Source organism: Ovis canadensis, chromosome 11 (assembly GCF_042477335.2).
Source record: "Ovis canadensis isolate MfBH-ARS-UI-01 breed Bighorn chromosome 11, ARS-UI_OviCan_v2, whole genome shotgun sequence".
In the NCBI taxonomy this organism is placed as follows: domain Eukaryota; kingdom Metazoa; phylum Chordata; class Mammalia; order Artiodactyla; family Bovidae; genus Ovis; species Ovis canadensis.
Genome location: NC_091255.1, coordinates 62,252,406 through 62,323,198, shown reverse-complemented (window position 1 = coordinate 62,323,198; position 70,793 = coordinate 62,252,406). Strand labels below are relative to the sequence as shown.

Sequence of the window (70,793 nt, the reverse complement as noted above, 5' to 3'; positions counted from 1 at the left end):
CATCACTCCTCCAGGGAAATTCAAGAGGTGCAGAAAGAAGGCTTATTTAGCCACTGGGCAATACCGTCATGAGAGCCAGAAGCAAAGCGGAGACAAGGCGGGCCTGGCGGTGGCGCCAGTAAAAGACGGATCCAGCAGGCGGCTGAAGAGTTATAGCAGGTCTGAGGTTGGGTCCAGGCAGCAGGTGAAAGGGACCCAGGGATGGAGGGGAGGCTGGGTGGGAGAGACAAGGCCACAGCCAGCAGACCCAGGGAGGACACCATTGTCATATCCAGGTGAGGGTGGACAGCCCTCCAGCCCAGGCAGAGATCCAGGAGGTAAGTGAGGGTTCTGGACTCTCTGGGACAGAGTCCTGAGTGCCTGGATATGAGGAGGAAGGAGGACATGTCCAGAGTGCCCACGTGGACACGAGGAGGAGGAGCTTGGGGAAGGATGGTGTTGGTTGAGATGGTTTGGGGCTCCTGAGGAGGGGCCTGATCTAGAAGGAGGATGGGGGAAATCCTGGTTTCCTTAGACTCTTTTCATACTTCCTCTTCCTAATTCCTTGGCCATTTTTGTTACTCTCCTTAAAGATTTCTGTTCTTTTTTTTTCCCCCTTCAAATTTTTGGCTGCACTGGGTCTTCGTTGCTGTGTTTGGGCTTCTTTTAGGTGCAGAGAGCAAGGGCAGCTTTTCATTTCAGTGCAAGGCGTCTCTCCGCAGTGGCTTCTCTCGTTGGGGAGCACCGGCTCTAGGGCACATGGCCGCAGTCGTCGCAACACATGGGCTCAGTAGTTGTGACTCAGTAGTAAACTGACTCTAGAGTCCAGGCTCAATAGTCGTGCTGCATGGGGCTTAGTTGCTGCGAAGCATGTGGGATCTTCTGGGATCAGTGATTGAACAAGTGTCTCCTGCCTTGGCAGGTGGATCTTCGCCACTGAGCCACCTGGGAAGGCCAGATTTCTGTTCTTGACGTGACCTTCTGATAATGCCTTTGTTGAAGGCAAAAAGCTGGGGCAACCACAAAGTCATTCAAATGCCATTTCTCGTTCAACCCGCCATCAAGCCCTCGCCACACAGGATGGGGCATGGAGTGGCCAGAAGGGCAGAGCTTAGCCGGCCCCCTCCCTGCTGCTCTCTGTCTCTGCACGGCCTGCGCCTCGGCCGCCCAGCGAGGGCAGGCGGAATCCAGGGCAAATGCAGAGAAGTCTCCGTGACAATTACAAATAGCCAGCAGTGATGTTATTTGTGGCAACTGGAGGTAAGAAAATAATGTGAGTAATTTAAACCCCAGGCTCCTGGTTGGAATCTACAAGCAGTAAAAAGGGAAAGGAAGGAGAGGGAAGAGGGGAGGAGGGCAGGGCAGGGGAAGGCAGAGGTATCTGGGCAAAGGAACAAGGAGAGGGGAGTTCCAAGCAGAGCGAGGATGAGGGGTGAAGCTCAGAGGGCTGGAAGAGCTCAAAGAAAGCCTGCCAGAGCAGAGTTAAGAGCAAGTAGCCCGAGGAGAGAGAGAGGCGAGGCAAAGAACGCTCTCAGAGGCGGGCAGCGGTGTGCTGGAGCCGGCTTCTACCTGCCCCAGAGACCCAATTATTCACTCCTCAGGAATCCTGTGAGCTGGTTGTTAAATCCAACAATTAAAAATTAAACTTCCAATTAAATAAATTTTATGAATAAACCGTGGAAATAAAAAATGCAAAGTTCTCCACTTCCTAATAATTTCACTACATTTTATCTTTAGCGGTACGCTTGGGATGGTGGAAATAGTATATAGTGCTGACTAGCGCGCGTCTCCTTCCAGCTCCGAATTCAAGGACAGCATGTGGTTAGTTTAAAATCGGCTGTTTGAAGGAGGATCCACACCACGGAAAATACCACGGAAAATGGCAAACTCTATGCAAACTCTTCGCATAGTTTTATTGGTTGCCTAGACCTAGGAAAGTGACAGAGAGAACGTTAATACAGATTCACATTAAAATGGATTTAATGCCATTACACTGTGAAGAGAAAAAAAAAAAAAGATGATCAATTTTGGGTTGCATTGCAACCATAGGTTGGTTACAAATACAATAGCACAGAAAAAAAATATTAGCGAAACCATTCTGAATAACGACGCATTGTATAGGATTTACAATAGGGAGTATTGCATATGTTATTATTGTTTGTAAATGTGCGCTTTTCTATCAGGAAAATTGATAATAAATGCACATACACTGGTTTTTCAGAGAGCTGATAGTCAAACTTTTACCAGAACACCAGTCTCTGAAAACCATTACTGGGTGGAAGGACTTCAGCCTGATTCAAAAGGGCTTCCCAGGTGACGCTAGCAGTAAAGAACCTGCCTGCCTGTGCAGGAGACCTAAGAGACATGGGTTCAATCCCTGGGTCAGGAAGATTTCACAGGCTTTGGGGCCTCCCTGGAGGAAGGCATGGCAACCCACTCCCGCATTCTTGCCTGGAGAAACCCATGGACAGAGGAGCCTGGCGGGCTACAATCCATGGGGCTTAAAGAGGCGGACACAGCTAAAATGACTTAGCACACAGGCACGCTCCTTCCCCTAGGACTGAAAGCCCAGAAGGATCTGTAATAGGATTTGGTTAGGGGACACTGATTCAAGGTGGAGAATAGAAAGGCCGTCAGAGAGAAGGCCATGAGAGGTGTCCCAGCATCGTGTATGCAGCGGTGATAAAGTGTAAGTGGGTGATGGGGCTACAAAGCTGAGAGCCAGGGATAAAGCCCTCTGATCACTCTCACGGCCCAAGGAGCACGGCCTGCAGCCCACCACCCTCTGTTCCTTTACGCACATCTCAGGCTGTGAGCCATCTTCCCGGGATCATGGCTGAGCAGACTCATACCATGAGTTGCTGACATCAAGGGCTGACCTTATTTTTCAGGTCTCCCCTGTGGCTCTCCAATCAGGGCACGGCACAGCATGGGCTTCCACTCCGTGCAGGTAGTTCAGTTGTCTGGTCATCGGCCTTCCATGGGCTCAAAGTCAAAGAATCCAGTTCATTCTTATCAAGCAGACAGAGCCATGTCTGAATTCCTGCAGAGGCCGCACTGTCGGAGGGCCAAGTGCCAGACAGGGCGGCCAAGGCTTGAGATGAGCACGCCTTCCTCCCGACCCCCAGCCCCACGGGGCAGGCCCCTCCAAAGCCATCTGGAGGAATCAAAGCTGGTGAGAGCAGCTGCCGAGCGTCCAGAAGAACTTTCTTTTCTCCTTGGCTTGTCACAGGCTGTGCGGCCTCGTGCCCTGTGCCCACATGCGCAGTGAGAAGCCGGCAGCCAATTCACTGTATTGTCTGAAGCCCCTGCGTGGTGCCCTCGTCTAGTCTCTCATCCTCTTTGGCGAAAAAAAAAAAAATCCTCATTGGCCCCTCTGAAGCACAGGAGATGGCTCACTGCCTGCCAAGGAATGATGCTCTACAAGGTTAAGCGTGTTTGCCCAAGAAATATGGATAATGCTCTTATCATGTATGACCTTTACTCTATGTGGAACACTGTCCGTGACAAAAATGCCATTTTTTAAAATGGCTTTCACACCAGGGTATCCAGCCATTAATCACGATGCCTGTGAGTGACTGTGGGCACTGCGGTACAGGAAATCCTGGAGGCCCGGCTTAGATTCTGGGCCGGCTGCTGGCTGCCTGGAAGCCTTCACTCCATTACGATGGGCCCGCATCCTGGGCTGGGCTCCCTCAGAGGGCTCGCGGAAGGAGCCTGCGTTCTCCGCATCCCTGGCAGCAGAGTCAATGGGGTCCTCATTTTAAGGCGTCTGTTTCCTCTCCAAGCTGATAAATAACTCTTCGCGATGCCTCTGCTGAGCCTGTATATTGAGGGTTGGCTGCATCTGAGATTCTGGGGGCTGCACACCCCCTCTTCCTCTATCTTTGGCCGCAGCTCTGGGTATTGTTTGGTGGGAGAACAGCTGATGTGCCTGCTTCCCCCACCCCCACCTGCCTAATTGGAGGAATGGAGAGCCGTAGCATTCAGGATGCTCATTTCCACAGAAGCATTTTCTGCCATCAGCCAGTGAACCCCCGTCCCTGTCCAATTAAGTAGCCACCAGCCACACGGGGCTCAGGGGCCCCTGGTCCAGATCAAGGGAGGCTGCAGATGTAAAATACACACTGGATTTCAAAAGCTTCACACACAAACCAATGCAAAACATCTTATTCATAGTTTTCATACTGATGACACATGGAAATAATAATGCTTCTGATATATTAGGTTAAATTCAATGGAATTCCACCCTTTTCTTTTTACTTATCTAACATGGTTACTAGAAAATTTTAAATTACAGGTGTGGCTGGCATTATACTTCTGTTGGGAGCACAGCTGTAGGCCAAACACACATGCCATGCAGAGGCCCGGCCTAGGTGTAGGACAGTAGGGAAGCCCAGGTCCCTGCCCTGCAGGTGGGTGCTCCCAACCTCATGGGGGTGGGGCACTTCTTACACAAGCATCTATGCAAACCAGCACCTTTTGGAGATTGTATTTTCTAAGTCTGATGCTCCAGCAAGGATGAGTTGTGACACAGTTCATCTTATGAATAGATACCTAGTGATGTACTCAGGGATAGACAGAGGCAACCAGCGTCCTCCACTCCCCTTTCAGTAGGGAACCAGAGAGACCTCAACAGGGAGCAGACAGTAAGTGTCCACCCTAAACAGCGAGCAGTGCCCCCACCCCTGTGTGGTGCTCAGATAGCTCTCCCCCTGCAAACTGACTCTTGGACCTGTCCTCAGTCACTTCTTAAAATGGCCAGGAAACAAGCACCAAGGACCTGTTACCACTGAACCAGAAATTTCCTGACATCTTCTGGGTAGTTTCCAGGCCACACACAGTTATAACCCAATTTCCACCACTGTCCAAAAAAGCACCAGGAAGCCTGGGTACCCGCCCCGTCACTGCGGGAGTGTTTCTCCATCCAGACCGTCCTGGGTCTAACTCACACACAAATGAAGAGTAAGAGCCTTCAAGCTCTGAGGGCGGCAGAGTGTCGGGGAGTCGGCTGTGCAAGCTGCTGTCCCTTCTCCCTAAGGGATTTACCTGGCAGACGTTTTGGAGCATCCTTGTACGGCAGACTCTACTGGGTGCTGAGGGCCCAGAAAGGGATAATTGGTACCCCAGGCGGGCACATTCACTAATCGTTCCAAATACAGCAGTGAGTGAGAGAAGAAGGCTCGTGAGATGCCTGGGACATTTAGCCCAACCTGCATGGAGGAGATGGGGAAAATGATGCCTCAGCTGCTTTAAAGTACAGATTATAGGTACCCGAGAAAAGAAAGGTGCAAAGAGGCATTAGAGAAGCAAGTCTCTGGGGAATGTGGCAGGGCTGACCACGGGAAGTGCATGGGCCCACTCACTCCAGGCAATTTGGTTTTAGTGAACAGTGAAGGCCAAGGCTTTGGGCTTCCCAGGTGGCGCTGGTGATAAAGAATCCTCCTGCAATGCAGGAGACACAGGAGATGCAAGTTCGATCCCTGGGTTGGGAAGATCCCTTGAAGGAGCCCGTTTCAGTATTCTTGCCTGGAGAACCCCATGGACAGAGGAGCCTGGCAGGCTACAGTCCATAGCGTCACAAAGAGTAGGACAAGACTGAAGTAACTTAGCACACACGCACACAAAGGCTGAGGCCAGGGCTTCCCTCATTGCTCAGGGGTAAAGAATCTGCCTGCCAATGCAGGAAACCCAGGAGATGCGGGTTCGATCCCTAGGTTGGGAAGATCCCTTGGAGAAGGAAATGGCAACCAACTCCAGTATTCTTGCCTGGAGAACCCCATGGACAGAGGAGCCTGGCAGGCTACAGTCCATGGAGTCGCAACGCGTCAGACACAACTTAGCAACTAAACAACCACAAAGGCCAAGGCAGGGACTGACCGGAAACAAAACTGAAAGAACAAAGGGGCAGCAGGGAAGGGCAGGAGGAGCCTTGAATGCCACACCCAGGAATCAATCATCTTTCTGCCATGGGCAATGGGCTGTGCCTAAAGCCTTCCCGGCTGGAGCAGAGGAGGTCAGGTTTAGATTTTTCATTAAGCTGCCCTGGCAACCAGACCATGACGTGGGATTAATGCCAAAGGCACAAAGTCTGGGGCCTGAACTCAGACACAGGGATTAGGAATGGAAAAAAGGTAGAGAGCCAAGAAATACTTAAAACATGTATTGGCCAGACTCAGTGTCAGATTCAATATGGGGGTCAAGGGAGATCCCCTTATGTGTCTCCCCAGGGTAGGCTCCGATTCCCAGATATGAGAGAACCATAGGCATCCTCAAATACATCCTGCGGGCAGAAACAGTATCTGCCAAGGCAGTGTCCCTGGGACAGAGCGGGCCTGGCAGCCACCCACTGGCCTCCTGCTGCCCTCTTGCTCGCTGTCAGGACAGCCCAGGGCGCCAGGGTGAGTCCTGAGCTACCCAAGGCAGCAGGTCAAACCCAGCTAAGTAACTAAATAAAGATGTGATTGTAATAATGATTAAATTGAAGCACCCCATTAATTTCATGTGAGAGGTGGGGAAACACGAGCTAGCGCTTCCTGAAACTCATTGTTTGCCTGGCCCCAAGACATCCCCACGCGACGTCTGGTTGGGTCTAATTTAAGTATGTAAATTTAATGGTTCAGTAAGTAAAATTGCCTTTATTGTTTGGAATGGTTTGTGCAATAATTTATGGGCTCGGCTGGTTCATTTGATGGATCTCTATGATGGAGTAGGTGACGGCCATGAAGCGGGTATTTATATAAAGAACTCAGGAAGGGTGTGGGGAGGAATTCAAGCCTGCAATCCAGAGCATCGTATTCCCCTCCAGCAGGAACAAACTGGAAGCCACTAAGGAATGAGGAAAGGTATTCCAACCCAGGAAAGGCCAGCTGCAAATAGCCAGGACTGCTGCAGCCTCGCATATCCTGGAGGGTCAGTGAGCAGGAACCCAGATGAGCTTCAGTCCTTCATTCCCTAGTTTTCAAGAGGCATTGAGTGTAGGACTTTCTGGCAGTCCAGTGGTTAAGGCTTCACCGTCCAACGAGGGGGATGCGGATTTGATCTCTGGTGGGGAAGTTAAGATCCCACATGGCTTGTGGCCAAAAAGCCAAAACATGACACAGAAGCAATTTTGTAACAAATTCAATAAAGATGTTTAAAATGGCCCAGACTTTTAAAATCTTATAAATTAAAAAAATAATAAAATGCATTGAGTGTAATGTGCCATGCAGAAATTGGGAGGATGAACTGGGAGCACTCTGCAAAAACATCTAGGTGTTTTGGCGTTTCATCCGCCACTCACCTCTGACCCAGACTGTGTGTGCCACCTGGATTCTGGCAGGGTGGGTTTCCATTCCCACTCCCTCCCCCAACACGCACTCCACACTTTGCCTGCTGGACAACGCAGGAGCTGACGGTGATGAGTGAAGATGGCAGACTCAGGGACAGGTCCTATACCAAGCCTGAGCAGAGGAGGTCAGCTGGAGGGCCAGGATGGAGGTGCACAGGGGACCCAGTTTCTCTGTCCCTCTATGGACAGTGCCAGCACAGCAATGAGAAGATCCAAGGTTGAGAGGTAAGGAGCTCAAGGCTCTTTCAAACTCCATGGACTTAGGAGGTGGGAGGACAGAGCAGATGGCCGTAGAAATTTCATCTTCATTACTTTTTGCTCGAGATAATTGGTCAATACCCATGAGCACCTGCGAGCTTGATAGCAAGAGAATGCTACAAGAAGACGGTGCTGTGGGGGACTGCAGCCCCACTTGTGCTGCTGAGCAATTCCTTGATTGTTCCTCCCTGGGTTGTTCCCCACCCCATCCTCTTCCCACCTCCCCCAGTTCCCTTTGAGACCCTGTCCCCCCCCCAAATTGAGTACACACGGAAAGTCAGACAGAGCTAGAATCCTCTTTTATTGGCTATGTAACTTTTGTCCTGAGCCAGTGGTAAACTGAGTCTTCACAGGAAGAAAATCTGATGGGAAAATGGAGTCTGGGGAGCCTGCTAAGAGTGTGAAATCTAGGAGCCCTGTTAAAAGAATATTCCCTCTTTAAAGCTTGAAAGTGTTAGTTGTTCAGTCATGTCCAACTGTTTGCGACCCCATGGACTATAACCCGCCAGTCTCCTCTGTCTGTGGGATTCTCCAGGCGAGAATACTGGAGCAGGTTGCTGTTTCATGTTCCACGGTATCTTCCCAACACAGGGATCAAACCCGGGTCTCCTGCATTGCAGGCAGATTCTTTACCATCTGTGCCACCAGGGAAGCCCCTTTAAAGAATGAGAGCATTTTAATTCAGGGCCCAGGGATACTGCTCTTGACATTAGACCATGAGTCTCGCCTCTTGGAGGAAAGATGGCATGTGAGTGAGGGGCTGAGACGCGTCCGTTCCAGCAGTCAGCTCCGGCTGGCAGCCTCCCCATTCTGGCAGAGGCTACTGAAGTCCCCTCAGAGGACCTGAATCCCTCTTGCTCTGTCCCGGTTTGAGCCCTCCCTCTGCTAAGTCTCCCCCTGCCCCGCCGCCCCCTGCAGTGTGTATCTCTATCAGAGCGGGTATAAATGAGCATCACCACCTCTCAGTTTTCCTTGGCTGATTATCCACTTTGTGGATTATCTAAAGTCAATTTTTGCTTCCACACCAGCATTGCTGTACCTGACCGCCCTCTCCACCCACCTGTGTGGGGAGAGTCAGAGGGGAAGCCCACTCATTTGCCATCTGGCCTCAGAAAGATGTTTCTCAAGGCGACAAACCAAACCACTGTCGATGCTGGAGGCTGTCCACATTTGAAGGGCATGGGTCCCTTCAAACGGAGGGTCTAGAAAGGGTGAATCTATAGCGACAGAAAGAGTGAAGGCTGCGGGGGCTGGAGAAAGACAGGAACGGGGCAGAACTGTTACCTGAAAACTGGGTTCACCTCTTGGTGGATGTCGAACCAAAAGACACAATCAAGCCAAAGATTGGGAGGAGAAAGGATTTCTCATTACTAGCAGCAAGTAAGGAGACTACAGGGGGTATTACCCAGTGCCTCCCTGAAAGGCAAAACTGGGGAATTTTTAAGCAAGTGTGACTGATTGTACATGAAGGGGCTTGAGCAGAGAATTCACAGGGCAATGTGGACAGAGTCCAAGGCTTCGTTGATTAAAGTCAGGAGGATCAGCATCATCATTTCATCCTCCACCTGGGGAGGGGTCTTAAAGACCACATCAGAGCTTAAAGACCGTATCAGATTGTGATGTATCGATAAATTCTTGAGGAGGAATTAGGACTCTGTTTTACCTCCAACCTATTATTTTGTTTTGTTTTATTGAAGTATAACTGTGCTGAAGACTGACTGCTCTCTAATTGTGGTGCCAAAGAAGACTCTTGAAAACCCCTTGGAATGCAAGGAGATCAAGGAGTTAGTCCTAAAGGAAATCAACTCTGACTATTCCCTGGAAGGACTCATGTTGAAGCTGAAGCTCCAGTACTTTGGCCATCTGATGCAAAGAGCCTCAGGGGAAAAAAAAAAAAAAAAAAACCCTCATTGGAAAAGACCCTGATGGTGGGAACGATTGAAGGCAAAAGGAGAAGGGGGCAGCGGAGGATGAGATGGTTGGACAGCATCACTGACTCAATGGACATGAATATGAGCAAACTCCGGGAAATAGTGGAGGACCGAGGAGCAGTCCTTGGGGTTGCAAATCGCTGGACACAGTTTAATGACTGGACGACAGCTGCTTTACATTGTATTAGTCTCTGCGGTACACCAACGTGAACCAGCTCTATGCAGACGCGTGTCTCCTCTCTTTCGGGCCTCCCTCCCACCCCACCCACCCCGCCCATATGGTTTCCTGACTGCTTTTCCTTCGTTCCTGCATTCTGTTAGTTTCCCTAAGATCACTGATAACTGAGACCAGTTTAAGGGCAAACATCATAGCCAAACGTAGATCACAAAACGGCTTAGACCAAAAAGGCTTCTCTTACGATGTCAAGAAAGCCATGTCTGGTTCTCTTGCTCCAGGGACACCCTACCCTTTCTGCTGTACATAACTGTGTGTTGTGGGGGTTCCTTTGCGGTGATAAAAATGTTTAGGAACTAGATAGCGGTGATGGTCGCACAGCACTTCAAGTGTACCAAATGCCACTGAAATGTATTTAAAATAGTTTAAGTGGGAGCTTTTAGGCAATGCATATTTTACCACTGTGGGGAAAAAAAAAAAAAAGCCACTCACCCAAGAGGGGAGGAGTGATATTGACTTTATAAACAGTTACTGCACATAATTCAAAATGGGCGCTTGAGAAGCATGAGGAATCATGGCTTTTTTTTTTATCTTAATGCCCATAATGGAGCCTGGGGACAAACCCAAACCAATAATAATAAAATAGTAAGGCCTAACAGCTGTAGGGATAAAGTCATCTCTTTGGCTCACATGTGGATAATCAAGAGTTAACTCTTAATAAAATAATAAAGCATGAGAGCAGCGGGAATAAAGATTACCTCCTTAGCTAACTGTCAGAGACCATCTTCATAAAATAATGACCCTCTTTTTTATTTCCCTCATTTTATTGTACAAGATGTAATTGTAGCCAGACTGTTCCCCAACTTCCAGGGGAAGGTAATTGTCAATCAAGATGAAAAATGTCATCATTTAAGTCTGTCCCAGCCTGACAGCAAGGTCCATATGGTCTATGAGGGAGGCACGTGGAGTGGTGATTTATGCCACCGCCAGCAGGGCAGCTTTCTCTGAGACAGTCAGGACCCGCGAGGACAGGACAGTCACCTCCAGAAGCTCGAGCCACCAGCTTGTGTTTCCCGCTCAGCTGCAGAGTGAACAGATGGCGTGCCCCACTGTGGGAGTCCTTGGTGAGGCCCCCCGAGATGGGAGAAAGGGGCAGGGTCTCCACCCAGAAACACAGGCGGAGAGCCGGCGCTGGAATAAAAGCGCTGGTTTCCGTGAGCCTCTGCTGGGAGGGTTTACCTAGAGAGCAAACGCCAGAACCTGGAAGTCTGGGTGTCATTGTGTTGGGATTTGCTGTTGTTGCCTTGTTGCTTTTTTTTTGTCTTAAGTTTGGAAGCGTTGTTTGTTTTCTTTGCAAGGATGCATACCAGAGAGGCATAGTTAATTTTCGGGTGTCCCTATTCTGCCCCTTGAATGTGCACCCAGCCAGGGACATTCCTGGGCCAGAGAGCCTGGTCCCTGCCTCAGCCTCCTATAGCTCAAACCAAGGCTCTATGGGCTGAACCCTGTGCCCCTCTACCCTTGACTCCAACCAGGAAGCTGGAAATCAAGTTGTCAGACCCCAACAACCCAAGAATCAGAGGAGCCTGGGGTTAGTAGATCCGTGAAGCAGGACCATGCTTCTGACATCCAGCCTCGCTGATGAAGCGTCCCCCAAGACTCCCCCCAGGTAACCCAAGCCTGGAAGCCCTGCAATGGGGCTGCTGCTTCTCTGGATAAATAGACCCAATCGTGGCTCCTCCTCCTTTTGAGCCTGCCTCCGCCTCCGAGGTTGTGTTCTTTTTTTTTTAAATAAACACCATCTGAATAGCAACACAATCACACAGTGAAGGCGTCTGCCTGTCAACCCCAGCTGCCTAGGGTCCACTCACCCAGGGAGGCCAGTGGAGTTTCTCCCAGGAAATCAGGAGCCTGGGGAGGCTCCAGCAATTTCTGAAGACCACAGCAGGAGATGGCAGAGCGCATGCCCACCGCCCACACTGCACGCACACACATGCTGTTACACGCACATGCAGACACACTCACGTGTTCTCCCTACTCTTAGAAGTCACCCACGCACCTCACTGGCATCCAGTTCCACTCACTGATTGCTTCTCCCTGTCGTCGTAATAGACTGTTCAGCAAACCTCCTTCTTTTGTTTCTGCTTCTCATTTTGAGAGGGGTCCATTTTGATGAGTATTAACCCTCCGTCTGAACCTCTCTCTTAACCATTTTAAAGAGGCATTGATCAATTGACACAAAGCAAGGGACGGGGATCAATACAGAGAGCAGGAGTGGGGAGCATGTTCCGGAGTCTTTGGATGGCCAAGATTTGACATCTCTTTCTTCCCCCCCAAACTCCTCCTTCTACTGCCCCAAGCTTCAAACAGTGGGGCTGGAGGGGCTTCTAGAACAGGCAGGGCTCTGCGCCTGAAGCCGTCCAAATTACCTCTGAAACAATGTGATAATCAGCTGAGCAAGGGACGGCTGCCTCGGGGCACCATCCTGCTAATCCTGCTTGGCAGTCTCCTCCCCTCTCCTCCAAGAGGCTCCAGGCCCCCTACTCTGGGTGGCAGCCTCCTCCCTCAAGAAGCCAGGCTCCCCACTGGCCAGCTCGCCTGGGCCAGCCAGGGCACTAGCCCAGGGTGGGCGTTGGGACGAACCCTGACAATCCCCGCCAGCTTGTCCTCCCCTTCCCCTCTCCTCCCTCCTCTCCTTCCCTCCACCCCACCCCATCTTTCCTCTCCCCAGATCTGCTGTAACTGACATTTTCCATCTGACAGGTTCTGTTTTCCCTGCCTCCGGTTGCCAGGGAAACAAGCAGAGAGGACCGCAGCCAGGGAGCCGTGAGCTGCCTTTTTTAAGGGGCCCTGGACATAAACAGCACTTTCCATAATGGGCACCCGGCACAGAGGTCTAAAAAAAATAAAAAGAGAAACAGCACAGAAGAGGCTAAAGTGAGAGAGAAAAAAAAGTCAAGTTCTAATCCCCTCCCTGATGTGCTAAAATACCAGACGCCTGATCCCCAGCCCTCTGTGGCCCCCATTTCCTAAGGTCCTCAAAACCAGGAATCTCTGTAGGCAGGACTCAGCACCACTACCTGAGACTCAGGCTCCACTGAGCTACAAGCGGGATGTTAAGAGTGAAACTACCTTGGGGTTGGAAAGAAGCTCTTCAAGAAGTGATGGGGACCATGCCGTCCCCTCCTCGCCTGCGGGTCTGTAAGCCCACCTATCACCTTTGGGTTCTGCCTCTGCAGTATTTCTGACCCACCCCCATCTTCACTCCTGCCCACGTGGGTGTCTACCGTTTCCCATGAGCCTATACACTTACCTCCTAATCAGCCCCCACCCCCTCCACCTCCCCTACATTCTTCCTACCCAGTGATGTTCCCCTGCACAGACCTGTTCCCCTGTGGAGCCCTCTTGATTCCAACTTGAGCGCATTTGCTGCCAAATCCTTAGCCTGGCACCCAACACCCTTCACCATCTGACCTTGACTAGCTTTCCAGCTCCTCCTCCCATCTGCATCTTGCACCCTGACTGGGTCACATGGATCCCCAGGCCCCATGGGCTCTTTCACACCCACAATTCCTCAACCTAGAAGCCTCTGCCTTCTTACTCCCACCCTGCTAGCCACAACCCAGTTAAAATGTCAACTCCAGGTAGAACCCCCACTGCCCTTCCTGCCCACATGGGTCCCCCTCCTCTATTTTACTCTCTACTCTTCTGTTGAGCACCCTATCTTGGGTTTGGTTATAGGTCCTTTGCCCTCCCAGGTCTGAGGATTCTGAGGGCTAAGAAACAGCCTACACCTGGCACAGTCCATTGCATACAGCAGGTGCTCAATAAATGTTACTTCTTTGTCCTCCTGGTAGACCTGTCAAGGAAAAAGGCAGATCTCCTTGTGGTAGAGAGGACTCGGCAGCAGCATCTCAAACACACCTGCAAGGCAGGCTCACCTGATCACAGGCAGGACCACATCGCTGCCTGATGGAAAGAACCATCCAGTTTAGAGGGAAAACCTCTTTTAAATAGATTCATTTGAAAATCTTCATGATATAAGGTTGGAAAAATTTTTACAGATTAAAAATAGATCCAACTTTCTTTAATAATAACAACTCAAAGGGAGAAATAAAGTATTGTTTCTTTAGATAACAGCCCAGATAACGTTTTCCATATTTTTTAAAAGTAATAGAGAACCACATGGTTATTGTTGCTCAGTCACTAAGTCACATCCAACTCTTTGAGACCCTATGGACTGCAGCACGCCAGGCTTCCCTGTCCTTCACCATCTCCCAGAGTTTGCTCAAATTCATATCCATTGAGTTGGTGATGCCATCCAACCATCTCATCCTCTGTCAGCCCCTTCTCCTCCTGCCCTCAATCTTTCCCAGCATCAGGGTCTTTTCCAATGAATCAGCTCTTCACATCAGGTGGCCAAAGTATTGGAGCTTCAGCTTCAGCGTAGAGAACCACATGGTTCCTGTATAAGCAAATTCACAGCACAGGTCTCCTGAAGTCCAGGAAATGAACTGGAATTGTTTGGAAAGCACCACAGAGGAGGGTAAATGAGCTGGACTACAGCTCGAGAGGGGACATCAGACCTGGGGCAGCCAAGGTCCTAGCCATAGTGTGGGGAAGGAGCGGGTACAAGCGAGGAGAAGGAGCAACTCAGGGCAACTAACCTGGCAGATCTGAGAGCTAAGGATTCAGTGTCAGGGAGGTGCGAGTTGACAAATACAGAGCAGTATTTGAGAAACTTGAATTGGATCAGATCAGGCTTCCCAGATGGCTCAGAGGTAAAGAATCCACCTGCCAATGCAGGAGACGCCAGTTCGATCCCTGGGTCGGGAAGATCCCCCGGAGGAGGAAAAAGCAACCCACTCCAGTATTCTTGCTTGGAAAAAGTCCCATGGACAGAGGAGCCTAGCAGTCTATAGTCCACGGGTGCAGAGTCAGACACGACTGAGCGACTAAACAGGAAGCACACACGAGCGTGATCAGATCAGAGACGACTGAGAACACGCAGCAGGGGGGGCCATAAGATGTTGTGTGTGGGACTCCCCTGGTAGTCCAGGGTTAAGAACTCACCTTCCAATGCAAGGGAGGAAGGTTTGATCCCTGGTCAGGGAACTAAGATCCCACATGCCACCGGTGACTATGCTTGAACTCCACAGTGAAGATCCTGGGTGCCTCAACTAAGGCCCGATGCTCCCAAATAAATAAATAATAAAATAATAAAAAAAAGATGTGTGTGATGCAGGTAAGAGGGGGAAGGGGGGAGGCCTAGGTGGAAACTAGGACTCACGGGTGATTGAGACTCTTTCAGAAACGCAGTTGATGTTGTCATGCGATTTTTATGCTTATAAACTTTAAAACTGAGGGCAATCTCAGTAGAACCATTGTGAGATCAGCCTGCAAGACACTGAGAGGCCTGAACGGGGTGAGGGACTTGGGTGCCGATATACATATGCCAGTCAGACAGAGAGGGGGGACTTTGCAAAAAAATGGACCACCAGGTCAAGGCAGCTGGGTAGATGCCAGGGGAGCGGAGCTGGAACCAGTGGGTTGGACGTGACCTTCAATGACCAGCTTCCTCATGCCTGGTGATTCAGGTCATGCCTGCCAGGTGGTAGGTAGTTGGCAGCTTCTCCTGCGATGCCCAGCACTGTTGAGTAACAGAGTGAATGAGTTTTGAACTGGTGCTTTGGGAGCGGGGGGGGGGGGGGGGGGCGGGGGGGTGGGGAGAGCCTCTCCAGGTGGTCTGCTCCCCGGGCAAAGGCTGGCTGCAGGGGGCTGGGTCCTGGAGCATCCTCCTGGCTCAGGTGCTGTTGATGTCTGCAATGGGGCATCTCACACAAGGCTGCTCCCCTTTTGAGCATCCTGGGGACTCAGGGGTGTTCTGTCGGTCTCCCAAGAGTACAAGGCAGCCAGAGAGAGGGTGAAACAGCTCTGAACCAAAGCAGGGGCTGTGAGGTGCCGCCACTCTATGGGATTCGACCCTCGGAAATCACTCCTGCATTTTCTACCAGGACCAAAGGGAGCTGATGTGATAAACGAAAAGGCTGTCTCAAGAAGCTCAGGCCCACCCAGCATCCAGGTGGCCACATCCCAGGGGGAGGGGAATTATCATACACCTCATTTGCATCACTGTTTTTAATTTACCAAAGTGCTTTCCCATCTTTATTCCATCTTCCCTACAATCCTGTAAGATAAGTACCTGAGACATAGGCTTAACCTTCCTTTCTGTGTGTAAAGCTCAACCACTTCATTACGTAGATTGTCAAGTGATTGTGAAGGAAAACGGAGGCCCAAAAACTTTAGAAAAACTGCCCAAGGGGCCAGTCAGAGCAGACACCGAAAGGGTGGTTTATATCTTCTAGGTCAGGGCGTTTCTTAGACAATACTGCCTCCTGGAAGAGGTGATTAATAGGTAACGGTTAATATGATAACGATGATGACAATGATGATGTGTATCAGATTCATGTTTTATAAGTTTGCAATAAATGATGAGAGTTTCCCAGATTACTCAGTGGGTAAAGAGTCTGCCTGCAATTCGGGAGACATAGAAAACCCAGGTTTGATCCCTGGGTTGGGAAGATCCCCTGGAAGAGAGCATGGCAACCCACTCCAATACTCTTGCCTGGAGAATCCCATGGACAAAGGAGCCTGTTGGGCTGCAGTCCATGCGAACACAGTGTCAGAACTGACTGAGCGACTAAGCATGCAATATATGTTAGAATCAACATAAATGATGAAACTGGAGAGGGAATCAGGGACCAGACTGAAGAGGATCTTGGATACCAAGGTCAAGAGTTTCAGCTTTTCCCAGGAGAACTGGGGAACCAGGCTGTTTCCAGCAAGGAGTGTGTTGGTGTTCCCCCCCTCAACCCCCAGCCCCCACCCCCCCAAAAAAAGATATGGCCGTGTCCTAATCCCAGGGAACCTATGAAGGTGACTTTATTTAGATAAAGGGTTTTTGCAGATGTGATTAACTTGCAATCTTGGTTTTTTCTGGTGGGACCTAAATGCAATCACAAGTATCCTATAAAAGGGGGGCTGAGAGAGATGAGAGAGACAGAAGACGAGGCCATGTGACGACGCTGGAGGGATGCAACCACAAGCCAAGAAATCAGAAACCAAAAAAAGCAAGCAAGAAAGATCATGCTCTCAAGCCCCTGAGAGAGAGAGCACAGCCCAGCCAATGCCGGGCTCCAGGCCTCCAGAACCAACAGAGAATAAATCTTTGCTGTTTTCGCCCCCAGGCCTGTGCTAAGCTGTCACAGCGGCTACAGGAGACTGATATGGGGTGCCTCATGCCACACCCAGGGGGACAGGCTCCATTTAATTCTCCGTTCCCCTCACAGGCTTGTCAGCTAGGCTAGGACCAGAGAGCAAGCCCCTGGGGACTGTGCCCAGGTTCCCGCAGTTGGTGAGCACAGAGGCTCGGCCAGGGCCCCAGTGTCCTCCCCTGTCGCCGGGCCTCCCTCACCAAGCTCCAGAAGGCCCGGAGCCCTAACTCAGGACTGTGCCTTATCTGCTTTTGTTCCTTAACACAGACCCCACTCCTGGGGACCTAAAGATATTTTCACCTGCTTTTTGAATCAGTTAAATAAAGACTTAAAAGAAATCTCTGCCTTAACTCAGAATCTACTTTACAAAAAAAAGGCAGGGTGAGTTGGGAGACTGACCCCAAACTGTAGGAACAGACCTCCTTTCCTCTGGCTGTGGTGACTGGTCACCCTTCAGAGGCCACGACTGAACCCCAGGGGAGTCTAGGGAGCCCTCAAGAATTGCTCCCATCCTCAGGTTACCCTCTGAGGAGGTCAGACCCAAATCTCTCTGGTCTTCAGTTTACTCATCTGCAAAATGGGATGGTTTTAGTGACTACTTCCCAGGGCTATTAGGAAGGATTAAGTCGATGGGAAAATACATGCCATGTGTTCGGTGAGATGCCTGGGCGGGTCGAGATCTTCCTGGGTGATGGGCATGGGATGAGGTTGAGGGTGGAGATGGGGATGGGGAAAAAAACCTGTGATGAGAGTGGGCCGCACTCCTAGGAGGCCATGCAGCTTGTTTGGCAGCTTGAGTATTCAACATGAAGGCACCAGCTCGCCAACCTTTCCAAGTGGGGCAGGCTTGCTCTGAGCCAGGCTGGTGTCCACAATGCCCAGGGCTCCAGGACCCTGCCCACCTCCCTCCAAGAAAGGCAGCGCCATGTCACTGGCCAGGGAAATCCTAGGGGCACGTTCATCCCAGGGGCACCGCCAGCCCTGCCCACCTTTCCTGGCTCCTGTAACACGGTCTGGCCAGCCCCCTCCCTGTGTGTTTGATCCAAATTAATTGTCTTTGTTAGGTTAATCGTGCAAGTGTCCCTCTGATTCCTTCTCATGCAGCAGATTCCTGCGTGTTGCTAAAAATACAAACGCATGACTCACAGCTTCTGAGGACCATAAAGGAGAGAGAACACTGCATGGCCTTTCTGCGCCTTGGAGTCAGGCCAGGGTACCAGCTGGGGCGGAGGGGGCTGAGCGCAAGCACTGCGCTTGCGCCAGCTGCAGAGGGCAGAAAGAGGAGGGGTCCAGGCATGCCGGAGCTCCGAGCTGTCTGCAGCTGGGTGGTTTTGTCTTCAGGGCCTGACACCACAGTTGTTAAGAAAACTTTTTGCCTCGTTTCTTTGAGCTCTTCATCCGCTCTGCTGTTTGGACCATTAGCTTGAGAAAGCTTAAGCTCTCAAGAGCCGGGTTCTTGTTCATGGCCTTTTGTATTCACCTCCCACCTGCTCACACCTGCCCTTCAGAGGCAGTGAGTGGTCCCCATGTGTATGAGCAGGAGTGTCCACTGTCTCCGGGCCTCCACGGGCTTGCACCAGCAGAGAGCGGGCTGCCAGAGAGACCCACAGGGTACCAGCCTCACCTGAGATGAGCAATATAGATCCATTCTCTCCCTTTCCCTTCTGATGCCCAGCGGTCCTCCATCCACCCACCCTGACCCCCCACCCCCGCCCCCCAGCACTGCCTTGGGAACGTCTTCCATGTTCTGTGAGGCTGCCCTTCATTTGCTTTGGGGACAGACCTTGGGGCCCAAGAGGCAGCATCTCATGACCTTGAAGAGATGGGACTTTGGAATCAAAGACACTCTCTCTCTAGCAACCTCTGCTTCCTCCTCATCCAATCAGGGTGTTAGCAGATGCCCCCACCCTCATTCCCAAGGGTGATGTGATGAGAATTATGGGAGAGCAAATATGCAAAACTCTGGCCCAGAGAAAGGCTCCACACACACCCCCACTGGTCGGTGGGTATTGGTACTGCTACCATCTTCATTGCTCCCACACGCGGGGCCCCCACTTACCCCATCCGCACCCCACATCTGGATCTTCAGCACTCTCCTTCCTGCATGCCTCAGCCTCTGAGTCACAGACAGTTGGCAGAAACACAAACGCTGTCAGTCCCTGACCCTGGGAAGCAGCTGCTGAAGAAAAGAAAGCCTTCAGGAGAATTTCCTTGGCAGCCAAGGCCCTCCGATGAATCAGGGGTCTTTGATTATTTTATTCCAGGCGATCTGCTGGGTCATCTCCCATTCTCCTCCCAGGGTGGGGACAGAGCCTGCAGGAAAGGGCACGCAGGAGAGGTGAAGGGGAAAGGAGACAGGTCCGGGCTCAGAAGTAAGGGGCTGACAATTCCTATCAGGGTCCCAGGGAAATCAGAGTTGCCGTGGCTGGAGTTGAAGGACCAGACATCCCTTCCCATGTCTGAAGCCCTTTGCAGCAGCCACCACCTCCTCTCTGAGGCAAGGGTGATACTAGGGCCTGCCTCTACCCCAGGCCCCTGGAACCCTCCAGCTCCAAATGAGCAGAAGTGAAGGCGACTGGCATCAGGTGAGAACTGGCTGCCAGGGCTCCATCCATGCCAGCTCCACTGTATTCTGCACCATTCAGTATCTACACAGAACGGGACAGCCAGATGCCTGGTCCCCAGGGCTCTACAGCCCGACGCTTTCAAACACGCTGGAAAAAGTTGAAATGTAGCTGTTAGCAGCAAACCACATTAAACAGCAAAACCACCCAGCTAGAGATCTGGTTGAGGGCACTTTGTACCCTCCCCCACCCCAACACCACCACATGTACCCTCTTTGTAAGCACTGGTTGCAGCCACACTGATCCACAGGTAGCTAACTTTCCCGCAGCCAAGCCCATAATGAAACCTTGGAGGGCAGAAAGTCCCTCTCATGTTGAACACCGATTGAACCAGAAAGTATAGATTCTATCAGAAGATCAGTCCCCAGATTGACCACTACTGGTTTACCTTGGGAGTAATGTGGGATTTTTTTTTTCAAGTATTAAGATGGTGGAGCATTCGAGTTTTATCTTCATTATATTGCTGGCCAAGGAGAGTTTCATCTTCTTGCCCGTCTGGGGTAGATTATTGTCCGGCATGGCCCCGGCTTGCTCTTGCCTGCCTATAGCTATGCCCCCAGCCCCTGCGTTGCTGGCTCTGAGCCTGGTCGCATGACCAGCTTTACCAGTGTGAGGACAGCAAGCACGACACCACGGAGGCTTGGAAAGCGCTTGTGCACTGTGGACCCCTGAGCCCAGAGGGAGGAGGCTGGGACTCACCTCCTGGGGGGTGAGAGGCCGCGCAGAGCAGAGATGGGCGGCCTCGGCTGGGATCCGTGGACACGTGGCCTGCCAGCTGCCGAAAGGGGGGTAAAGTGGTCCTGGAACCCCCAGCCCCACTCCAGCCATCACCTGACCATTCCATCAGCTAAATCTGCCCAGGAAAGAACTACCAGCCAACCCATAGAAAGCCATGAAATCACAGGCACTTAATTTGAGGACGGTTTATGACAGATACAACTCTCCAAACTCTGAGCATCTGGATCAATATGCATTTCCATCCCTGAAACAGTACACTGTGGAGAAAATGGCAACAGGGGTTGCATGGAAAATGCACATATACCCAAACGCAACTCACATACATGCAGCAGGCGTGCACACAGGCAGACACAGGTCTCATGCATTTATCTTCTACATGAACTGTAGGCATGTAAATTTCAGGCATTGCTCCTGTGACTTTCCTGGGGAGTTTTCGCTATAGGTACTGCACCTGGCAGCCAGGCCAGTGGGCGTGGCTGCCCTGCCCTCTCTGGGCACTCTCAGCGCTGCCTGGGATGGGACTTAGCCCCACCACAGCTGGCACTCCAGCATCACAGGTAAAGATTCCTCACCACGTTCTTGATGAACAGGGCAGTGGGACCTACAGGAGAGTCCTTGGAGAAGGCGACTGAGGTCTCACAGGGCAAGAAACCAGACCACCCTTTGACAACTCTTCCAGGAGTAGAAGTTAGGGGGTCCTAGGCTATCTGCGGGAATCACCTCTTTTCACAAGTTAAGACTCACCCCTAACTGTTTTGCCCTAAGAGCCCATGTGCACTTAGGTGTGACTGGAGTTTCTCCCTATAGAGGGATCAGCCTTTTGTACAATCTGAATTGTTCTCTGAGCCTGAGAAATAAACGACTTCCCTTGTTCAATCGGTAAAGAATCTGCCTGCAGTGCAGGAGACCGGATTCAAGTCCTGCGCCAGGAAGATCCCCTGGAGAAGGAAATGCCAACCCACTCCAGTATTCTTGCCTGGAGAATCCCATGGACAGAGGAGCCTGGCAGGCCACAGTCCTTGAGGCTGCAGAGAGTCTGACATGACTGAGCAACTAAGCAACAACCGCAGCAGAGTTTATGGGGCCCAAGGTCAGGTATTCTCAGAGCAGCCCAGCACTTAGAGTTGCCTTGCACAGACAGGCTGGGGAGACAGGAGCCAGCCCGGGGTTGGGTCTCCCGGCAGGATTTCCACCACATCTGCAACCCCTCAGCCTCCAGCCTGGTGGCCAGTCACATGGCAACCTCCCTGCCACCCTGGGAGTACCCAGACCAGAAGTCACCCTACTCCTCTCTCAGCCTAAGCCCAACCCAATTCCCCAGGAAATGCTCAAAAAACACTGAGCTTAATAAAGTTCTGCCCATGGGTACTATCATGGACCACTTTAGGAAGACAAATTGCTATAAGTTTTACAAGGGCAATTTGACAACATACATAAAATTTTTAAGTGGCCATATCCATTGACATAGCACTTTTCCAAGTTAATCTCAAGTATAGAAAGTTTAAGAATGCTTATTTCAGGATTGCTTGTAATAGCTAAAGAAATTGTGAGTGGCTGATCTATACAACACAAACTCAAATATTCGGGGAACCAAAAGCAAAGGCACAAAAAAAGAGGGGGGATTTTATTTTTGAGGAGGGGGAGAGGAGAGAGGCCAATTAGAATATCTCCTTTTTAGGGTTAGAATAGCATATTCAAATTGATCACTTACTGTGTATATATCTTGGTCATGTCACATGACTTGCAGGATTCTAGTGAGAGAGTCAGTTCCTAGGTAGGTTGATAAGAAGTCCAGGGTTCCTGAGGAGGAGAAAGGGGTCCAGAGCCCTCAAAAAGGAGAAAGGAGTCTGGGGCTCTCAAGGAGAAAAGGACAAAGGTTCTTTTCTACATTGCTCTGTCTTAGTCATTATAACAATATATCTTGCTTGAGGACATGTTTCTCCTTAGCAAGACCCTTCTGACTAATCCTGTCATCTTAAAATGCACATTTTGGAAGTGGGTCTGAAAGTAAAATCTTTCTATTATTCGTTCTAATCTTGTTAATTTAAGAGGTAAATTGAGGGAGCGGGTCTGAAAAAAGTATATAAGGCCTTGATAAGACCAGCAAGGGAGGCATTCTCCATCCCCCTTCTGATGTCTATGTCAGAAGCTTCTTCAGCCCCTTTTCTTACTTTAATAAAACTCTGCTACTCAGAAGCTATTGAGTGATCAAGCCTGGTCCCTGGTCCCGAAGCCAGATCTTCTTCAGAGATCATGAATCTGACATCGTTCACCGTGAGCAGTCACTAGCTGCCCGACCAGGGATTGAGCCTGGGCCACGACTGTGAAAGTCTAGCCACTGGGTCACCAAGGAATTCCTTACTTTCTTAATTAAGTTAGACCTTTTAAAACACGTTCTGTGAAATAAAGTTTAAAAATATGACTTTTTTCCCACCCATGTATTCTGTACAATAATTTCATCCTGTTCACCTTCAGCCTGAGTCCTCATCACCACCACGCCCTTTTTGGGGGTCATCGAACAATTTTCAGGAGGCATTGTTCCTCTGGAAATGTCATCCCAGGCCACAGGGGCCCATTCACTTGATGTGAGGACAGTGTTTCATTTTGTTTTGTTTGATTCACTCATCCTGTGGGGCATATTCACAATTTTCACAAGGTAGCCTCTTACTGTATTGCATTCTAAACTGACATTTAATGTCTTGTTTACAACAGCATTGATTGAAGTCTAATAGATCAAGTACAGACAATTCCTGTGTTTAAAAACTCCTGCTTTATACTAAATTACACAGGATAAATGTCTATCAAGGAGAAATTCTCTTCGTCAGCGATGCAACTCCATGCAATGGAAGACTACACAAACTTTCAAAAGGATATGATAGATCTCGAACATCTGCAATATATTTCTGAATGAAGAGAGCGCTCTATGGGGCAAGATGTACAAAAAGATCCTATTTTTAAATGCATTTATGTGTTAGTAATTGCATTAAATGTTGTAAATTGAAATAGATCATATTATTAAAAGTTATCATCAAGGCAATAGGATGGTAAAAGCACTCATTTTTCTGAAGTGCTGGCACTGCCTGGCGAGTAGGAAAAGTATTATATTTCCTTTATATTAATCTGTAATAAGTCAAGGAAGAATGTTACAACCTCTAGTAGGATAACTATGAAAAGAATAGTAAGTGAGTTTAACTAACAAGCTTATGATGGAGGAAATGAAATAATAGCATTTACTTGATTCGTCCAAAAGAAGGCAAGAAAGGAAATAACAGGGAATGCAGAATAGGTGGGACAAGTAAAAAACCCATGGTACCATGGTACATTTAAATCCTAACAAATCAGTAATAAGAATAAATGCAAATGAATTAAATACTCCAACTAAAAGACAAAGATTGTCCTTTTTATTATTTTTTAAAAAAATCAAACTATACACTTCCTATAATATCACAGAGTGTTGAAAGCAAAAGGTTGAAAAAGAGGACAGGTTTATTTCTGGCTCATGAGATTACCCTGGGGGGACTGGGTGCCTTCCAGGGTGTGGTCCAGCCTTGCCCCTCCTCTGTGCTAGTGAGTCTCACACAGGCAATTCAACGCTCCCTTCAGGATATGGCAGGCGTCATCCTGCTCACGTTCCTCATAGAGCAGGTCACACGGCCTCGACCACCTCAAGGGGCTGGGAGATGCAGCAACCACACACTCAGAGGAGAGGAATCTCCCCCCCACACACAGGAACACACAGAAGACGCAAGGGGTGCAACCTTCTGACTCAGACCGCCATCCCCTGAGAGGGTCGACCAGAAGGCTGGTTGTTTCACTGTGCGTGTGTGTGTGTGTGTGTGTATGTGAAAGTCTCACACACACATACACACACACACACACACACATCTATAAAGTTGACTCCTACTATCAGCAGAACTCTACCTGGTCTGCTGGCCAGCTGTTGGTTGCCACCAGGCCCAGGGACGCGTCATTCAACCTTATTGGCTGGAACTAGGTCACAGGTGAAAATAAGTCTTGCACCAGAGAGAAGCAGATGACCCAGGAAGCTGAGGGGCGTAGCTCTTCCTGGCCTCAGTGACCTGCTGCCCCAGCCATGTCCTTTCAAACACAGCCTCCTTCTCCTGGATGAACACTTCTCCACACTGTCCCAGCAGATGGCTAAGCCAGTGGTGGGAGGGCAGTACCCACAGGCCAAGATCATGCCTTCAGCCAAGTACACTCTTGTCTGTCGCTTTCTTCCATGGCCAAACACATCCCTGTGGCCAGTCTCCAGCAAACGTCCTTGCTGGCCACAAGGGTCAGGGTGAGCTTGTAAACAGGCTGGTGGAAACTGGACCCCACGTTCACTCCTCCTATCTGTTGGTCTTGGGGCCTCATTTGATCCAATTTTGCTCAGGTTATCACCAGGGCTTTCAAATGTGGATGCTTCAGCCTAGGATGTTTTGGTCTAATGCGCCTATGGAAGATTCCAGGTGCTTTGGAACCTCAGAAAAGTCTACCAGGGGGTAGGATGTATACATCAGAAGCTCAGAAGGAAAGATGGAAAGCGATGCAGATGGCTTGTGTCTGTTCTGCAAGGTCTGAAACCTCAGCTGGAAAGACTCAGAGTATGGGGGCACCTGAATGACTGGAGCCAAAATCCCCTGGAAGTGCCTCCCTGGCCCCTGGACTGAATGCCTCAGCAGAGCTGGTCCATCTGAGCACCTACCTCTTGGGCCTCCATGGGCCTTCAGTCTCCCACAGATGGTGACGGAGCTCCAAGAAGGATGTCCCAAGAGAGTGTCTGAAAGTGACTATTCCAAGGGACCAGATGGAGGCTGCTTGGCCTTTTCTGACCTTGTCTCAGAAGTCATGTGATCCACAGGGTCTACTGGTAACAAGCAAGTCACGAAGGCCAGAGTCATTGCGGGGAGGGAATGAGACCCTAACCCTCGGTGGAGGAGGGGCAGGATCTCACAGCCGGAGACACATGGGGGAGGCAGGGGAGGTGTGGATGTGGCTGGGGTGACGTGGCTCCAGGCGTCATCAGCCCCTGGCGGGATTTGGAATCGTGGAATTGACATGTAGAATGAGAAGAGTGTCATGCAGGGCAGAGGGAGAGAAACCACGTGGGAGACAGGGAGGCGCATGGCAGGGAAGGGAGGCCCAGGGCGGACAGTGTCGCCAGCACACACCCAGCAGCGAGGCCTCCAGCTCACCTGCTACAGCCGGTGCAGCAATCTCCATGCCGGCTTCTCAGTTCCCTGCCAGTTGGGAGGGGACTTGGACAAACTCCAGGAGATGGCGAGGGACAGGGAGGCCTGGCATACTGCCATCCATGGGGTTGCAAAGAGCTGGACAGGACTTAGCGGTTGAAAAACGTCAACAACATGGGAAGGAGTTCTGAAAGTTTAAGGTGTGACCCTTTCCATTGTTCCCACTGAATGTCCTTGAAGTTATAGTCAGAGCTAGGAGGACAGGGAAGGAAGGGCTCGCTGTGGATGAGGTACTGAACGAAGAGTCTGCGGAAGAGTCAGTCTCCATCTGAGCTCCAACACCAAGCACCTCGCCAGAGGCTCCTCTGCTGATCCCACTGCCTCTGTTGTAGTAAGGACCCAGCTGGAGGTCCTCAGAGCCTCTACAGCCCCGGGAGAATCCTCACCCCTCGCCTCCATCTGCCCTCACCTGCGCACACACACACACACACACACACACACACACACACTCTTCCAGACAGACATGACGGTGGCTCTTACTCCATAGACTTGGGAGTTTTCCCAGATCAAATGACAAGAGATGAAAAGCATGGGCTTGATTCTTCCTCATCCAATTACCACTTTTATTGGAGGCCAGTATCCTTCAGGCTGTGGAGAGGGAGGCAGACACTGACGAAATCTCACATAGAAGCAGCAGTCAGAAACATCCCCCTCCTGGGAGCCACTCTCTTCCAGGGACGAGTCACCAGAACTCCCCGCTTGGAGGAGGGAGGTTAAGGCGAGGCCACCTCACATCGGAGGCGGGCGGAGAGTGCCCTGAGCTCCCAGGAAGGGATCACCCCTGCCTGGCATCTCCCCAGTGTACTGGTACACATCTCTGTGTACCAGTCAATTATTTGAGGCCAGCCTCAGTTTCCACATCTGTAAAATGGGAATTGTAACGTCATAAACCTTCCAAGGCTTTTCTCAGAACACCCCAGGGCAGTGCTCATGAGAGCATTTGTAAATCACGAATGCGTGCATTGTAAAAATGTTGTATTTTTTTAAATGATGTTTTGTGTTCATGGGAAGGGTGAAACAACAGATTCTGGGAACTGTGGGTGTGAGCTCAGAACATCTCTGAGCAGGACATGGAAACGATTCCTGTGGCCCCGGGACCAGGGCAGCAGTGTGAGGGATGGGTGGATGGTGGGGCCGCACCACAGCCTCTGCCTGGCCCGACCCCATAGGGCTCTGAAGCAGCCAGCAAGCCAGAGCTGGTCCCTCGCCTCCTGCCTTCCCTTCCAAACGGTTTCCAGGAAAGGCACTGTTGCCATGGGAACACATGTCCAATTATTCTACTTGCAGAAAATCACTCATCAGCCAACTTGGCTGGAACATACTCCTTTCTGCAGAGGAAAACCGCATCTTGTTTTTTCACCTCCGCCATGACCAGCTCTTTGAGCAAAGAAGTGGAGAAGCAGACCAGAGGACTCAGGCCACAAGAGAGATGGTCTTCTGGGCAGAGAATACAGAGGCTACGAGAGAGAAGCAGGCCCTTTAGTAAAGCGCAGGCAGGCTCCCATGTCTGCAGGGTGGTACACAAGCTGGAGGCTGAGGGATGGCAGGTGGGCAAGGACTGGGGCCACCAACCACCACCAACCAGCATTACTGAGCACTCACTCTGAGCCAGGCTCTGCTAGATGCTGAGCAGAAATGGATGCTTCCAATATCTCTTTATGCCTTCAGCGGGTGGGGATTCAGAGTCCAGAGGAGGGCAGAGACTGGTGAGCAGATCAGTCACAGTAAGTGATCAGGACACAACAGAATGTTTAGAGTAGTCAGAAGTAGACCAGAAGGCAAAAGAATGGAAGGTAAATGAGAGACTGGGTTTTGATGTATGAATAGGAGTTTGCCAAATAGACTAGGAATGTGGGTGTGAGCTCTGGACAGAGGAGACATGATTAAGGAGTGGACTCCTGGAGCAACAAAGTGCATTCTGAGAGCCCGTGGTTGAGGCTGCCCCAGTGGGGCTCCCGGATAGGGAGGGGAGGGAGAAGAGGTGGGTAGGCTTAGAGACTGGAAGCCACCTGTGCCCCCACAAGGAGCATGACCTTCAGCCTGCAGTGCAGCTGGAAGAACTCAGTCAGATTCGCATTGGGCAGAGGCAGGCAGGACAGAGAGGAGGATGGGAGCCTGGAAGACCAGCCAGCAGGCGGGGCCACCGTCCAGGGAGGAGGCCCACTGGGTGTCTGCACAAAAGGGACAAAGGAGGATGCGCAGGTCGGGGGCATGGAGCAAGGGCGGAGCCCAGGAGCAGAGCTCCGCCCAGTTCTCAGCTCTGGGAGAAAAAGTGTGGAGGCGGCCTTCACCAGATGAGAATAGTGGAGGGGTGGGTCTGGGGAAGGAACAAGATCAGATGGGGTCACGCTGAACAGGAGGCAGTGAGGCATCGACAGCCTGAGCTCGTCCCAGGGCTCTGCTTAGTGGCCATCCGTGCAGCCTTAGGCCAATCACTGACCCTCCTCTTTGTAAAATGACCCCCACTTCCTTGGGTCCTCATGAGGACTCACAGAGGTCAGCCCCAATGGTGGGTGGTAAGTACCTGAGGATGCGGCAGCCCTGAGCCCGTGACCCCAGGGCTTCCGGGTCAAGGTACTCCTGCCGACACTGCCAAGCACAGCCCGCTCGGGGTTCAGTAAAGAAGCTGGCCCCCTGCACACGTCCCCGTGCTCGCCCTGTCACCTGACACTTTGCACCTGGAAACAGCTGTCCTCCTAGATGGTGTCCTCCGGGGCCGTTGCTGCAAGAAGCCCATCGACCTGCCATTCCCAGCCTTCCAGCCCCACCTTGTCACTTGGAGCACACTGACTGGGCCTTCATCCTGGGTTCAGGGTCCTACCTGCCCAGAGGGTCGTGACTTGTCTCCCAGCTGGCGCACTCGGTTGACACTGTGTGTTCGTGTGTGGCCCCTCCTACTGAGGACCTCTTGGCTCTCGGGATGGAGCAGTCAGGTCTCTGGATCTTGTGTCTTGGAAATGTCCAAGGAGATGACTCACCTTCACCATCTTCACCCACAGCACCTCTCAGCAAGACACACTGCTACTCCCCCTAAACAAAGCAATAACAAGGGGATCTGGCATGGCGGGCTTTCCAAAGGTGCTTCCCGTTTTCTTAGCACAGAGCCCGCTCATCAGAGACCCTCCGTAAATGTGTCAGTGAATGAGTTAATGAATAAATATACAACTGCTTCTCTAAGGCAGCCTCAATTCTCCCTAGTGGCCAGAGTTCATCTGCAAGGAACTGAGTGTGTGTCTGAGTAGGAAGTTCCCGGCTGAGACCAGATAGGGCCACCTGGCCATGGCAGAGCAAAAGGGAATAGCTGGCATGCAGGACCAAGCAGGATGAGTCCAGGGAGCAGGCACAACCAAGGCTGGCAGCTGCTGGCAGGGGAAAGGGACTGAGGAGATAGACGGCATAAAGATTAAAGTACAATCTTAACCTCAAGAAGCAGAGGAGGGGCTGAGGCAGCAGGACCCTTCAGTTGGGGCAGATGGCCCAGGATTACTCCCATCGGGAGATCGGTCAGTGCTCTAAGGGGGCATTTGACTGGAGCTTCGTGGGGCTGTCCCCACCCTGACTCTAGTACATCTGGGCTCCTCTGGGGAACAAAGGCTGACTTCTACAGTCCAGAAGTTGCTAAGTCCTCAGACCAACTGGGACCTTCTCTATCTGCACCTCCCTCCTCCCAGGACGAGGACTTCATTGCTGGTCTCTTGGGGCCTTTCGTTGGTGGCACTTGCTGGAATGACCCCTGGTTCTCCAGCTGGGGGACTTCCAGGGCCTCAGACGCTCCATGCACACCCCCCCCCAACTTCCCGGACCACACAGTGGTATCCTCGAGACTTATCCCAGCAGGGAGGAGGAAGTCATGAACTTTGGGCTTTACAGAACCATAATTGAAAACCTCCACTACAGCCAAGTGACCTTGGACAAGTCAGGCTCCCAGAATGGAGATTTCCTGTCTATTCTGTGGAGGAGATGACACCTGCCCTCCAGAACCCCAAGATACCCACCACAGGGAAAGGAAAGCAGGAGCAGACAAGCTGGGACCACCTGACATGGGGCTTCCCTGTTCCCGCCCCCATTGCCCCTTTCCACCCTGCTCTGTGGTCTACTGAGCTCGCCGTCTGAACCAAAATTTAGAACATGCGGCTTGACAAAGGATTTTTGTCCTCTTGCTTCAACACACAAAGGAGTCCAATTAATTCCCTGGACAGACACAGGCATCATTGACACCCTAACCCCAGAGTCCAGCCCTCCTGTCTCACCTGTTACCTGGGCCATGATCCCAACAGACACGATCCTTGTCACAGAGACATCCATCGGCCTGGACTTCATGGCTCAGCCCTGAGTCAGGCCAACAACAGCCCCTGATGGGGAACCAGGCCCCACCCCTACCCCAGAAGCAAAATGATGCAAATACTAAGGCCATCAGACACTCACCAGACCCGCCAGGTGGAGCCGCACAGAGGCTGACACCAAGCAGGTCCTGGGGATCCGTTACAAATTACTCTATTTGAAAACAAACAAACAAAAAAATGATGGGAGGAATCGTCACAAAGGAAAGGCTCATTTTCCCATGTTTTTTAAGGCAAAGCTCTCAGCTCTGCAGAACCATCCCAGTTTCCTCGTGCTTTTATCAAAAAGGTGGGTTCTTTTGGGTCCCCTGCGAAGTACGTGGCAATATTTTCTGGATATCTATTCCCTTCCAAAGAGAAGAAATCTCTTCCTGTCTAAAACAATAAAAAGGTGGGTAATTAGCGTGTAATGGTTAAAGGATAATTTTAGAGGGGTGAGCTGAGTTCATAACATCATTCTGAATATATTTGCTTTTAACTGAACTGTCTTTTTTTCCCCTCCTTTCTTCTGTGATAATTTTTTTTTTGTAACTGTAATTAGCCTAATTGAGATCTTCCCTAACGAAAACAAAGAAGAACTGTCTTCAGGAGAACTGGCTTCTGGGGAGGCCCCAATGCTAGCAGCACCCTCTTTCCCCAGGCAGCCTCCAGGTCCCCCAGGGACCACCCTCCGCCACCAGTGGCTTCTGCCGTCCGTCTGCCAGCCGAGCAGGCAGGTAGGCTGTTGCATGTCTAGTTGTCTTCATTCATTTATTCCCCTTCTTCCAGAAACACAAAAGCCAAAGAGCTCTGGATTTTTATTCCAACTCACTACCGTTACCTAGGGGGGTGACTCCGAGCACAAAGCACAGAAAGAGAAGGCTGCCGGCAGGTCCCGCCCTCTGAGTGTTTACATCAGGCCTGGAAGGAGAGGGGCAAAGGTTAGTGGGCAACAAGGGATGGGGGGGCCCTCCCCAGCCCCGACCTGTGCAGCCAGGAGTTCTGGTTCCGGGACTCTGCCCCCGCCCACCTTGCTTTGGACAAGAGCCAGTCCTCTGCCTCCAGGCGGCTCCTAGCACTTGGCCACTTGATTCTGACTGGGCAGCGGCCCAGGTCTCATCACCCAAGTTCCTGACCATAGCTCCCACGCTGCCGATTCCGCTTCACTCAAAGCCCTGACCCCTGGGTTTCTGCCCCAACCCCCAAGCTGCTCACGGGCCCCCGATTCTTGGAGGCATCTTCCATTCAATAGACAGGACCCTGAACTTTCCCTGACACCCCTTGGACTGCTCAGGTCTCTTCCTCTGGCAAACGCAGGGGTGTGGGGTGTTTGGAGGTGTTCCCACAGACCTGTCTGGGTGGCTCCAGGGCAGGAGGTCTGGCCCACATCTCTGAGGACTTCCCAGGACAGACATCTACATGGGTCTTTAGAGTAACAGTTGAGAGCAACTACGTAAAGGCATAAAGTAAATGCTCGGGAAGGTCAGAGAGAGGACACTGGTCCACGGGACAGGCAGCCCCCGCAGGCTCCAGGGACATGGTCAGGAACAAGCTGTAGGACATGCCTTACACGTGTATCACCCACGGATGTGAGGTCCTAAATGTGCCAAACGCAGCGAGGACAGTGGGATGTCAAGTTCCCGCTCAAAGAAATGTTTCTCCCCCTCCGCCAGGGGGTAAGGGCTGTCCCGGCAACCCCAGCTCTCTGCCTCACCAGCATCGGCCCAGCTGCCTCTCCCCCAGGTCACCAGGACCTTTTCCACGATGGCCAGTCCCTGGGAGACAACAGTGACCTTCACAGAATGACCACCGTGGTTAAGGCCACAATGTAGCTGTTCACTTGGTGAGCAGGCCCCAGGTCAACAGAGGACACAGGTCAACAGCAGAAGCAGCAGCAGTTGGCCGGCCAAAGGCCATCTCCTGAAGGACTGGTCCAGAAGACCTCACAGGCACCTCTCTCTCCAGCCAGGCCCCGCCCTTCCAGACAGGTCCCTCCCCTCCATCCAGGCCCCGCCCCTCCAGACAGGTCCCTCCACTCCAGCCCGGCCCCGCCCCTCCAGCCAGGTCCCTCCCCTCCAGACAGGTCCCACCACTCTAGCCAAGCCCTGCCCCTCAGCTAGGCCCCTCCCTTCTCCTTGCCCACAGAGCTTTCCTCCCAGGAGGGCCGAGCTGCTCTGGGGAGGAAACTCCACCCAGATTTTTCATTGTTTTTACAGAAAAGTTGGTTTCTGCCAAAAGGGAAAAATTAAAATGGGAACAGACTTTCTCTGCCCCTACCCCCACCCCCAGCCTCTGGGAATCGTTATCCTCTTCTTGAAACCTTGTGGCCTGGTTTGGCCGGCCACCGATCCCCGGCCTGGCAGTTCTCTCTCCTCCCTGACTGAGGAAGGCTTCCACTGCCTGGGAGGCCCAGGCCCCCTCGCTGTCTGGATCAGAGGCAAAAAAGAAAAGAAGCAGGACCATCAGGAGGGTCCTGAGTGGGTGGGGCGGGAGCACCACTGGCAGAGAGAGCAACAGGCAGGCAGGGACCCCGGCAGACCCCGGCCACCCGAGGGAGACCACTGTCACTCTGGAAGTACGAGTCAGGGTTCCAGTTTCAAAAGCCCATCCGTGAGTTTTTGTAACCCCCCAGCCCTAATCATGGAGCACAGCCCTCTCCTTCCGAAAGTCTTCCTCACACTCCTTGTTGCAATCCACCAGAACCTGACTCCCAGAGACCACCCACTCAGCCACCGGCTCACCTTCAAGCCCACTGAGCTATGGGCAGCTTATATTCCCTTTCCCGGTTCCTCTGACTCACATAGTCTTAGTTGAGGGAGGCAGCTGGCTTTCAGAGGCAGGCCCTCTTCTGCCCCTCCTCCCTACCCTGAGGAAGTCCCAAGGGTAGCCAGGTTTGCATTCCTGCTTCAGCCAGAGCCCGGACCTCCCAGCCCCTAACAGTCAGGTACTCTGTCGTCTGTCCCAAGCAGGCAACGTCTTTAAACAATGAATCAGGGAGGTCAGGTGAAAAGCACCTGGGCAGGCATGGAAATAATGCTGCCTTCACACACTACAGGAGAGAACAGAAGACCGCCACCACCTCCTGCCTCCTCCGGAGAACTCCACAGATGAGAGACAGAGGCTGGCATGGCTTAATCTGAGGGCGATGGAGGTGGGAAGGGTCCACGGCGGTCTGCTCACATCCCTGCAGCCCTTTCCATTTCTGGGCTCACTGACCTAACATCCCACCACCAGCACCGGGATCCCCTTCCCAGCCCTAGGACCAGAGCTGAAAGACCAGGGAGTTCACACACTCTCCCACCAAAGCAGCCGCAGTCAAAACCCAGCGAGTTTTGGTGGGGACACAGCCCAGGCCCCTTGCTCTGTGGGGAGGTGACCTCTGTTCCATACTGTCTCTCAAGAGCCCACCGCCCTACCGGTGCTCCCGAGGACCACACCTCTCTTACACGCCTGGACTCAAGTACTTGTTTCAGGGTCTGCATGGAGGGCTCCAAAATAAGTTGGGGGCACAGGCAAAGCCACAAGCACCCCCTTTCCCTGTTCCTAGTCACACAAGCCACACAAATAAGGGTACTGGCCAGTGGTCATTCACCCTGAGTCAACAGTGCAATAGGGCTGCCTGAGAAAGCTCATAACATCACAGTTATCCTTGTGCACAGAAACACACAAAACTGTGTCCAGTGAAATGTAGCTGAATATCTAGTGGAATCCTGGAGGAGGGCATGACAACCCACTCCAGTATTCTTGCCTGGAGAATCCCATGGACAGAGGAGCCTGGTGGGCTGCAGTCCTTGGGGGTTGCGAAGAGTCAGATATAACTGAGCGGCTAAACACGGCACCACATCTCATGGAATGCAACTGCCTGCTGCCCTGTAGATGGTGACCAGTTTTGCATATTTCCACATTTGCTTTAGCCTTTCTGACGTGAAGTTCTTGGAATCAGTTCTAATATCATACCAGTTCTAACATCAAACATCATACAGTGTTTTCATTCATTGATGAGTTAAACAAAATATTTGGCACATATCTCTTGTGAATTGGTGTGAGAGTCACGGTCTTACCTTTTATCAAAAAAACAAAAACCTGTAACCAGCTTTTGGGGGGAGACACAATTCAGCCCATAACATATGGTTTGTGAATTTTATCTGCATAAAGTTGTTTTTCTTTAGGAGTGAAGGTTCCCTACAGCCTTTGCGAAAGAAAGGGATCTGACTCCTCTCCAAGGGAGGCCACCATTGAACCCCCTCCTTATTCCTCTAGACGCTGAATCAAAGGGTGACTCTCGGCTGCCCCACCCCCACAGCGGGCAGACCAGGTGTCAGGCAGGAATCTAACCAACAGATCTTCAACCCAGTGGGGCAGGGGGACCCGGTGGGGCTGGAGCATCTCCAGAAGTCACAGCCCATGGCAAGGCGACAGGTGTCTCTCCAAACATCCACAAGAAGAGCTAATCAAGCCTGTGGACGTTTACTGAGCATTCGGGGCTTCCCTGGTGGCTCAGACAGTAAAGAATCTGCCTGCAATGCAGAAAACCCAGATTCAGTCCCTGGGTGGGGAAGATCCCCTGGAGGAGGGCATGGCAACCCACTCCAGTGTTCATGCTTGGAGAATTTCATGGAGAGAGGAGCCTGGTGGGCTTCAGTCCCTGGGGTTGCAAAGAACTGGACACAACTGAGAGACTATCACTTTCACTTTTTTTCACATGGGAAGTACGGGAGAAGAAAACCTAGCAAGTCAGCTGCCAGAGCCCCCCCGCAATGGGGGCACCAAGGGAGGTTCAGCCCTGACCTCAAACAGCTCAAACCTGGCCAGCACCTCCCCACACAAGCCTGAAAGGCTGGCTGTGCCCCAGACCATGAGTATGGGTGGGATGCTGGGGTACTCTGGGTGGCAGACATCCTTCATCCTCTCCTCTCCCTGGTGCCCCCAGGTCTCCACAGAGACGGCTTGAATGTGGAGCAGAGCGGAGGGGGGTGGGCTCCCCCAGCACCAGGTGTCTGGGTGGGACAAGCCCCAGAGGGCTCTGCTCCCTCCCCGAAGATGTCTCACCCATCAGGCAGCTTGTCAGAGCCTGCAGCCCCCTCGTGACGCCCCCGTGTGACGCACAAGGTGGGTGATGGCTTCAAGACTTGGGCTGTCTCTCCTTTTCTTATGAGTCACTGTCCTTGGCATACGTCTCGGGCTCAGGCACCTTCAAAGCCCTCCATGGATATTAACTAATTAGTGTAAATATAGGAATGAGGAGATTACCTATTAGCAGGTTGCTGTTGGTATTAGATCATTAAAGGTGATGAAAACCCTCCCTGAGCGCTCCTCCAGGACTCAGCTCCAACTTTTTCCCCTGCAAGTCTGGTCTCAGGGCTGAGAGGAGCATAATGAGGTGGGTTTCGAGTGGGTGAGAAACAGTAGTTCCTTCTGTCCCCTCCAGCGGACTTGAAGACCGTGGCTGCTCAAGAGGAAGTCTTGGCCTGCACTACGGGAGGCGAGAGAGGCAGACCCATTTGAGATGGTCCCTGGGTGTCCAGGCAATCTATGGCCCCCAGAGTGTCCACAGGTCAGCACTCAGCTCATCCTTGGAGCCTCTAGAAGGACAGCCGTGGGGCAGAGCGGGTCATGGGAGCCCATGGTTTCCAAGTTCTGCTGGGGTACTGACCAGCTCAGTAGCCCTAGAAAGTCACTTCATTCATTCACTCAACAAGTTCCACAAGGCATTAAAAACAGAGATTCTCAGTTGACAGCAAAAGCAAAAATCAGCAAGGGGGACTATATCCTACTAAAAAGCTTCTACACAGCAAGGTAAACCATCCACAAAAAGAAAAGGCAACCTATTGTGTGGAAGAAAATATTTGCAAACCATCCGTCTGATAAAGGGTTAATATCTAAAATATAGAAATAACTAAAACAAGTCAACAGCAAAAAACCGAACCAATTAAAAGAGGGACAAAGGATCAGAATAGACATTTTCCAAAGAAGACATACAGATGGCCAACAGGTACATGAAAAGATGCTCAAAGATGTTATTAACCAAGGAAAACACAAATCAAAACTACAATTAGATATCACCTCACACCTGTTAGGATGACTACCATCAAAAAGATAAGAAATAACAAGAGTTGGTGAGGCTGTGGAGAGAAGGGAACCCTTGTGCGCTGTTTGTGGGAACGTAAATTGGTACAGCCACTGTACCAATATGGAAAACAGTGTGAAGCCTCCTGAGAAAGCTAAAAATAGAACTACCCTATGATCCAGCAACTCTGCTCCTGGGTATTTTTCCAAAAAAAAAAAAAGCATAAACTCCAAAAGATATCTGTACCCCACCTTCACTGCAATGTTATTTATAATAGCCGAAATACGGAAGCAACCTAAGTGTCCACCAGCAGATGAGTGGATAAAGAAATACACACACACAACGGAGTATTGTGCAGCCATCAAAAGAATGTAATCTTGTCATTTGCAACAACATAGATGGAACTTGAGGGCATTATGCCATTAAGTGAAATAAATCAGACAAGAGAAAGGGCAAAAAAGAAAAAAAAAAGCCCATAGATACAGAAAAGAGATTGATGGTTGCTAGAGGTCATGAAGGGCAAGATGAGTGAGAGGACTTAAAACATACAGACTCCTACTTATAAAATAATTAGTCACGTATAATATACAGTATGGCAACTATGGTTAATAATACTATATAGTTAATAATACTGGAAGTCGTTAAGAAAGTAAATCATAAAAGTTCTCATCACAAGAAAAAAATTCTGTAACCATGTACAGTGATGGAGGGGAGCTAGATGTACCATGATAATCATTTCACAGTGTATACAAATATTGACTCAATGTGTTGTACACCTGAAACTAATATAATGTTATATGTCAATTATTCCTCAATTAAAAAACAAGCCCCGATATTCTTATCTCATCAGCCAGTCCTGGCACTGTCACCTTCTACATTTATCCTGAATCGACCACTTCTCATCTTCCCCAGGCGGTCACTATGGTTCAGGACAACCAGGTCAGCACAGTAGCATCCAAACAGGTCCCCTGCCCCTGCTCCCAACACACACACACACACACACACACACACACACCCCATCTACACACCATGTGGCTGTCAGCACAGCAGGCTGCCTGTAGCTTCCAACCCTGCAGAGTAAGAGCCAAACCCTTGCAATCCCCACCTCACCTACTCCCACCATCCTCCTCACCACCCTTGGCCACACCTGGCGCATCCACCCTCAAGGCCAGGGCGCCTGCTGCTCTGGGGCCTTGAGCCCTCCTCCCACAGACACTGGAGGGGTGCACTTCCTCCCTTTCCCTAAGTGGCTCTCCCCAACCTCATGTCTACATAGGGTTGGCAAACTTTTCCCATAAAAGGCCAGATAGTAAATAGTGTCTCCTTTGGGAGCCATAATCTCTGCAGCAACCACCCAACTCAAAAGCAGTCATAGGCAACACGCAAGGGAGGGAGCGTGGCTGAATTCAAATAACACTTTATTTATAAACATGGGCTACAGTGAGCCAGATGTGGCTCAAGGTTGATCTAAAAGGGCAACCCCCAGCATTCTCTCATCTCTCCCTCTGCTGCTCATCACATGTTGCTCAGATGCTCAGTCGTGTCCGACTCTTAGTGACCCCGTGGACTGCAGCACGCCAGGCCTCCCTGTCTTTTGCTGTCTCCCAGAGTTTGCTCAAACTCATGTCCACTGATCTGGTGATCACCAAGTGATGGCACAGGAATTGTTCACGTCTTCATTATTTGCCTCCCCTGCTTCATCGGTGCCATCAACACAAGGACTCTCTTTTGTTCCTTGCTGTGTCTCTAAATCCCAAGACAGTGCCTGGCATATAATAGATACTTGATGTAATAAAAGTAGGTAAATTAAATAGTCACAAACTGTTAAAATTTTAATGAGAGTAACAGAAAATCATAGCTAACATATAGATAGATCGAGATAAGTAGAGTATACACACACACACACACACACACGCATAGTGCTTAGTGCTAAGGCAATAAGGAAGTGGAGTGAAGAAAAGGTTAAGTAACTTAGTAAAGATCACAGACCTGGAAATAACACAGCCAAACAGACCCAGCTTCAGAGCCTGCGTCTCAACCCCTTTCCTGTGAAATGAGGAGGTGGGAATAGAATTGCATCTCCCTCTCTTGAGGCAGACGCCCTCCTTGATGACAGCCAGGTCCTCCAGGCAGCTGCCACCCACAGATGACACGAATCTGCAGAAGCGCCTCTCCCACTTACCTGGGAAAGGCCTCCAGGGCAGCCCCAACCCCTCACCTGGCCCAGACCACGCAGGCAAGCATCCAATTAGTCCCTGAGGTCTTCTTCTTCTGCCTGAATCTCCTGAAAAGTCATGAAGACTGCAACTTAGGAGGAGAGAAGAGTTCGGGCACCTTTTAAAACAAATCTGCCCTGAAGGTGAAATGGCAGTGTTGATATTACCTATAATTTGCTGCAAAGGGTGGTGAGTAAATGGGAGAAAGTATCACCCTCCAAAATCCTGGCCAAAAAACCAGTCTGTGTCTCTCAGTTACTGCTTTCTCCATCTTTCTCTTTGTCTTTTTACCCAGAAACCAGGCCCTGGTAGCCTCCTATATTCATGAAGGTGACTCTTAGCCCCTTCCACCTGCCTGATGCTGGGGTTGGGGGCGCAGCCCTCATTAACTTCAGGGACGCAATTCATCAGTTTCAATAAAGACCCGAGAATCACTCTCTTTGGGGCCAGTCTCTCTTCCAAGAGAAGAGGGGGCTAGGTAGGATTAGCAGGGCCTTGAGACCAGCTCCCGCAGGCTTTCAACAAGAAGCTCCATATACCACCCTTATTTGGAAGGGAAACTCTCCAAGTCTCCAAGCCCCATGAGTCACCCAGCAGGAATGCCTGTGACATTTCATAACAAATAATAACAATGCCTTACCTCCCTGGGCCTCTTAATAGGCCGTCACATTAGCTCATTCGACCTGCAGAAACCTGCGAGTGGGCGGGTCCAATATTTTATCGATAAGGTGCGCAGAGCGCAGACAGCCTAACCCGACATCCAAGCTGAGCTGGACGATCCAGGCTTCCGGACCCCACCCCAGGGCAGCTCAGACACTTCCTCCCCACAGGCCAAGCCTCCTGCTTCTCTGATGCACAAACCAGTGCTAAGGCAACAGTGACTGAAGTCCAGGTGCCCTGGAGCCCGTGCTCCGCAACAAGAGAAGCTACCACAATGAGAAGCCTGCACACTTAGAGAGCAGCCCCTTCTCGTCGCAGCTAGAGAAAGCCCGTGTGCAGCCACAAAGACCCAGTGCAGCCAAAAATAAAAATTAATTAATTAAAAAATAACACACATCCTGGACCAGAAGAATAAAATAAATGGACAAAAACCTGCTCTGTGGGCTTAGTCGCTCAGTTGTGTCTGACTCCTTGCAACCCTGTGGACTGTAGCCCGCCAGGCTCCTCTGTCCATGGGGATTCTCCAGGCAAGAATACTGGTGTGGATTGCCATGCCCTCCTTCAGGGGATCTTTCTACCCAGGGATCGAACCCAGGTCCTCCCCGTTGCAGGCTGAAATTTTACCAACTGAGCCACCAGGGAAGCCCAAGAATACTATAATGGGTAGTCTATCCTTTCTCCAGGGGATCTTCCAGACCCAGGAATCGAACTGGGGTCTCCTGCATGGCAGGCAGATTGTTTACCAGCTGAGCCACCAAGATGTACTAAAAGACTAGTCCAAGTAAACGACAAAGACAAAATAAGAAATTATTGATCGACAACTAGAAAGGAGTAAGATTAATATTAAAAAAAAAAACCCGCAATAGTCACATCTCATACCTCTGTGAGTCAAGAGCTTCCCATTGCATGAATACAAGCCCAAAGCAGACATCCTTGGCTGGACCCCAGACCCTGTTCTAGAAGTTTCCTCTAGAGGCTACTAGAGGGTGCATCAGCTGTTTCATTGAAGTGCAATACACATAAAGAAAAGCATAAAACTGTGTGTCCAACTCTGAATTTTCACAAAGTATCAATAGCACACCTGTGTGAGCAACACCAGGTCAGCACCAAAGGAGAACACCGCCGACCCCCCCAGGTCCCCCGCTGCCTCCTCTTGTCCCAGACCTCCCTCCACCTAGACAGCCACCAACTTGACTTCTAGGCGAGAGATTGATCTTGACTCTTCTTTCAAATCCCTGGCTGCTCACTGCAGTATTCCTGTCTGGAGAATTCCGTGAACAGAGGATACAGTCCATGGGTTCGCGAAGAGTCGGTCATGACCGAGGGGCTAACACTTTCACTTTCTTCCTTTTCAAAGGCTTCCCAGGTGGCGCTAGCGGTAAAGAATTCACCTACCGACGCAGGAGCCGTAAGACAGGCGGGTTTGATCCCTAGGCCGGGAAGCAGGCATGGAAACTCACTCCAGGATTCTTGCCTGGAGAAACCCATAGACAGAGGAGCCTGGCAGGCTACCGTCTGTGGGGTCGCAGAGAGAGAGCTGGGCAACTGAGTACATAGGGTATAACTGCTGTTGTTTAGCCACTAAGTTGCAATTGGCAGGTGGATTCTTTACCACCGAGCCACCTAGGAAGCCCGTAATGCTATCTCATTGTATTTTAATGTATGTTTCAATGATGATTATGAAGTTGAGCACCTTTTTATACCCTTGTAGTCTGCCTTTTTCATATTGATTTTAGAAGTCCTTTATGTATTCTGGGCACTAAGTGTGGATATGGGTGTGGTAATAAATGCTAGAAACAGAGATGAACACGAGTGACAGATGCTCTGTCAGGCTCTACCACGGTAGAGTCTTTCTCCTTTGTTCCATTAATGCAGTGAGTTACTCTGATAGAATCTCCGCTGTGAAAACATCTCTCCATCCCTGGAATGAACCCAGTTTGGTCATGGTGCATCCACCCTTTCACACAGCAGCGGGTCTAATCGCCTGGTGTTTGGCTCCGGACTGTTGCGCCCACATTTGTGAGCGAGGTCAGCCAGGAATTTCTGGAGGAGACCATGGAAGGTTTGGGCGTCCGCGTCTGACTTACGCAGCGAGTTGGACGGCATCCCCACCGCCCCCTCCTTACTCTGTGTCCTCCCAGTTAGCGAAAGGTTGGTTCGACGCACACATTAGTTGCTGACTTGGGGGAAGGCCCACACAGCTCATCTTTCCAGGCCTGGGGACTGTGTCTGGAGGTCCTGTGTCTGCGGCCTCATCTGTCTGCTGAGTATGGGGGAGGGGGACCTGGGGGGGGTGTCTCACCTGACAAACATCCCTGAAATGACCAGGGAGTCAGGGCCGCACCCTGGGTCCTTCCGGAGGCTCTGCTTCCCGATCCTTTCTCCCCTCTCTGCTCCTATCTCTCGTGTCCTCTTCCCCCTCCCTCTTCCTCTGTCTCCATCTCTCTCTCCCTTCCAAGACCCATCAAAGACCCCTCTTCAACGCCACATGTGTGTGCGTGTGTGTGTGTGTGCTCACGCATCCACATGAACCCAGCCACAGTGCCCATCACTGGGAGATGCTGGAAGCAGCTGACTCCACCAGTCACTCACCTGCTGTGGTCGGACTCAGGTCTTTACCTCCCCCAACCCCTCCCATGCCTCCACAATCTCCCCACCCTGGCTGATGGCCCTGCCTCCTCTGTCTTGCTCTTTGCTGGAGCTGCAAATCCGCAGTGCCCCCATAGCGTGTACCTGAACAGCCTTCAGAGTGCCGTGAAAGATTCATGAGGGCGAGAGTATGGAGGCGGGCAGGGGGTATAAAAGCTGGCACTGGGCTCTCGGCTGGAGGGCAGACAGGGAGGGTAAGCCCTGGCCATAGGCGGGGAGCCGGGAAGGCCAGTCCAGCACCAGCCCTGGCCACAGAGGAGGGTGCCTGACTGTGCTGTCCCCAAAGTCAGCGCATCACTGGCAAGGGAGGAGGGCAAAGGGCGCAGGGGTTCCACCTGTGCAAACACGAAAGGCCTGGGCCAGGTATTGACAGCTGTGCTGGAGGGGGTGCCTGGGCAGCCCACTGCCTTTCAAAGGACTTGTTCGCCTAATACCACTTAAAGGTTATGGAGCCAGCGTGTGCAGTCACCCAAACACCTGCGTGTGTCTCTAAAAATGGAGCTCTCTCAGGGATGTGCCCACTGTGGAAAGGTAAAGTGAGTGGGTGGGTGCTGCTCCAGAAAGAGGGAGCCTAGAAAAGAACACGCATTCCACAACCTTCTGTGCCAAATCCAGGGGGCTGTGATGACAACTGAGAGTCCTGCAGAATGGTCCTCCCAGTCTCCTATCTCTCCCACCCTCAGCAAGCCCTCCAGGCAGAGGCTGGCGAGGATGAGCATCCTGGTCCCTCCAGTGGGGGTCTACCCTCCCCTTTCACTGGCCGTGTGGCTGGCCTGAGCCACTGGTCCTGAACAGGGAGGAGCAGGAGGAAGGCCAGGGCTGGGCCACCGAGGTCTGACCTGGGCACTGCCACTAATTCACGTGATGCTCCTGGGCGCATCCTTTCACACCATAGATCCCATGGCCCTTCTGTGAAGGGACACAATTGCGCCAAGTAGCAGGAGCCATTCCTTTCCACCCTGACGGTCCCCAATCCATGTGACCTGGGGTCAGTGGAGCAGGCCGGCACCAGGGGTCACAGGAAATAGTGGGACGCTGCCCTGCATCCCTGGAGGAGGGTCTCCCTGCACTCCCCTCCAAGCCAGGGGCTTCATGGGCTCTCAGCAGGAGTTGTTGCACCATTATTAATTACAATAATGAGAATAATAGTTATCATCCTAATCACAGCCTGGCTGAGTAGGATTGTGGCGGGCTTAAGGGAGTCATTTACACCAAGGAGATGATATTCTTAGAGACAAGAGGCATTCCCCAGGCTCCAGATGGCTGGGGAAGTGGCCAGGGAGGAAACAAACCCCAAGACCTGGACCGTAATTGGTGGGCACGCGTTAGCACCTGTGCCAGGAGGCCCTAGTGGCAGCACAGTAAACAGGAGGACTTCCTGTCTGGGCTCAGCAGGCAAGGGTCTGTGCTGGCCCTCCATCTTATTACTAGAAGCGCCATGTGCCATGGGCTCCCCAAGATTAGCCCTCCCCCTGTACCCCCAGGGAGCACACCTCCTGCTGGCCTCTGCACCTGTTTTCAGAGGGGATTCTAACACACTAGAGTGTGCCCATTTGGTGACCGGGAGAGGGAGGCAGGTAAGGATGGCGAGGGAGAGAAAGCAGGGTGGAGAAACGGTGCTGCCAAGCACTCTGGGTGCCAGAGGGGAACCTGCACTGATGGGGGAGTGGGCTGGCTTTTCAGTGCCTCACAGACCCCCCAGCAGAGCTGTGCGGGCCCTCAGCGAGGGTGAGAGCAGCGCTAGCCAGGGTCAGACAGCAGGTAGTCCGGTCTCTCCTCCTCCTCCAGTTGCTGTCCCTGCTTCCTGCTACTCAGCCTGGCAGGAGAGAGCTGCCCTCAGCAGATCTGCCCTAGAGCCTGGCCAGAAACAGGGGAATCCGACCCAGGAAGCCAGGAGACAAAGCTGATGGGCGCAACCTGGGTCCAGTTCATTGCCGGCTAAGATGCCTGAGGCCAGGAAAGAGGCACACAGATCCACGTGGAGTAAGCAGTTAAAGGCTGGCTGTTACGGGCTTCCCAGGTGGCGCTAGTGGCAAGGAACCCACCCGCCAATGCGGGAGGTGTAAGAGACGAGCGTTCCATCCCTGGGTCAGGAAGATCCCTGGAGGAGGGCATGGCAACCCACTCCATTATTCTTGCCTGGAGAATCCCATGGACAGAGGAGCCTGGTGGGTTACAGTCCATGGGGTCGCAAAGAGTCGAATAGGACTAGAGTGGCTTACCACATTACCGGCTGAGCCGTTATCCCTGATGATGCCGTATCGCATCCTCTGGGATGTGGCAGGAGTGTGCAGCCCACGGACGCTGAGCGATGTCTTACCGGAGGCAGTGAGGGAGGGGTCTTCAGAAGCATGAAGGGCAGCCAGGGGAAAATGAGGTGAGTCTGTGGCCCTGCGACCCTTGGAGGGCAGGGAAGGGAAGGGCGGTGGCACTGAGGAAACAGGCTTGATGTCAGGAGGCTTCCGGTAGCCAGGGGAACTGAGCCCGCTCTCATGGAAGGGCTGCCTTGGAGTGGCTGGGTTCCACACCACCTTAAACGTTTGGGTGGACTCATGCCCAGCCGCCAGGGACAGTGGATAGCAGGGTCCCTCGAGGCCTCTGTACTGGTCAGGGATCTCCAGAGAAACAGAACCAACAGGAGAGAGGGGTAGAGACAGAGACAAGAGAGAAAGAGGTTGGTTTACTGTAAGGAATTGGCTCCCACAATTACAGACACTGCGAGGTCCCACCATCTGCCATTTATAAACCGGAAAAGCCAGCGGTGTAAGTTCCAACCTGAGCGCAGGAGGAGACACGTATCCCAGCTCAACAGTCAAGCAGAGAGAACTCTCCCTCCCTCCAACCTTTCTGCCCTACTCAAGCCCTCAATGGATTGGATAACGCCCACCCACTGGGGAAGGTGGTTTGCTTTATCCAGCCCCCCAGTTCACAGGCTAATCTCTTCTAGAAAAACACTCTCACAGAAACCCCTGGAAATAACTTTTCACCAGCTGTATGTGCCCTGTGAGGCAGTCCAGTTGACACATACAGTCAGCCATCACAGCCCTCTCCCATGGCAACCCGGAGTCCCTCATGGTCCTCAAAGCCCCATGTGACCAGGCTCCTGTTCATCCCTCCCTCATCCTCCCTGCAGGCCCCCAAGGTCCCTCAGGGCCACATTCTCCCCCTTCCAGGCTGGGCACCTGCTGGTCCCACCATGTCTCTCCTATGCATCCTTCACTTTTCATCATGAGCATCACCTCTAGAGAATACTCTTGACAGCCCCTTGGACTTCCAGGAGATCAAACCAGTCAATGCTAAAGAAAATCAACCCTGATAGCCATTGGAAGGACATGCTGATGCTGAAGCTCCAAACTGTTGTTACCTGATGCGAAGAACTGACTCACTGGAAAAGACCCTGATGCTGAGAAAGAACTGAGGGCAAGAGGAGAAGGAGACAATGGAAGATGAGATGGTTGAATGGCAACACTGACTCAATGGACGTGAGTTTGAGCAAACTCTGGGGGATAGTGAAGGACAGGGGAGCCTGGTGTGCTGCAGTCCATGGGGTCGCAAAGAGTTCGACACAACTAAGCAACTGAATGACAGCAATCACCTCTTCCAGAGAGCCTCCCTGATAGGGTTGGAGATTGCCCTTTCTTTGTCATACTCAACTCTCTCAGGGTGATTTGCAAACTGTGATGATGGGAAGGAACTGGGAGCTGTGAGGGAAACCCATGGGGTAGGGGATGGGGAGAGTTTAGACATCGCAGGAGGACGGCCAGCTCCCTCAGAGCACTGGGGATGAACACGGTATCCAAGAAAACCTAAACCACATTTTCAGTCCTCCTTTATCAACATGTTATATGACCCTGAGACCAGTCAGTCAACGGACTGCAAGACCCCAAGTCCAAGTCCAGTTCTTGAGTGGTTTTCAGAAGACTGTGTCCCCCAGGCACCCAGCCTAACACCCCAAGCAGGAGGCCACGTACTATCCAGAGAAGGGAGAGACAGCGGGGACCCTGCCGGGCTTCCTTTGCCTGCAGTGGTGTCATGACTGAGCCCTGGGTCCTGGAGGGAGGAGGGTCAGAGATGGGGGAGGAGGCCTAAGAGGAAGGAGGGAGGCAGGAAGGTGGGGCGGGGGAGCATTGCTTCTCATTCCCCAGGGAGGCCCCGAGGCTGCTGCATGTAGTCAACCCAAATCTAATCTCAGAAAAGAACCATGAAAACAAAGGGAGCCGACCGACTCCCAGGCTTTTGCTTTTTCTGCCTTGAGATCGGGGAGGAATCTGGGTATTTGAGGAGTAGTCCCATGGTGGAAGCCTGTGCCAACACCACTGCTTGCTGTGGGATCCCAAGTGGACTCCAAGAAGAAGCTCCCCCCCCCAGGGAAGCCCCCAAAACCAGCCGGGTTTGGACGAAACTGGCCAGACTCCCCAGGCCCCTCCTCGATTCTTTCTGCCCCCTCCTGCCCCAGAAGAAGTCATGGGCTTCTCCCAGTTGAGTCCCTGGTCCCACCTCTGCTTGGGCCCCTCTGGGTCCAACAAGACCAATTACAGTCCTTGGTGTGTTAAAGGTACTTATGGAGGAGACCCCCTCCTGAGCCCCAGGCCGTGGGTTCCTGCAGAATCGACCATCTGCTGCTGCGAACGAGGGAGCCGTGGTGAGCCAGGCACTGGCCGCACCGAGGGGCCTCCTTACAGACCCTCTCACCCAAGTTTCCATCAGGTCTCTCTGCCCCCTGTCCAGTCTGCTTCTGCCTTATCTCACCATTACCCCAGAGGGATGAGGAAGTAGCAGTTGTTGGGTTTGTTGGATATGGAACATAGATCCATAAGGGGCAGCACGTGGCCTGACCCTTGGGGCGCCTCAGCCTTAACGCAGAGACCGAGATCCCCACATCCAACCTGCACGGGTAGACGGAATAAATAACGCCCACTTCAGGGTTATTTTTCAGATGCCTGTGCATGTGGTGACGAGTAATCAGATACAAATTCATTTTAAACCACGGCTGAATTCAAAGTAGCTTTTTGTCATTGTGAGTTTTCTCAACCAATGAATCCTAAAAATAAAAGCGCAGCATGTGAAGAGATCCTCAAAGAGTTTGACATTAAAATGCAGCTCACAGGCTCAAAACAATGGGGCACCTCCTCTCCAAAGCAGATCCTTCCTTTTTGCTGAAGAAAAATGAAGTTCAGAAAGGTTGAGAGCCCTCACCAGGGTCACACAGCTTATGAGGGTCATGAGGCCTGGACTCACCCAGGTGATGACCTCAGGCCAGGGGACTTTAATCCCTCTGACTCTTCAGTCCTCTTCTTTAAAATGGGATTGTTGAAAGGATTCAATGGAAGGATCCAGGCACAGGAGTTGACACGATGCCCAACTCATAGGAGGTACTCGACAAGTGATGAAGATTATTACTATCATTATCACTGTCACAGTGATAGCCTGCAGCCTTGTGCATCCTCTCTCTGGTTCTAAGCCACACTGACCCTGTGAACCACTGACCACACACACACACACACACACACACACACACACATTAGAGCTGGTTGCAATGTGGTCAGGTAGTATAGTCCCCTTTAAAGCTTCACATCCCTACCTGCATGTGAGAGCTGAGAAATAAACATCCCTTGGCACAGAGCCCTGCTTGTGAGCTCCCATAGCAACCAGTATTTTTCCTACCACGGCCCTGATCTTTCTGAATTGCCTTCACCTGGGGAAAAGTCCAAGTCCCATGTCAAACAGCAAGCAAAGTGGGATTGAGAAGCAGGTGAAGAGTTCACTGGTTACCACTAGCGCTTAACAGAGTAATCAACTAATCGGTTGTTGGGTAGATGTTGGGAAAATGGACGGACAGATGGATGGGTGGGTAGGTCAGTTGATGGAAGGATGGTTAATGATGGATGGAAAATGGATGGATGGATGAGTAGGTGAATGTGTGAGGTGGATGGATGGAAGGATGGTAGATGATGGATGCAAAGATGTGTGCACGGATGGATGAATGGGTAGGTGGATGGGTGGATGGATGGGCCATTTTCTCAAGATACTTCCTAAAACTTCAGAGAGGAAAGTATTAAGCAAGAGGGTGAAGAAGCCAGGCTCAATACTTCAGATAGACTCCAGGTGACATTTCCAGAGCTATGGAATCTTCCCTGGATTCTAGCATCTGTGCCCACCCTCACAGGTCAGCACTGCCTTGGAGATGAGGATAGGAGGCCAGGTGGGAAATGAAAAAAAACCCATGGATCCTCAACCCTGTCCCAGGAGCGAACCACCTTCTGCCCTGAGCAGAAGAAGGCACACGCAGAGGAGACCAGGTCTACTAGACCAGGGAAGGAAGGAGGGACTTGAATGGTGGCTGAATTGATACAGCAGCTGCAAGAAGGGTTTCCTCTGAGGTCTCCAGTCTCCGGCCCTGGAGGAAGGTGGAAGATCGGGGGACTGGGCCTCTCCCACCCCCAGCCCAAGGCCAAGGACAAGCATCTAGGGCTGTGGAACTGGCCTCCCGCTGTTGCTCCCACTGGGGAGGGAGTGGGTGGCTGCCTGCAAGCTCCTCTTGCCTTCATCTATTTATAGCCCCAGCTGCTTGTTTTATTTATTTGTTTTTTGGCTCCTGCATCCCAAGATCTTGTGTGCTTTGTTCTGCTGGAAGGAACACGGCTGTGTGGCCTTGGACGCTGCCTCCCACTAGGACCCCCACCTTGATGTGACAGTGGAAAGCCTCCCACAGACACATAAGCAAGCATTCACATGTGCACACCTACAAGGTGACCACGCTCGGGTCAGGGCCTCCCTGGCCTCCCTCCACCTCAAGCCCACCCCACTGCGCCCAGTCCCAGGCCCCCTTCCACCTCTGCTGACCAACACAAACCTTGTTTTATACAAAAACTTGTCTCTGGAATGTTCACACTGATGTCTAATTTTGAAAATCGCATATCTTTAAGGATTGAATATTCAGATCCTTCTGCAGAGGAAACCCTGGAGCAGGTCTTGGAGTAAAATTAGAAATTCTTTTTGTAAGCAAAGGCCTGGCCATCAGTAATCGGCTGGGAATCCAAAACAGGGACTCGGAGTTTCAACATCACCTCTTAGAAACGGTCCATTTTGTGAGCAAATGGACTTGGGAACCCCAAGTTTTTACTGCCAGCCCAAAGGGGTCAGTTCTAAGGATTAGTATCTGGGTTCATTGGGGTGCCTGGAGCCAGCCCCTGTCTCTCTCTCCTGGTCCCCTCGGAGTGGGTCGCTGGGCAGTTCGGCCTGAGCCAGCACGGGCTCTCCACCCTTCAGTGGTGCCTGGGCAGGACCTGGACCCACCAGCCTGCGGCTGTCACTCCTTTGTGGAAGGAAGAGCAAAGAAGGGACCCTGCCACCCATTAGTAGGGGCTGTGGGGGAGGGGCAGGCCACTAAGGCCCCCCAGGGACCCTGGGTGTGAGTGTGTGCTGAAGTAGACACCTTGGAGACCCTCTTGTCTCCACCAGGCAGACCCAGACCAGGTCTGGCTGTTGGCAGAATAAAATAAAAAGATGCCCATGTTTTAGAAACATCATGATATCCTTCATTGGTACTGGACCAGGAGGACTAGGTGGGAAACCCCAGCAGCTGAGAAGCTGAGGTTGGACCTAAAATGTCTGTGTCGAGTAGGTGCTATGGTGAGAGCAGTGTGCCAGGGTGAGCAGACCCAGGGTGCCCAGGTGTTTTCTCCTCAGGTCCTCTTGCTAAGAACTGCAGTTCTGTGTGTGCGTGCCATCTACGTGAGTTTGATCACTTCTTTCTCTGCAGAGAAGAGAATTAGATAAACAGCCATCCAAACTTGGCCCCTCTGGCCGGAACTCCACTCAAACACTGAAACGCCCAGAGAGCAGCTGTCCCCCGCCTGCCACCCACCCAAGTCTCCCAGGGCATCCCCGCCCCGGACATGGGCTCTGCCAGCTGGATAGGCAGGCCCGGGCTGGACCCTGCAGACGGAACAGCTAGTACTCTGGGGGAAGACTTCTTTCTCAAGCTATGAAGCTCCAGGAGGCATCTTCAGGGACCAGCCAGACACAACCAGGTAGACCTAGCAGCTTAGCCTCCAACAAAGGGCCCTGAAGGAGACCTGCCCCGTGAACGTCCCTCCAGGCCTTTCACTATTGTTACTAAGAGATGGTCTGAGGACTTTCCTGGTGGTCCAGTGGCTAAGACACCACAGTCCCAGTGCAGAACCAGGTTCAGTCCTTGGTTAGGGAACTGGATCCCACATGCTACAACTGAAAGATCTCACCTGCTGCAACTGAGACTTAGCGCAAGCCAAGTGCTTTTACACATTTACTTACGTATAAATAAACAAATACACCTTTTAAAAAGAGTTCTTACAAAAAGACCATTCAGTCCCAAGGTAAAGAGCCAGGACTTTGGCTCTGATAGGGCTGGGTTCAAATTCTGCTCTGCTGCTTATTAGCTGTGTGACTCGGGGCAAGTCACTTAACCTCTCTGGGCCCCACTATCTTTGGTCTATGGAGTGATGATACTGTCAGTATCACCTCCCTGGGATACTGTGAAGAGTGAGCGGGAGGGCACATATAAAGCAACTAGCGTGCTGCCCAACACAGATAAGTTATCAGCGAAGATATTATTGCCCTTTTTATTTACAGCTCCTTATTTAGTGAGCAGTATGATTCTATCTGGGATTCCCCGGTGGTTCAATGGTAAAGAATCTGCCTGCCACTGTAGGAGATGGAGGTTTGATCCCTGGGTCAGCAAGATCCCCTGGAAAAGGAAATGGCAACCCACTCCAGTACTCTTGCCTGGGAAATCCCGTGGACGGAGGAGCCTGTGGGCTATCAACTATGATTCTATTCACACCAACCTGCAATTTATAGATGTCATGAGCCCAGTGGCAGCTTCCAGCCCTACACACTAAGCCGCGTTCAGCCTGCTTTGAAGTAGGGCTAAGAGGGCTCAAGGCTTCCACCCTGGCCTCACCCACCCACCCCTAATCTTCTTCCTCCAGATCCTCAGGTGCCACTGCCCATCCACACTGGGCTGGGTGCTCCCTGCACAGTCTCACTTGCAGTTCCCCAGATCCAAACCTGCCTTCCTTGGAATAAGTATTGAAGTTATAGGGGTCAGTCTTTCTGGGGCTGCCCACATCCCCGTGGGCTGGCCTTCCCTGGGCAGAGGAAGGGAAACATTTGCCAGACTTCTGGTCCCTCTGTCTCCATTTACTATTGAGCCCAGAGAGGGTAAGCCACTTGTCCCAAGACACACAGTAAGGCAGTGGCAGAAGATTCTCAGGGTTCTGCATTTCAGCCTTTGGTCTTCTCCACCAGACTAGTTTGCAACCCAACTGCTTCATGTCCCAGGAACATGGAGGGTAAGATGAGCCCTCAGAAAACATTAAAGGCCCCCTCCTCCCTCTTGAGGCCTCCTGAGAGCTTCTCACACACTTCCTGCTGTCTTCACACTGTGGTCAAAAGCTCATCTCTCTCTTCCACCTGCAGGAAGACAGGCTGCTGTGCTGGAGGAGACATTAAATGGAGCTGGGGACGGGGGGAGGGTGAGGGGGACAGGGCGCTGGGAGAGTTAACAGCCCTGATGAGCAGCTGTGAAAGCCAATAGCCACCTCCGCCCTTAGCACGGAAGTCAGGCAGCACCCTGCACAGAGCCTGGGGTCCTTGGCCAAGCACCTGGGGTGTTGGGCAAGCCTGCTTCTCCCGGGCTCGAGCAGAGCCCCCAGGAGCTCTGACATGGCCTTCACTGCCGCAAAGACCTTGGGCATCCCAAGGACAAGCTCCTCTCCGCCCAGAAGGCAGCCTCTCAGCAGTCTGAAAGCCTGCAGAGCCTGAGACGACTGTCATCCACAGATAAAAATAACAGGATGGATCCCTCCCTGTGGCCGCACCTCGGGACCTTCTGTGGTTCCGGGCAGGGCAAGCTCAGGAATTCATGGCCACAGCTCTGAGATGGGGAGACAGGCAGGTCAGAAGCATCTCAGGCACTTCGTCCAATCTGCTCACTTCTCTCCCTGGACCAGTGAGAAGACAGAAAGCTCTTGGGCTGGAAGCTCTTTCAGGGACAGACTTTAATTACGAGCCCTGCCACAGCCGCATGGGGGAGGCCAGAGCGGGTGTGCCCGTCCCGTCTGTCAGGGGAGGCGAAGCAGTGGCTGCTGGCCCGGCAGCCTGTCCTGCACACCCCAGGGGCTGAGGCAGTATCTGTTCTCTCTTCACCCTCCTGCCTGCAGAAAAAGGTCGGCCACCTGAGCTCCTGGACGGGGTGCTGGAAGCGCTCAGAGAGAGTATTAGAGAAACAGGTGGAGTCCTGTTTTACCAGCCGACGAGACTGGTTAAAAGGATGCTCAGGTGGTAAAGAACCCGCCTGCCAGTGCAGGTAAACATGAGAGGCGGGCTCAATCCTTGGGTCTGGAAGATCCCCTAGAGCAGGAAACGGCAACCCACTCCAGTATTCTTGCCTGGAGACTCCTATGGACAGAGGAGCCTGGCAAGCTACGGTCCATGGGGTCACAAAGAGTTAGACGTGACTGGAGTTACTTAGCACACACACAGGTTGGCATGGAATCAGGGTTGCCTTCCTGGAAGAGGAGGACTGCAAGCCGGGTTTGGAAGGACATAGGCTCCACCGCTGACCTGATTCCCGGTGTTAGAGTGGGTGTGCTGTGCTGCCCGCCTGCTTGCTCGGTGAGGGAGCCTCCTGCCGGGTGCTGCTCCAGGACCTCCGAGAGTGGCTGTCACCTCCAAGGGGTCCTACACAAACTGAGCTGGGCTGTGTTCGGGGTGATTCAAGGGTGTATCTGAGCGGCATGGGTGAAAGATGAAACTGCAGTCTTTTCCACTGACTCACTGTCACTTTCCCGTTGTGAGCTTCTCATGGCCCTGGGGAAGTATTGAGGCTCCAGGAGCAGCCTCTTGCCCACAGCAACAGGGCGTGGGAGAAAACCAGGGGTGTCCTGGGACTGGGCACCCCTTCCTTCCCTTGCCAGCAGCGTGGATTCCCCCATCATCTCTAGGTCCCAGATCCATGGCTTGGGAGAGGACAAGCTGTCCAGAGCACCACCAGCCTCTACACACACACACACTTAAACACACACACACTTACACACACGCACACACACAAAGAGTCCTGGCAGGAGGGCCAGCCAACACAACGCCTTGGATGAGAAGAAAGAAACGGACAGACGCCCTGTCCGGGAGTTACATCTGCCAGGAGCCCCCGTAAGAACAGCAAACTAAGTCCCAGGGGCTGGGTGGACCTCACTGAAGTGTGGGGGGAAAAGGGACCCAGTGAGGGCCAGAGCGGGTAGCCAGCTGCTGGGCTGGGAGCCCACAGAGCCCACCACAGGCTTCAGGCCCCCAAATAGACCAGGAAGTCCCGGAGGCTGGGCCCCAGCTGCCAGGGAGGCCAGTCCTGCGAGGAGGGCCCTGGGGAGGCCTGGGCCTCCCAGCCCGTAGCACCTTCCTCTGGGTTGTTTAGCCTCTCAAAGCTGTTTCCTATTTATCAGGGAAGGGGAACACTGTTCAGACTTGAAGCCAGCTGGCCCACTTGGGAACTCTCCTACCCCATCAGCTTGGAAATTTCCTGCCTGCAGGCCTATAGATGGAGGAGGGCATCCCCACACCCTGAAAGGCTTTTCTGAGAAGAGCCAGGGACAGCCAGCTGTCTGCACAATGAGAATGGACACCTTCTCCTGGATCGTGCAAGTCCAGTCTGTCTCCATTAGCTGTCCTTGGGCCAAGTGCCGAGGCCACTGGCCCACTGGACCCTCTCTCAGAAACTGCACCGCTGTGAGTCTAGCCCTGAAAAGGAAGCCCATTGCCTTTCTTTTTTCTTCAAACTGGAATATAATTGCTTTACAATGTTGCATTAGTTTCTGCTGTACAACAACGTGAATCAGCCATATGGATACATATACCCCCTCCCTCTTGAGCCTCCCTCCTACCCCCCCATCCCATCTCTCTAGGTCATCACAGAGCACCGAGCTGAGCTCCCTGGGCTACACAGCAGCTTCCCGCTTGCTATTTATTTTACACACGGTAGTGTATCTGTGGGCCTTCCCTGGTGGCTCAGATGGTAAAGAATCTGCCTGCAATGCTGGAGATGCGGGAGCAATCCCTGGGTTGGGAAGATTCACCATGGACAGAGGAGCCTGGCGGGCTACAGTCCATGGGGTCGCAAAGAGTCGGACACAACTGAGCAACTAACGCCTTCATTAGTGTATATCCGTCAGTGCTCCTCTCTCAATCCGTCCCGCCCTCTCCTTCCCCCACTGTGTCCACAAGTGCATCCTCTCCGTCTGCACCTTTATTCCTCTCCTGCAAAAAGGTTCATCAGTACCATTTTTCTAGATTCCATATGTAAACCTTTATATGTGCTGCCTTTCTTTTAAAAGCAATAGTAGAGACTTTCCTGGCAGTCCAGTGGTTAAAACTCTGTACTTCAGTCGCAGGGCATACGGATCCCCTCCTGGTTACGGAACTAAGATCCCACGTGCCAGATGATGCAGTCAAAAATAAATAAATAACAGTCATGGATAAACATCATATTTAATTTGTGGTCCATCCAGACAATGGAGTATTTATTCAGAGATTAAAAAGAATAACCTATTAAGTCACAAAACAAATGCGTGTTGCTAGGTGAAAGAAGCCAGTCTGTAAAGGTTACAGGCTGTCTGATTCCAAATATATGATATTCTGGGAAAAGCAACAGTATGGAGACAGTAGGGTTTCCCAGGTGGCGCTAGCGGTAAAGAACCCACCTGCCAACGCAGGAGACGCGAGTTCGATCCCTGGGTCGGCAAGATCTTCTGGAGGAGGGCATGGCAACCCACTCCAGTATTCTTGCTGGAGAATCCCATGGACAGAGAAGCCTGAAGGTCTACAGTCCTTGGGGTGGCGAAGAGTCGGACACAATTGAAGTGACTTAGCACTCACGCATGGAGACAGCAAAACAGTCAGTGATCGCCAGGGGTCAGCAGGGAGGAAGGGATGAATAGGCAGAGCATGGATGATTTTTACAACAGTGGAACTATTCTGTTTCATACTGTAAGGGTAGATACTTTTGTCAAGCAAATGTCATACACTTGTCAAAACCTGTAGAAAGTATGATAGCCGGCGAACCTTAATGTAAATACTGGACTCTAGTTAATAATGATGTTCTAATATTGGTCCAGTTGTAATGAGCTGATCATAATGCTCAAAATTCTCCAAGCCAGGCTTCAGCAATACGTGAACCATGAACTCCCTGATGTTCAAGCTGGTTTTAGCAAAGGCAGAGGAACCAGAGATCAAATTGCCAACATCCGCTGGATCATGGAAAAAGCAAGAGAGTTCCAGAAAAACATCTATTTCTGCTTTATTGACTATGTGGATCACAATAAACTGTGGAAAATTCTTCAAGAGATGGGAATACCAGACCACCTGACCTGCCTCTTGAGAAATCTGTATGCAGGTCAGGAAGCAACAGTTAGAACTGGACGTGGAACAAGAGATTGGTTCCTAATAGGAAAAGGAGTACATCAAGGCTGTATATTGTCACCCTGCTTATTTAACTTATATGCAGAGTACATCATGCAAAATGCTGGGCTGGATGAAGCACAAGCTGGAATCAAGATTGCTGGGAGAAATATCAATAACCTCAGATATGCAGATGACACCACCCTTATGGCAGAAAGTGAAGAGGAACTAAAAAGTCTCTTGATGAAAGTGAAAGAGGAGAGTGAAAAAGTTGGCTTAAAGCTCAGCATTCAGAAAACAAAGATCATGGCATCCAGTCCCATCACTTCATGGGAAATAGATGGGGAAACAGTGGAAACAGTGTCAGACTTAATTTTGGGGGGCTCCAAAATCACTGCAGATGGTGACTGAAGCCATGAAATTAAAAGAAGGTTACCTCTTGGAAGGAAAGTTATGACCAACCTAGATAGCATATTCAAAAGCAGAGACATTACTTTGCCAACTAAGGTCCATCTAGTCAAGGCTATGGTTTTTCCTGTGGTCACGTATGGATGTGAGAGTTGGACTGTGAAGAAGGCTGAGTGCTGAAGAATTGATGCTTTTGAACTGTGGTGTTGGAGAAGACTCTTGAGAGTCCCCTGAACTGCATGGAGGTCCAACCAGTCCATTCTGAAGGAGATCAGCCCTGGGTGTTCTTTGGAAGGAATGATGCTAAAGCTGAAGCTCCAGTACTTTGGCCACCTCATGCAAAGAGTTGACTCACTGGAAAAGACTGATGCTGGGAGGGATTGGGGGCAGGAGGAGAAAGGGACGACCGAGGATGAGATGGCTGGATGGCATCACGGGCTCGATGGACGTGAGTCAGTGAACTCCGGGAGATGGTGATGGACAGGGAGGCCTGGCGTGCTGCAATTCATGGGGTCGCAAAGAGTCGGACACGACTGAGCGACTGAACTGAACTGAACTGTAATGAGCTAATTAGTACCACGGTAGTGTAAGATGCCAATAAGAAGGGGAACTGTGCGGGTGTCTGTGTGTCTCTATGTGTGTGTGTCTGTCTGTCTGTGAGTGTCTGTGTCTGTGTCTATGTGTGTCTGCGTGTTTGTGTCTGTGTGTATGTGTGTCTCTATGTGTGTGTATATCTGTGTGTCTCTGTGTGTGTATCTATGTGTGTGTGTGTCTTTGTGTATGTATCTGTGTGTATCTGTATGTGTGTCTCTATGTTTGTGTGTGTGTCTCTATGTGTGTATGTATATCTATGTGTCTGTGTGTGTGTCTATGTGTGTGTCTCTATGTATGTGTGTCTGTGGCTATGTGTGTCTCTATGTTTGTGTGTGTGTGTCTCTATGTGTGTGTGTGTGTGTCTCTATGTGTGTGTATATCTGTGTGTCTGTGTGTGTCTATGTGTGTGTCTCTATGTATGTGTGTCTGTGTCTGTGTGTGTCTGTGTCTGTGTGTGTCTATGTGTATGTGTGTGTATCTGTGTGTGTATGTCTCTGTGTCTGTGTGTGTCTCTATGTGTGTATGTGTCTGTCTGTGTGTGTCTCTATGCGTGTGTGTGTGTCTGTGTGTGTGTGTGTCTGTGTCTGTGTGTCTGTGTGTGTGTGTGTGTGTGTGTGTGTGTGTGTCAGGAGGAGGAGGTCCATGAGAAGCCTTTGTACTTTCAGCTCAACTTTTCTGTAAACCTAGACCTGCTATAAAGGAAACCTATTGATAATAATAATGAATTATACGCAGCACAGGTTTTGTTACAGGTCTGTATCCACTCTAGTTTCCTATTTTCTTTATGCAACATTCTGACATCTGGAACCTCGTTGACCCTGGCAGGACTGCCCCCTCCCAAGGCTGGCCAATTCCTGGAGATAATTCCCAAGGAGCCCGTGTTTCATGTACAGACCGACCACCGCAGAGCCCACATCCCCCTCTTCAGTGGGGCTCTTACCTCAGGGCCACCACTCACCTGCTCTCACCTCCCCCAGGGCCAGGTGCCTGCCACCTCGGGGCAGCACCTCTGCCCAGAGCCCTCTGCAATTATTCAAAGCAGCCCATCCTAACCCTGCTCACCCGGCCTCACCCGCTCCTTTCCACAGAAACCACAGGACGAGTTCTCGTCCACATTTTTCCTTTCCTCGGCCTCGTGACCAACCTTGGTGGTTCCGCAGGTGGTCCTGCATGGTGTGGAGGGCCCCTTCCTCTTGGGAACTATGAGCAACAACCTCTCTTTTAAGTGGTAGTCGACTCCTGATCTGTTGGGCTCTGCATCCTGGAATAATAAGAAAAACGACATTTTAAAAATTGGGGTGGGTGTTGGGAGGGAGGGGATGTATACGCACGTGTGCAAGTCACTTCGGTCGTGTCCGACTCTTTACGACCCTATGCACTGTAGCCCACCACGCTCCTCTGTGCATGGGACTCTCCAAGCAAGAACACTGGAGTGGGCTGCCACGCCCTCCTGCAGGGGATCTCTCTGACCCAAGAATCGAACCTGCATCTCTTAGGTCTCCTGCACTGGCTGGTGTGTTGTTAATCACTGGTGCCATCTGGGAAGCCATATATATGTACATACATATGTATATATATAGTTATGACTGATTCATGTTGTTGGATAGCAGGAACTAACACAGCATTGTTAAGTAATTATCCTCCAATTAAAAAAAGAATAGCAGCTCATTTTGAAGTAAAAATGTGAAACTACTGCTGCTACTGAGTCACTTCAGTCGTGTCCGACTCTGGGCGACCGCATAGACGGCAGCCCACCAGGCTCCCCTGTCCCTGGGATTCTCCAGGCAAGAACACTGGAGTGGGGTGCCATTGTCTTCTCCGAAAAAGCTGAAAAGAGAAAATAAAATTTTTTTGGCCTATGGGATCTTAGTTCCCTAAAGAGGGATCGAGCTCATGCCCCCTGCATTGGAAGCAAGGAATCTTAACCACTGGACCACCAGGGAATCATAAGAAAGCCTACGTTTCAAAGCAGTGCCAACCCAGGGACCTGCACCCTGTGAAGCACTGGACAAGGTATCCACCGAGACTCCAGTTTCAAATATGACCTTGGCTTAGTTTTTTTGGCATCACGAAAAGACCCTAAACAGAAGGGGGTTTCACCTGTAGGGTAATGACAAGACCCATGTTCTCTGGGACTCCTGGGAGGTAGGAGCAGGGATGGAGGCCCCCCACCTGCCGCGTCACTTCTCAGGGGAGTAAACAGAGGCCCAGATTGGGGAGGGTTTGCCCAAGGTCTCCAAGCTCACTGGTGGCCCAGCCTGCACTCAGCTTTTTGTGCGAAGCCGCAGAGGCCGAGCGTGGCTGTATGTCCCGTGGCCTCCACGCCCCTGGGTGGGTGAGGGCCGGTCCTTTCTGCCGCACTGCTGCCAGGTTCTGGTCGAGCTCCTGGAGGCTCTGCCCACCAAACAGAAGGCAGATCCCAGGCATCCCACTGCCCACTTCCTGCTCCCAGGGTCCTGGCCTCTCCCCGTCCCGTCACCTCCCAGAGCCCCAGCCCGCGATTTTGCGGGTCCCTGAAGCTTGCAGATGGGGTCTTAGTGCTGACACGTGGAGACTCCTCTGTGCCCACAGCCATCCTCTTCCTCCTCACCCCGTGGACACAGCAAAGCTGAGAGATGCTCCCAGCTGGGCAGGCTGAGGAGGAGGCTGGCTCCTGGGGGCTGCTGGCAGCTGTGTGCAGCCCCAAAAATGAACACCTCCAGAGCCCAGGTGAGACAGAAAAGGGGACCAGGCTGCAATGCAATTACATCAGCTAATGGGGTGCGGTGGGCTTCCCAGGTGGCTCAGTGGTATAGGATCCGCCTGCAATGCAGGAGACGCAGGTTCGATCCCTGGGTTAGGAAGATCTCCTGGAGACAGAAAGGGCAACCAACTCCAGTAATAACAGGGTAATCCCACAGACACAGGAGCCTGGTGAGCTACAGTCCACAGGGTTGCCGAGTCAGACACGACTGAGCCACTGAACAACGGCAATGGGATATATTAGGTGGTGACCTGAATCCTGATGGGCCTGTGGCGGTGCAGTCTGGTTCCAGGTTGTATGTGTATGCATGCGTGCGTGTGTGTGTGTGTGTGTGTGTGCATGTGTGCTTGTGTTTCTAGAGGTGGGTGGGGCTCTCCTGAAGGATGTTCTTAAGTGGATCTGATGAAGCCGCCAAAAAGTGCTCAGACCACTCACATAAATAGCAAGACTGGGTGGGGAACAACTTTTGGAGACGAAAATTGTTGGGGAAAGATTGGCGAGCGATGGGAAGTAATAAATCCCACGTCAGTCTGAAGATCCCTGCTCTCTAAGAGGCTTTGGGCCGATGAATAACCCTAAGGCTCTGAAGCACCAGGACGGGAGGGATCCTGGCTCGTGTGCCACCTCCATATGACAACATAGGTGGCACCAGGCTCAGGATGGGGCTTTCCTCCCCCCGGTGGCTGCAGGCCTGGGCCCCCAGCTGTGCCCTTTAACTCAGTCCAAACCACAGGGAGCTAGCTGGGAGAGTTCGGTGTCCATGGGGAGGGGAGCTGGGGTCCAGCTCACTGGCGCAGTGACACCAGAGGGATGAGCTTTGTCTGGAAGCCAGTGTCTTCAGCAGAAGGGAGGGAGGGAGCGGAGGGTGATGACGAATGAAGAGGGTTCTTCTTCACGCAAGGGTCATGCAGCCGTTGGCAGCTGACTCAAACCTCCAGACCCTGCTGGCATTCCGTGCCGCTCCATACCTCCCCATAGTAGTAGTTTAGTCGCTAAGTCGGGTCCAACTCTTGCGACCCCATGAACAGTAGTCTGCCAGGCTCCTCTGTCCATGGGATTCTCCAGGCAAGAATACTGGAGTGGGCTGCCATTTCCTTCTCCAGATATACCTCCCCTGAGGGCTTCCCAACTTGAGGAGAATGGTTCTGTCTTCTCAAGCTCAGGATGATGAGTCTGTTTTGCAGATGCTGCAGAATCTAGTGGAGTAAGCACTCAGCAGAGTGAGGCAGCGTGAAGTGCCATGTGCGTGCATGCCTAGTTGCTTCAGTCATGTCTGACTCTTTGAGACCCTATGGACTGTAGGCCTTGAGGCTCCTCTGTCTGTGGGATTCTCTAGGCTAGAATATTGGATTGAGTAGCCATTCCCTCCTCCAGGGGATCTTCCTGACCCAGGGATCAAAACTGCTTCTCATATCTCCTGCATTGGCAGGCAGGTTCTTTACCACTAGCACCAACTGGAAAGACCCACGTGGCACCTAAAATACAGATTCCCAGGCTGGGCCCAGGCAAGGCTATCGGTCATCAGGTTTGGAAACCACAAAAGAAGCGAAGAGGGTATTTGATTCGGGCCCATGAGGCCAAGATGATTCCCGGTTCAGCCCTCTTGAGCCTTGACCTGCCACATGAACTCGAGCGATCCCAATCGCCAGCTCCATCTCAGGTTTTCTCCTCCACACAGTGGGAATCAGCTTTGGCTCTGCCAGCCCATCAGGTGAGAAAATGAGATATAGACTTTTATAAGCCATCCAGCACTGAACAAATGCAAGATGCTGTTATTATGATGTCACTCCCCATGTGTTGTGCTGAGCACAGAGCCACTCCTACGCCAGCCTCGGGCCAGCCCTGCCCCTCTGCCGGCCCTGGGTTCCCAGCCTCCTCTGCAGCTGGAGTCCTCCCAGCTTCTCTTGCATTTATCTCAGCCCCAGGGCCCTCCCTGCAGGAGTCAGTGGACTGGTAACCGCAGTCGCTGACTTGCATTGTATGTATCAGCGTGTCTCATTCTCCCAGCAGCCCCGTTTTCAGATGAGGAAACTGAGGCTTAGAGAAGATAAGAAATTGTCCAAAGTCAGTGCAAATGAGTGGTGAGGGGGGACCTCAGCCTCGGGGCTGTCTGGGGGCTTCTGTGCCAAGATCCATGAGCGTTTACCCTCCACCTTCAGGAGTTCTGCCAGATCTGTTCCCTACCCAGACTGTTATCTACAGCAATGCATGTAAGTAGATTCTGTACAGTTTATTGATTCATTTGACACATTTTTGTTGAGGATCTAAGATGTGCCAGGGACCATTTAGGGACTAGAGACATAGGGTAAACAAAATGCACAAAAATATATTTCTGTGTGGGATCTGCCTTCCAATATGGTCCTCTGTTTACCTAATAGATTTTTTTTTTCTGCCTCACCGAGCAACTTGTGGGATCTTAGTTCCCCCACTAGGAATTGAACCCATGTCATGGCCGTGAAAACAGAGAGTTCTAACCACTGGACTGCCAGGGAATTCCTACTTAATGATTTTAGTCACCTTTCAGCACAGTAAAAGAAAAGTTGTTGTAGCTACTACAGGTCAAAACTCAGTATTGTGTTTTCTGATCCCATAAGCATGAAACCCATTAAAAATCAAGGCCACCATAGTTTAGCTGAGTGTTCTTCCTTGCTGGAGGTTTGGATCTTGATGCCTGCTCTCATTTGATGAAAACAGGAGATTTCCATTCTTCAGAAATGTGAATGTGGAATTACTTTATAACCCAGGAATTCCACCCTTAGGTATATACCCAAAAGAATTTCGAAAAGAAATGACCAAGTAAATTATGTATGTGTGCTTGCTCAGTCGTGTCTGACTCTGCAACCTTGTGGACTGTAGCCGGCCAGGCTCCTCTGTCCATGGGATTTCCCAGGCAAGAATACTGGAGTGGGTGGCCATATCCTTCTCCAGGGGGTCTTCCTAACCCAGGGATTGAACCCGCATCTCCTGCCTCTCCTCCTTTGGCAGGCAGATTCTTTACCACTGAGCTACCTGGGAAGCTCAGATAAATACTTGTACACAAATGTTCACAGTAGCACCACTCACAAGAGTGGAGAGGTAGAAACAGCTCGCTGTCCAGCAGTGGGTGATGGATAAACCAAACACAGTCCACCCATATCCACCCATGCAATGGAATATTCTCAGTCATAGAAAGGAATGAAGCTCCGACACAAGCCACAGCAGGGATGGACCTTGAAACATCATGCTAGGCGACAGAAACCCTGCAGAAAAGGTCACGTACAGTATAACTGCATTTCCATGAAATATCCAGAATGTATAACTCTGTAGAGACAGAGCAAACGAGTGTTTGCCGGGAATGAAGGGTGCAGATGGGAGGGGGAGGGGGAACATAAAGTGGTTGCTTGTTGGGCACGGGCTCCTTTAGGGTGAAACATCTCAGAACCAGACAGAGGTGACCGTTGCACAGCGCTGTGAACGGAACAAATGCCACGGCGGTATACTCCTCAAAAGGGTTCACGATTAGTTTTAGGCTATGCGAGGTTTCCCCTCATCTTTTCCAAAGGGAGATTTCCAAGTGTTAGCAAGGCGGTAGAGATGTCTCTTTGCCAAATGAGATTTTCTCCTTAATGGCATAAAAAGGAGGGGAAGAGAAGTGAATGACACGTTGCCTACTAATCATCACGGTACTTTCGTCGACAGTATCTCGTTGGGTCCTCACAATGACCTTGGGCTGTAGACAGGAATGTGATAATCTGTATCAGTCAGTTCAGGTGGCTATGTTAAAGTGTCACAGAGACTTCCATGGTGGTCCAGGGGCTGACTCCACACTCCCAATGCAGGGGGTCTGGGTTCAATCCCTGCTCAGGGAACTAGAGCCCACAGGACACAACTAAGATCAAAGATCCCACGTGCCACAGCTAAGACCTGGCCCAGCCAGATACATCGCTTTAAATTGCATCAAAAAGAATGAAATACATAGGAACGAATTTTTAAATTAAAAAACTTTTTTAATAAAGTATCACAGCCTGGAAGAGAGGAGTCTTCGGGGAGAATGGATACATGTATATGCATGGCTGAGTCCCTTTGTTGTTCACCTGAAACTATCACAACATTATTGAGAGGCTATATCCCAACACAAAATAAAAAGCTGCAAAAGAAAAAAAAAAAGTATCACAAAACTGGACGCTTAAGCCACACACATTTATTCTCTCACTCACTGTCCTGGAGGCTGGAAGTTAAGATGCTGGCAAGTTTGGTCTCCCCCAAGGCCTCTCTCCCTGGCATGGGGGTGGCCGTCTCTCCCTAGGTCATCACACAGCCTTTGGTCTGTGTGAGTGAGTCCCTGGTGTCTTTCTGAGTCCAAATTTCCTCTTCTCATAAGGAAACCAATCAGATGGGACTAGAACCAACCCAAAAGGCTTCGTTTAAATTAACCATCTCTTTAACGACCCTATCTCAAAATACAGTCACATTCTGAGGTGCTGGGGGTTAGGACTTGAGCATAGTTATGAATCTGGGAACATGCAGTTCAGCAGTGTCCCAGTATTTATGGGATGAAGCAGGCAGGGAGAAACTAGAGCAAGTCACAGAGCAGGGAGGGAGCAGGGCAGCCCAAGAACCCACGTAGTCTGATCCTCCATTGAAATATTTTCCTCTATGTCGACTGCATCGAGCAGTGTGGATGGCTGCAGACATGGCTGGGGTCCCAGGAACCATCAAAGTCATCTATTCACACAGCGTCTTGTTTCCGCAATCAGGTCCCTCTCTGTTATAAATTCTTCTCCGTCCAACAACCAGGGAGAACTTCATGGAGGACCTGATCTACCATCTGGGTGTAAGTGTGTGATTAGCTAATGAAATCTAATGAATTATGTGTCCACAAACCTGGTGGAAAAAATCCGATGCCTAAGATGCACGCCCTGAGCCCAGCATTTGTACCAGGAGAGATTGATGGCTACAGCGAGCGCTCGGAATTCAGAGCTGAGTCTTTGTTTAATATGCATCTTTCTTCTCCAGGCATCAAAGAGATTAATTTGTTAGAGTAAACAGACTTCAAAACAGGATTTGGTCTCTCAGAGTCTGTACCTGATGTGGCGTTCCTGGCTCAGACTGCCCCAAGCCTTCATCATTTTGCAAGGGATGGAAGAGAGCGGCGGAGGGGGACGGAGGGAGGGGGGAGGGAACTAGGAAGCCCAGGGAAGTGCCACGCACGCTGGTTCTGCTCCTGCAACTGAAGCCCAGAAACAAAGGGCCTCCAGCCATGCAGAGGCCAGCCCCCTAGCTTGTTCCTCCCCGCCCCCACTGCTCGCAGGCGCCCTATCTCCCTACGTTGTCAATATGTCGAAGGCTGTGGCTGTGTATTCCAGCCTGTTTTCAAGGACATCCCCGAAAAGATGCTCACCCGGAGAAGCACATTTTCTCAGGATCAGCTGGTTGGCTGCCCCTCAGCACTGCTCAAACCAGAAACCAGGGACCCCTTCAAGTTCTCCATGCCCCTTGACCCCAGAAGCCAATCCCTAAGCCTTCAGAGACCACCCCCTGTGAAACCCCTCATTCATGTAATAACACAAGGCCCCTGCTCACGTCCACCAGCCTGCCAGGCTCTTGGCTCTGCTGAAGGTCACATCTGCCATGTTGCCCTCTCCCAGCCTCCACTCAGGGCAGCTTCTTTGGCCTGGGTCTTTCTTTTTAAGGTTATACTCCATTTATAATGATTATAAAATATTGACTTGGCATTGAGTCTTAAATACACCCCTCCACCATCAACACTGATTTCCTCCTGCATCCAACTCCTCTCCACCTGCAGAACCCCACCAGCCCACCTCCACCTCCAGGGAGCCTCCCCATCAGCTTAAGGGCTCCAGGAAGACAGTGTCTTGCGCACTCTGTATGCCCTCCTGCACCAAGAATGGTTGAATAAATGCTTGAGGAACTAGTTAATTAATTTAAAGACTTGGCTGCTTAAAGATGAGCTGATCTAAGAGTGGTGGGAGTTTCCAGCACATCATCAGAGACCCAGAAGGCTCCGCATCTCCTGGGCTCAGTAACCACCTCCCCACCTCCTACCACCACGGCAGGGCATCACTTTGGGATGAATGGCTGCTACCGGGTCATGTGACCTGGTGGGTCTGGAAGACCTCAGTGAGAAAAGAGGTGCTTCCCTGCCTGGCCTGTCATCCCCTGCATCCCTTGATGTAAACACTGCTGAGCGGTTCTGTGTTGCCAACGGACTCTCTGAAGGGCATCTCCTCCACTAGCGTCCTGTTTGCCTGCAATCCCCAAGGGGTAAAAGGCCTTTTGGGGAATGAGTCTAGCTCTTCCCCGTTCAAACATATCTTTCAATAATTAGAGGGATGGGAAAAAGTCACAGACCCTTTAAGAAGCAGGTTAGGGCAGATATTTTTTAGGGAACCAGATCGTAAAAGGCAAGTTGCTTTAATAAACCAGGGCTGAGCTAGGGGAGAGGAGGAGGGGCAAAGGATGCTGACCGGAGCCAGCTGGGAAGGGGTCAGGGCTGGGGCCAGGGGACCAAGACCCTCATCTTTCTCCCATCACGGGCACTAAGACCTAAAAGGGCAGATGGAGCCTTCCTTTGGGAAAGCAGTGATGGATACTCGGCTGCAGAAATAGACTCTGGGCCTCATTTATGATCACCAGGAATTAAAGGAACACCACTTCTGTATCCAGCTGTTCCACCCCCAGCCTACACATCCAAGATGGACAGAACAGGCTGGCAACACCCCAAAGCGTTGGGAGCCATTGCCCAGGCCCACCACGCCCCCAGGTGTGGCTGAAGCCCCACCATGCACAGGATCCTGTACATCCATTCCCTTCCTGAACTTCCCATGCTGCTCAATTCCCCCCACCTCCCAACAGAGTGTGAGCTCCTGGGTGGAGGGGGTGCTCATCCCTTGCTCACAGCTCTGCCCTTCTTGCTCAGCTGTGTGTCAGGCACTTGGGGGGCACCGGCACAGCTCTGTTGAATAAACGAGTGAGTGGTTTTTCCGCATCTAGAAGAAGCCTGGGGAAAATAGAAGCAGTGATATCTCAAGGGACTGGAGCCACCATGAGGTATGAAATAAGGAGCAGTGACAGCAAGACCCCATCCTCTGCCTGCCACGGGGGGCCTCGGCACCTCCTCTCACCAGCGCGGAAGCCAGGACGACACGCAGAGAGCTCTGGAACCCTGTGGATGACCGGGAGATGAAGAGGCCTCCCCCCTCCCCAGCTTGCTTATCAGACTCCTGCCCAAGCGGTTAGGGTGGTGAGGGTTGAGGGGGTTACAGGCTGCTTATTCCAAAACAGCTGAGTTTGCGAAGGGAAGATTCAGGATTTGGGGAGCTTTGTGCTAATCCGTATGCAGGGACACTTTAAGAAAAGAGCATAACAGTATCATCCTTGCACAGGTTTTATTAAACCCTATGACAGGCGAACTCTTTGCTGGATTCCTCCCAAGGCTTCATGACGGTCCCAGAAAAATCCCACCCACGCCTGCAAGAGAGAGGCCAACCTGGACCCGTTTTCCTCCTGCTGCCCACCCCACGCCCCTCGCGTTTTCTGAGCCAGCCAGGAAACCACACTGTGCTACTCTGGAGAAGTAACTTAACTTCTCTGTGCCTCAGGTTCCCTAGCCTTAAAACAGATGCAATGTCAGTGCCGACTTGGCAGTCCTCTTGGAAGCTACAGAAGAGTTAACCCAAGGAGAGAATTTCACCCAGGTCCTGGCACATGGTGAGGACACGAGGAGGTGTTCATCTAAACTGCTGTTTTCATCCCTCCTGGGTCAAACCCAAAGTCACGCCACCTGTAACTTAACAGTGGAATCGTAGCGTTAAAGGCCTACCTGGTGTGCTCATGGATTGTGACTATAGTTTTTTAAAAGGGATTTTATCTTTTGGAATGGTTTCCCTGGTGGCTCAGCAGTTAAGAATCCGCTTCCCCATGCAGGAAACACAGGAGACGCAGGTTCGATCCCTGGGTTGGGAAGATACCCTGGAGGAGGGCGTGGCAACACACTCCAGTGTCCTTGCCTGGAAAATCCCCATGGATAGAGGAGCCTGATGGGCTACACAGGAGTCGTGGGGTCACACAGGAGTCGGACATGAGTGAAACAGCTGAGCACGCAAGCACATCTTCTAGACAGAAAGACATTTTTAAAAGTCTTTAATTATTCATGTCGTAGTCTGCAAATTTTGCTCCCGATTGAGTGTGATTTTTGCTTCTATCTTGTAAGTTCAGTTCAGTTCAGTCGCTCAGTCATGTCCAACTCTTTGCAACCCCATGAATCGCAGCACCCCAGGCCTCCCCGTCCATCACCATCTCCCAGAGTTCTCTCAAACTCACATCCATCGAGTTGGTGATGCCATCCAGCCATCTCATCCTCTGTCGTCCCCTTCTCCTCCTGCCCCCAATCCCTCCCAGCATCAGAGTCTTTTCCAACGAGTCAACTCTTTGCATGAGGTGGCCAAAGTACTGGAGCTTCAGCTTTAGCATCATTCCTTCCAAAGAACACCCAGGGCTGATCTCCTTCAGAATGGACTTGTTGGATCTCCTTGCAGTCCAGGGGACTCTCAAGAGTCTTCTCCAACACCACAGTTCAAAAGCATCAATTCTTCGGCGCTCAGCTTTCTTCACAGTCCAACTCTCACATCCATGCATGACCACTGGAGGAAAAACCATAGCCTTGACTAGACAGACCTTTGTTGGCAAAATAATGTCTCTGCTTTTGAATATGCTATCTAGGTTGGTCATAACTTTCCTTCCAAGGAGTAACCATCTTTTAATTTCATGGCTGCAGTCACCATCTGCAGTGATTTTGGAGCCCCAAAAAATAAAGCCTGACACTGTTTCCACTGTTTCCCCATCTATTTCCCATGAAGTGACCAGATGCCATGATCTTTGTTTTCTGAATGTTGAGCTTTAAGCCAACTTTTTCACTCTCCTCTTTCACTTTCATCAAGAGACTTTTTAGTTCCTCTTCACTTTCTGCCATAAGGGTGGTGTCATCTGCATATCTGAGGTTGTTGATATTTCTCCTGGCAATCTTGATTCCAGCTTGTGCTTCTTCCAGTCTAGCGTTTCTCATGATGTACTCAGCATATAAGTTAAATAAGCAGGGTGACAATATACAGCCTTGACATACTCCTTTTCCTATTTGGAACCAGTCTATTGTTCCATGTCCAGTTCCAACTCTTGCTTCCTGACCTGCATATAGGTTTCTCAAGAGGCATCTTGTAAGTAGAAATTCTTAAATAAGATAAGTAAGCCAACAGGTAAATATCACAAGTGACTCATTGATATGTGATTGTTCAGACATCCCAAGAACCCCCTGACCTGTGGTTCATGAGGCTGTCTTCACCAAAGCCTGCATTTCTATGAAAAAAAAAAAAAAAAACCAGAATAGGTAAGTCAAGAATAGGTAAACCCAGAACAGGTAACTCCACCTGTAAATCACCAGCAGAGTTCCCAGAAAGATGCAACCAGCCTCCAAAACCCTCCCAGCCCCACTGGGGGAGAGGCAGCTGCCTCCCTGTCCTTCCCCACCGACCCGAGTCCAGCGCTCCTTTCCTCCTTGCCTTAGCAACCGAGGTGTGCTCCACTCAGGCCCACTGTCTGGGAATAGGTTGGAGAGAGGGGACACACCACATTCCAGGGAGACCCAGCTGAGCCACACTGATTGACCTCCCTGTCCTGGTGTCGCTGGGTCCTATCATGGACCCCGAGAGGCCGGGCCCACCCTCAGAGGTGGGGTCACATTGTCTCTCTGAAATCAGAAGACTGGGCCCCTAGCACCTGACATGCACAGCCAGCACTGGATCAGAGTCAGCCAGACCTAGTGCGATCCTAGAACCTCTTCTGTGACATCACGGGCCCGTTTTTAACTCCCCTGAGCCAGGGGAGAGAAAGATGAAAAGAATTCCCTGGCAGTCCAGTGATTCCTTGGCGCTTGCACTGCAAGGGGGCACAGGTTCGATCCCTGGTGGGGGAAACAAAGATCTCACACGCTACACAGCCAAACAAAATGACAACAAAAACCTGAGCGAGTCAAGAATAAATTTGTTAAAAAAGGAAAATGGAGATGATAGCCAAGCATCCCCTCAGGACAAAATGGACCGGGCAACTGCCCCACCAGAGTCAGCCCTCAGCAGTCACCAGCTCGCTCTCTATCCCTGCTCTTTCTGCTGCCCCTCAGCTCCTGGGAATACAGGGGAGCTGCTGAGGGGTCCAGGCCCTATCTCTAGTTCAGGCCAGACTGCAGCCCACCCATCGGTCTTCTGACCACACAGCAGTTCCCTACTTGACCCCTAGCTCCTGGGCTCCACAAGCTCCCCTGGCCCCCGGGCCCCGCTTTTTGGTGCTGATGGAGCCCAGACTACAGAAGCGTCCAGGTCGACTCCAGTCTGACCACCCCAACCACACGATTGTGCTAATTCTGCCAGAAAGACCAGCCTGTGGTTGGGCAGAGCGGCCATTAAGGCTTCCAGGAAATTCCTTTGAGCAAGCAGAAGCTATTTGCCATTCCTGAGCCTCTCCAGCCTGTTCAAATGCGGTTTTCCGATTAAGCTGGGGCCGCTCCCAGGTCTCTCTCTCTTTTTTTAAAAGGTCTATCTACTTTTCCTCTAAGGAAACAAAAATCCTCGAGACACGGATGCTCTTTCCTTTTATTTTTTTATTTAATGACTTCTGGCTGTTGTTTTTTTTTCTCTGAATACCCAGCAGCGCCTGTTCCATCATCCAGAAACACTGTGGGGGCCCTGGTTGGGGTCAGAAAGGTCAGGGAAGAGGGGGGATGAAGCAGTGCCAGTCCTCAAGTTGGGGACCACGCAAGGAAAGATGAATCTGGGGGAAAGGATGACAAGTCCCTCTCTGGATGGGACAGTGGGGACGCACTTTGGAATTCTTAATTCTGCCTCTGGGCAGGAAAGTCTGGGAGAGAGTTGGAGACCCAGGGCCGGTTCGCAGGTGTGGGCTGGAGGTTCGAGATCCGAATGAAGCATGAGTACCCCTGGGCTGGATGAGATTTCCAGGACAACGTGGAGGATGCAGAGAGAAAAGGGTCAAGGACGAAATAAGGAAGAGGGTCCCTGGGGAAGAGAAATCGTCGGAGGGTCCTGAAGGAAATTGAAAGGAGGAGGAGCACCAGCAGAGAGCAAAGCCTCAGTGGTCAGGGGAGGGGTGGGATAGCCCAGGCACCTGGCCAGAGATGTCCACTTAGCTGAGGCCTCAACGGCCCACTGGACTTGGTGTTTGAAGGGCCATCAGATCTCCCACAGCTGCTGCATCCGTTCTGGAGCTAGTCTTTAAGATTGGCAGCTTCCACTTTCTCTTTCTTGAAATGACCTCTCTCCTGAGACACTCCCTGGCAGAACTAGGCCACCAAGCCGTGCGAAGCCCAGCCTGGGACACCCACAGCCTTGCCATCAGCAGCCAGCCTGTAGTCAGCACCAAACGCCGGTCACGTGCATGAGACATCCTGGGGGCTCCAGTCTGATCAAGTTCATACATGATCACAACCCCAGCTGAGAGTACGCCCCAGCGGAGCCCTGTCAGCTCACAGATTCATTAAAAAATAAAAAAAAAAAATACCATGGGAGACTTCACCAGAACATGTGTGACGGCTTGGTGGGGATGGACCCCTAACCAAGAGAGATAAAACATGAATAGTTGCACACGGGTGTGTGCACGTGGGTGTGCTCAGGGAGTAGAGACGCTGCTCAGAAGCTTGTTAATTAAGGAAACTGAGCATAGAAAGAGGAGAGGATGGGGTCTGCTAACCGTCGACGGACACTACTTAAAACATTCCGTCCTCACCAGGCCTCGGGCCACGAGCCCGCGTGAGACCCTGCCCTCAGCCTCAGCCAGTGGACCAGGCAGAGATGCTGACCCACGTGACCCAACAGCCCTGTGGAAAGAGGCTTGGAGAGGAGACAGGCCCAGTCCCAGCCTCACCACTGAAACCTTGAAGTTTCCCACCCTGTAAAGTGGGGCCAATGACACTCGACCTGCCAACTTTTCAGGGCCATTGCTGGAAAGAAATAAAATGAAGGATTAAAAATTCTCAGGGCAAAAGCCAGTGTAAGACATGATGGCGATGGTGTTGATGACGACGGTTCAAAGGATAGGAGGAGGTTGAGGTCCACCCAGGCGCTCACAGCCTGCTTCA

The 70,793-nt window shown here is 51.5% G+C and overlaps 3 long non-coding RNA genes across 5 annotated transcripts in view; all 3 read right to left on the bottom strand.

Moving 5' to 3' along the window:
- Positions 1-13,745: 13,745 nt before the first annotated feature.
- On the bottom strand, positions 13,746-28,778 carry LOC138414501 (uncharacterized). 3 transcript variants are annotated; one of them, XR_011246863.1, is made up of 7 exons: positions 28,386-28,778; positions 25,018-25,179; positions 22,021-22,109; positions 20,271-20,346; positions 19,007-19,260; positions 14,747-15,323; positions 13,746-14,138 (listed from the first exon to the last, which is right to left on the bottom strand). It is a non-coding gene; the product is annotated as an uncharacterized lncRNA (long non-coding RNA). The 3 variants fall into 3 exon arrangements; XR_011246864.1 differs by lacking the exons at positions 20,271-20,346; positions 22,021-22,109; positions 25,018-25,179 and adding an exon at positions 15,876-16,068 and having other exon boundaries at positions 19,007-19,123; XR_011246865.1 differs by lacking the exons at positions 20,271-20,346; positions 22,021-22,109; positions 25,018-25,179 and having other exon boundaries at positions 19,007-19,123.
- An 8,573-nt stretch (positions 28,779-37,351) lies between these two features.
- On the bottom strand, positions 37,352-38,960 carry LOC138414767 (uncharacterized). Its single transcript, XR_011246962.1, has 4 exons — positions 38,807-38,960; positions 38,169-38,234; positions 37,940-37,996; positions 37,352-37,715 (listed from the first exon to the last, which is right to left on the bottom strand). It is a non-coding gene; the product is annotated as an uncharacterized lncRNA (long non-coding RNA).
- A 27,065-nt stretch (positions 38,961-66,025) lies between these two features.
- LOC138414500 (uncharacterized) overlaps positions 66,026-70,793 on the bottom strand; it is a 7,821-nt gene continuing 3,053 nt past the window's right edge. Inside the window, exon 3 of the long non-coding RNA XR_011246862.1 lies at positions 66,026-68,002. This is a non-coding gene — a long non-coding RNA (uncharacterized lncRNA). The remainder of the gene's footprint in view (positions 68,003-70,793) is intronic.